The 72,089-nt window shown below is 34.9% G+C and overlaps 2 protein-coding genes across 2 annotated transcripts; both read left to right on the forward strand.

Moving 5' to 3' along the window:
- The first annotated feature begins 28,176 nt into the window (after positions 1 to 28,176).
- LOC127090706 (uncharacterized) lies at positions 28,177 to 34,010 on the forward strand. The gene is made up of 5 exons (XM_051029410.1): positions 28,177 to 28,267; positions 28,364 to 28,467; positions 28,563 to 28,598; positions 28,734 to 28,806; positions 33,910 to 34,010. The coding sequence occupies exons 1-5, from the start codon at positions 28,177 to 28,179 to the stop codon at positions 34,008 to 34,010; spliced, it is 405 nt and encodes a 134-aa protein (XP_050885367.1).
- Positions 34,011 to 42,179: 8,169 nt separating this feature from the next.
- On the forward strand, positions 42,180 to 42,809 carry LOC127090722 (uncharacterized). Its single transcript, XM_051029411.1, has one exon. The coding sequence runs from the start codon at positions 42,180 to 42,182 to the stop codon at positions 42,807 to 42,809; it is 630 nt and encodes a 209-aa protein (XP_050885368.1).
- Positions 42,810 to 72,089: the final 29,280 nt, after the last annotated feature.

Here is a 72,089-nt window from a genome sequence, read left to right on the forward strand (position 1 = left end):
AGGATCCCAAAGTATATTGATTCGGAACTTCCATTTCGATGTGGCTATCCCATTATTGCGATGGAAGACTGAACTCGATCCATGACTTTAAGTTCTTGTCATGAAAATGCGCAACCCTAGGAGTAACCCTTTGTGTGTGGGGTAAAGGACATAGAACTGCCATATAAGTTGAACCTTGTGATATATGTAAAACCTGGATCCCTTTCATTGCATAAACATCATACTACATTCATTATTAGCATAACAAAATCATTTACATACTTTCTATTTTCAGGGAATTTTAAAATTTTCAATTAATTAAGCATTCAAGAACAAATGGAGCCAGGAAAGAGAAAAACATTCCAAATTAAGGCCAAAGTACTGTGTGTGAAGGGGTTCATCGCATTCAAAGATGGGTTGACTAATAGCCATCTAGACGCATTCACACTCAAATATGGGAAGATTTTACACTTGTTGTCTGTACCAGTACAAAAGGATATTATTACTGCACTAGCCCAGTTTTATGATCCACCATTCAGAAGCTTCCTCTTTAGAGATTTCCAGTTGGCCCCGACTTTGGAAGAATTCGGAAAAATATTGGACTCTCCTAAACAGAAGAAGGGACCTTATAGGGATTGGGTCAGATCCCAAAACCCAAGGAGCTGTTAGAAGTGTTATACATTCCAGTTGAAGATCTAACCCCTAACATCAAAATTTGGGGGAAGGTACAAGGAATTCCTCAAGAGTACTTGGAGAAGACTGCTCAAAACTTTGCCAAAGCCCAGAAGTGGGAAGCCTATGATACTATTATGGCTTTACTTATTTTTGGATTGGTGTTATTTCCTAATATGGATAAATTGGTAGACGTATAAGCTATTAGTGTATTTTGGGCCGTCAAGGTTAAGAATGAAGATCCAGTACCCGTACTCCGGGCAGATGTTTATCACACCTTACACTTACGCTTTGAGAAGAAGGGAGGATTGATGTTATGCTGCATACCGCTCCTTTACCAATGGTTTATCTCTCATGTGTTCAAAGATTTTGATACGATTGAGGGGATGGATGGATACGAGTGGTCTCAAAAGCTGGTAGGGCTCACTGAAAATGCCATTATTTGGTATCCTCATGGTTTGAACGTGGGAGATACAATTAATAGTTGTGGATAATTTCCAAATGTACCATTAATAGGGTCAAAAGGGTGCATTAATTACAATCCAATTTTAACAGTGAGGCAGTTGGGTTATCCTATCACATACAAGCCAGATGACCAGTTGTTAGAAGGTTTTGTGTTCCATGATATGGAGGACCTCGTTATGCTGAGAAGGGTTATCCAAGCCTGGGAAAGAGTTCTCTTTAGAGGACAAGACAAAGGAAAGGGTGTTGTAGGGGATAGAGAACCCTATTATCAATGGGTCACAAAGAGAAGTCAAGAGATCAAGCTACCATTCATCCTCGATCCTCCTACTCAACCTCCACCACTAAAGCCTACCCCTATCTCCATTGAGGAAGTGGAAGCATTGAAAGCTACTATAGCAAGACTCAGGGGAGAAAATGAAGAGCTACAGATCAGCTTCCAGCAAGTTTCAAATGAAAGAAATGAAATGAAGTGGAAACTAGAAAGGAAAAAGGCTCAGCTAGAAGCGACTGAGGAAAAGGTCGATAAGGAAGAACACAAGAGAAAGAAGGTGAAAGTAGGCATGGAACAAGCTGATCTCTGCTTAGAAACTATCAAAGAGAAGTTAAAATAAGTCGAGAAAGAATGCCAGAAGAATAAGCGATGGTGGCTACGAGCAATAGAAGAAAAGAGAGAAGTTAGAGAAACATTAAAGGCTAAGATACATGATCTCACTATCTCTCTTCACAATGCTGAGACCCAAGCTGAGCACGAGCGCCGACTTAAGGAAAGAGCCCTTGAAGCTTCTCGAGTCACACCTACGACTTGGGTCAAGAAATATCAAGAAGCAAAGGATGCTAGAGAATATGCTCAACATTGGAAAGATAGATTCGAAGCATTACATCAAGACAGTGTGATATGACTAAGGGAAAGAGAGCAAGTCATCGAGGATTACGATACATTCGAAAAAACTATTGATTTCTTGCAAAAGGACAAAGATGGGTACCGTATAAAGCTCAACAGTTTGGTAGAATTCTGCAACTAGACGACCCAAGAGATGCCTTGGAGGTTGAGAGAGGCAATGGAAGGATTGAACCAATGCGGCACGCACCCTGCTATAATCAGTTTTGTTATGATGTGCGAGGGAATGTTGAAGAGGTTCAAGTTTGAATTAGAAGAACTCATAACCGAAAGACTGTTGTGTGATTTTTCTGTTTTTCTTGTATTCAGTTTATGCTTTCGCAAAAGTTTAGTATTTGAGTTGTATTGAGTTGGGCGGTTATGCCTTGGTATTCCGTACTTTGACAAACTAAATGAATGAGGATGATCTTCATTTTTATTTCCTGACTTTATGTTTCTTCGAATGCTTAATAAAACTACAACCGTTATGAAAAACTCCATGGAAATAAATAAAAAAGGACATTTTTCATTTGCATGCATCTACCCAATCACATATTTCATTTCAAAAAAACATACCCAACCTTTTTACCCTCTATCCAACAACGCTGACTAATCAACACCGATACGAGACGCGAAGCAACTACAAGATGACGTTGGAGCAAGTTGAGGCTAATCAAGCTACCATGAGGATGGACATCACTGCGATCCAAGAAAAGATGGATCAACTGCTAGAGACAATGCTAACAATTGCCCAAAGAGAAAGGGTTGTGGATGCAGAAATTGGAACAAGGAAGAACGACAGCACGTCAGGATTGGTCCATCAAGACGAAAGCTTCATTCACGCTAAGAAGAGTTTGGTTTATATATTGGTAGGGAACAAAGGGGATGGAGATCGTGTAGAGCCTTCTGATGCGTCTTCTCAATATGGGTCTGAGATGGGAGATGACCCGTACGATCCTTTTTATATGCCCGATCAACCAAAGCCTAAGGTTCTTCCAGACCCCGCTGCAGAAGAGGCTTCGCGCCTTGGAAAAGAAGATCAAAGTTATGGAGGGGAATAACATCTCCGGTTCTGCCTCCATGAACATGCGTCCGGTTTCAAATTTGGTCATCCCGGCTAAATTTAAAACTCCTAATTTTGAGAAATACAAAGGCCAAACTTGTCCAAGAAGTCGTCTGGTAATGTACTTCAGAAAAATGGTTGCCCATACCGAAAATGACAAACTGCTTATACACTATTTCCAAGACAGTTTGAGCGGAGCATCCCTAAGATGGTAAATGAGCTTAGAGAAAGGGCGAATCCAAAGTTGGGAAGACTTGGCTGACGCATTTCTCCGTCAATACAAATACAACCTAGATATGGCACCTGACCGAATTCAACTACAAGGGATGGCCATGAATGAAAAACAGTCATTTAAAGAATACATCCAACGATGGAGAGAGTTGGGTGCTCAGGTGGAGCCACCATCGTTGGAAAAAGAAATCACTGGAATATTTGTAGACACGCTGAAAGACCCTTTCTTTGATAGATTAGTAAGCAGTGCGGTGTCAGACTTTGCGCATCTAGTGACAATTGGAGATCGCATAGAAAAAGTCTTAAGGGATGGAAAGATCCAAGGAGCTGTGGCAGCCCCCAATGCACCAAAAAAGTATTCTGGAGGCTTCCAGAAGAAAAGAGAAGGTGATACAAATGCTATAACCAGGGGTTACATGGGGAAGCAATAGGCTTCATATGGCCAAGTCGCCACAGTAGTGCCCATACCCTACCAGCAACCAATACAACAACAACAAGTTTGTCAACAGCAACATCCATAACAACATCAACAACAGAATACCGTTCCACCGAGACAATTCAAGCCAAGGCCCCCACGAAGGCAACTTGACCCTTTACCAGTGCCTTATATCCAAATATTCCCATACTTGCAAAAGGAGGGACTTTTGACTTTAAGAAAACTAAAGTCGGCTATTTTTCCATACCCACCTGGATATGATGCTAACGCCCATTGTGAGTTTCATATGGGAGCGCCCGACCATACCCTGGAAAATTGTTTTGCATCCAGAATCGGGTACAAGACCTAATTGAAGCTAAGGTCGTTACCTTCACTCCAAGACGCCCGAACGAGAACACCAATTCTATGCCAGCACATGGAGGTGCTTCAATCAGTGCCATTGAGGATAGTGATAAAGGTGAATTGATCCGTAAAGTTGAAGAAATTCAAACTCTTATCGCCATGATAGGTACACAACTACTGAAGAGTGTTCTGATCCCGATGGGGTTAGTTGATGAAGAAAATGGTGAAGATCTGAAAAATTTTATCCAACAAATGTTGGATCAAGGCGAACTACAGATCGAGCACCGTGTCAAAGGCAGGAAGGAGGAAGAAATATCGGTGGTTGACATCGCATATGACGCAGTTAATGTGGAAATCCCTATAAACCCGTTGGTGATAGAATTTCCAACATCGTTCGCGTATGAGGACGAAAAGGCAGTATCATGGATATATCAGCCCAGAGCTTTTAAGCAGGGGCAGGAAGACCGACCTTTGGTAATTAATGAACCAAATGTCACCTCAATTGTGGGACCAACTGGAATGATGCGTAATGGCCGAGTGTTTGCACCAAGGGATGTTGATACTTCTGCCAAGACTAAAGGGAAGGAAATTGCTACTCCTGTTCAAATCCTCGTCCCTAATCTGGAAATGAAAGAAATGCATCTATCTCCTAAAGCTGCAGTCACCCGTGAAGAGGCAGAGGAATTTCTGAGGATAATAAAAGGCAGTTACAAGGTAGTGGACCAATTGAATCAAACCCCTTTGAAGATCTCCATGTTATCCTTGTTGCTCAGCTCAGAAGCACATATAGACTCATTGATGAAGGTGTTAAGCGATACGCATATCACGAAGGACATAGCGGTGGAACAATTTGATGACGTGATAGCTTGTGTAACCACCACAAATTTCTTGGGATTTAATGATGAGGATTTGTCGGTCGAAGGAAAGGATCATAATAAATCTCTACACAGCTCCTTAAGATGCATAGACACTATATTGTCAAGAGTGTTAGTGGACACAGGTTTCTCGCTGAATGTCATGCCAAAAACTACTTTGGTAAAATTACCGTTGGAAGGAATGAATATGAAACCCAACACTCTGATAGTAAAAGCGTTTGATGGCTCAAAACGAGCAGTGATAGGGGAGGTTGGCCTACCAATTAAGATAGGCCCAACTATCTTCACTATTACATTCCAGGTCATGGACATACACCCCGGATATAGTTGTTTACTTAGGAGACCGTGGATTCATTCTTCATGCACAGTCACTTCCACTTTACATCAGAAGTAAAAATTCATCACAAATGACAAGATGATTGTGATTGGAGGAGAAAAGGATATCCTGGTTAGCCACTTAACTTCTTTCCGATATATCAAAGTGGATGGCAAGATCACCGAGATACCATTCCAGTCCTTGGAGGTGGTAAATGTAATGATCGTTCAGCAGACATCTGGGTCACCAAAATCAGGACCATCTATGGCCTCGTGGCAAGGAGCTAAGGCCATTATAGAGATTGGGAATGCTCAAGACTGGGGCAAGATGGTGGAAGTACGAGAGAAGCGGGACAAGTTTGGTTTGGGGTATGAACCATCGTTAAATGAAGTCGGGAACGAACATAACAAGAAGAAAATTCCTTCTGTAGAAGAGACATTCCCCAGTGTTGGCCATATCTTTGGCAATCAAGTGGCGATGATCAATGAGGAAGCTTATGAAGAGGGGGTGTCCAACTAGACACATCAGGCCGCGCCCGACGAAGAACTGAAGAACTAGAAGGCTGTGGAAATTCCCCAATTTTTTCAAAAGTAATTTTATTATTTTAATCAAAACCCTGTGCACTTCCCAAGGCACAGTAGCGTGTTGTATGGCCTTCTTTATCTTATCGAAGTTTTGATTATCATTAATAAAATGGCGATTTGCATTCAAATTTTTGTTCCTTTCCTTTCATTTTTTATTACAATAAAAAAAGGAATTAATTCTTATGCACGTACTTTCTAAATAAACTGCATAAATCATAACATGCAAAAACACCACCGAGACCATTGATAACAACACTGCTAAGGTCTGGCATGATTTTGACTGTCCAATTTACCAAGCCGAAGACGAAGTGGGGCAAGATTGTGAACTTCCAAAAGAGTTGGCCAGATTACTCAAACAAGAAGAGAAAGTCATTCAACCACACCAAAAAGACGTCGAAGTTATCAACCTTGGGATGGAGGAAGACAAGAAAGAAGTAAGGGTAGGCGTCGCGCTTCAAGATGCAGTGAAGAAAAGACTGATAGAGCTCCTCCATGAGTACGCTGATGTGTTTGCTTGGTCATACCAAGATATGCCCGGGTTAGACACTAACATTGTTACCCACAAGCTCCCCCTCAAAGAAGAATGCTCTGCCGTCAAACAAAAGCTAAGAAGAACTCGGCCGGACATGGCTCTCAAGATTAGAGAAGAGGTGAGAAAGGAGTTTGACGCCGACTTCCTAGAAGTCGCTAAGTACCCACAATGGGTTTCCAACATTGTACTGGTGCCAAAGAAGGATGGGAAAGTCCGCATGTGTGTCGACTATCGAGACCTAAACAGAGCTAGTCCCAAAGATGATTTCCCATTACCTCACATTGATGTATTGGTGGACAATACAACTCATTTCTCCGTATTTTCCTCCATGGACGGCTTCTCTGGGTATAACCGATTTAAAATGGATCCCAAGGACATGGAGAAAACTACGTTCATCACCCCTTGGGGCACCTTCTGTTACAAGGTGATGCCATTCGGTCTAAAGAACGTTGGGGCAACATATCAACGTGCTATGGTGACTCTCTTTCATGACATGATTCATAAAGAGATTGAAGTGTATGTTGACGATATGATTGCCAAATCCCAGACAGAATAAGAGCACATCAATAACCTGGAGAAACTGTTTGCACGGTTAAGGAAGTTTAGGTTGAGACTTAACCCTAACAAATGCACCTTTGGGGTTCGATCTGGGAATCTTTTAGGCTTTATTGTAAGCCAAAAAGGAATTGAAGTGGATCCCGATAAGGTCAGAGCCATTCAGAACATGCCTGCACCGAAGATTGAGAAAGAGGTTCGTGGGTTCTTGGGAAGACTGAATTACATCGTCAGGTTCATCTCATATCTCACTGCCATGTGCAAACCGATATTCAAGCTTTTAAGGAATAATCAAGGCGTGGAGTGGAATGATGACTTCCAAATAGCCTTTCAAAAAATCAAAGAATACTTACAAGAGCCTCCGATTCGGATGCCCCCTGCGGAAGGAAGACCTCTCATCATGTACTTAGCAGTACTCGACGAGTCCATGGGTTGTGTATTGGGACAACAAGATGAGACTGGTAGAAAAGAGCATGCCATATATTATATGAGAAAGAAGTTTAATGACTGTGAGACTAGATATTCATTACTTAAAAGGATTGTTGTACACTCGCATGGGCCGCTAAGCGTCTCAGGCAGTACATGCTGACTCATACGACTTGGTTGGTATCTAAAATGGATCCTATCAAATACATATTCGAGAAACCCGCTCTTACCTATAGAATTTCCCGATGGTAGATGTTGTTATCAGAATACAATATTCAATACATTGCACAAAAGGCCATCAAAGGAAGCATACTAGCATACCATCTTTCTCACCAACCGTTAGAGGATTACCAACCTTTGAAGTTTGACTTCCCAGATAAGGACATCATGGTTGTTAAGGATGCTGAAGCCTCCGAACTATAGAAGGGACCTGAGCAAAATGAAGGTTAGAATCTCATGTTCGACGGCGCTTCAAATGCAATAGGTCATGAAATTGGGGCAGTGTTGGTGTCTCCCAAGAATTTTCATTTACCATTCCCTACAAAGCTTTGCTTTACCTGCATGAACAACATGGCTGAGTATGAAGCTTGCATATTAGGGATGGAAGAAGCTATTGAGTTAAAGATCAAAGTACTTGAGGTATTCGGAGACTCCACTCTAGTGATACATCATATCAGAGGTGATTGGGAAACAAGACATGCTAACCTAATTCCGTACCAAGATTACGTGCTGAAGTTAATTCCCAAATTTGACAAAATCACCTTCTATCATATTCCTCGAGAGGAGAATCAGATGGAAGATGCTCTGGAAATCTTGGCTTCCATGTACAAGTCAATATGGCCTAACCATCAGCCTAACATTGAAATCAGGCGTTTTGATGAACCTGTGTATTGCCTGACCACAGCAGAAGAGTCGGATGATAAACCCTGGTTCTTCGACATCAAACAGTATCTGGAGAAACAAGAATACCCGACAGAGGCTTACAGCCTTGATAAGAGGACTATACGGAGGTTGGCGTCGAGGTTCTTCTTGAATGAGGATGTATTGTACAAGCGGAATTATAACATGGTTTTGTTGAGGTGTGTGGACAAACATGAAGCTGATCAGCTTATGAAGGTCATACACAAAGGATCCTTCGGCACACACGCAAATGGGCATGCAATGGCGAAGAAGATCCTTAGGGCCGATTACTACTGTTTAACGATGGAATCCGATTATTATCATTATACCAGAGCATGCTACAAATGCCAAATCTATGCTGACAAAGTACATGTACCGCATACCCCACTGAATGTTATAGTGTCACCTTGGCCATTCTCTATGTAGGGAATCGATATGATCGGGATGATAGAACCCAAAGCGTCTAATGGACATAAATTTATCTTGGTAGCCATAGACTACTTCATCAAATGAGTTGAATCCGCATCTTATGTGAATGTCACAGAGCACATAGTCGCCCGTTTCTTAAAGAATAATATCATATGTCGGTACGGGATTCCCAATAAAATCATCAATGATAACGGGTCCAATCTCAACAACAAGACCATGGAGGAATTATGTACAACATTCAAGATTAAACATCATAACTCATCACCATATCGGCCCAAAATGAATGGGGTTGTTGAAGCTGCGGACAAAAATATCAAGAAAATCATCCAGAAGATGGTAGTCACGTACAAGGATTGGCATGAGATATTGCCTTTTGCGTTACACGGTTATCGTACATCAGTATGGACTTCAACAGGGGAAACCCCTTATTCCTTTATGTATGGCATGGAAGCAGTCCTCCCTATAGAAGTGGAGATTCCCTCTATGAGAGTCTTGATGGAGGCTTAGTTAGACGAGGTAGAATGGGTTCAATCAAGGTTCGATTAGCTCAACCTTATTCAGGAGAAACGCTTGAAAGCGTTATGCCACAGTCAACTCTATCAGAGGCGTCTTAAGAAGGTATTCGACAAGAAAGTCCGTCCTAGGGTGTTTCATAATGGAGATTTGGTGTTGAAGAAGATCTTACCCATTCACAAGGATTCTAGGGGAAAATGGACGCCAAATTATGAAGGTCCATTTGTGGTGGTTAGAGCCTTCTTCGGGGGTGCTCTAATCCTAGCAACCATGGACAATGATGAATTACCGCTTCCCATCAATGCTGATGTTTTTAAGAAGTACTTTGCCTAAAAAAATGGAATAATAAAAGCCGCTAAATCAAAAACCTGAAAGGGAGATTTAGGCAAAAATGGCTATCCCGATGGATCAAAAACTCGAAAGGGAGATCTAGGCAAAACTTAGGGATAAAAATAAAAAAATGACCCGCTGAGTTGAAAACCCGAACGGGCGGCTCAAGTAATAATGGGTATCCTGGTGGATCGAAAACCCTAAAGGGAGATCCAGGAAAAAGTTAGGGGTTAATTCCAAGGCAAAGAACTGTACTTTCAAGCATCTAGCATATCCCTCGAAGACAAAAAATTAATCTACCTGACTTTTTCAAAAGCGAGGTATTAGGACTATCAAAGACATAAGGATCATAGCAGTGGGGAAACTCAATTGGAACTCAATTTTATTGCCTTTTTGTTTCTATGGACAACAATTACCTCATTGAGGAATTGCATCTTTATGTACAATCGCCCATTCAAGGGTCAAATCAATAAAAGAGAAATTTTCTCTTCAAAAGTTGTGCCCAAATTATTTTGTATTTTATCTATTTGTTTGCAAAGCACCTTTACTTTTGATAAACATCACTCTTAAAGATTTTGGAGAAAATAAAAACACATATCTGAACGAAATGATAAAATTACCTTCGAAATAGTAAAAGGGTGAGACTCATAGCCTCCAAGATTGTTCTTGTTTCATGAAGGCGAAAAATCGTTCGTAGAGATACTTGTGTTCGTTCCAATTACTAATCAAACACCTCTCATAAATGTACTCATTATATAGCCAAACCCTGGCAAATCTCTTGTGCAATTCCAGCAAAAGCATTAATAAATTGCGGTTGAAGTATCGCGTGTTGAAAAGCCCGAACCCTTCAATGGCTTGGAGCAACCCAAATATATTTGACCTTCTAGTGGGACATCAAAGCTTGACCCCCATTGGTCACCCCAATAAAAAAGGTCCACACTATTGGCAACATCACCAAGGCAAAACGCCTTAACAGGGGCATATCCCAATTACCCATTTGCAGACCCACATACATCACATGCATTATCTTCCTACCAAATAGGAAAATTCATCTAGAAACAATCATATCAATCATTGGCATACATATGTATAGCCTTATACAATTCGCGTTCTTATATACACAGCCAAATATCCCTAGCAACTGCATGTTCGCATACATCGCATGCATAATTTCATATATGGTGCTACCCTGCATATATCCCAAATTCCCTAGCATAATTTCATATAATTTCATATGTGCGTTCTTATATACACAGCCAAATATCCCTAGCAAAACATAACATGATTCAGGATCCGGGATCAATCGTATATATCCCAATTTTCCTCATTTAATTTGACTGGATGACTACCCTGCATGCGCTCATGGGATTATTTCCTGGCCAGTCATTTTTCAACTTTATGATTAATAATTAAATTCCCCCAACATATTTGCTACCACTTATCCCCAAGAAGAGGTTACGTTAAGAATTCTCTAATGAGCTTTTTCCCTGCAGAACATTTCTAGTAAATCTCTCCCAAAAGGAGTCTTTTCTAAAAATAGTTACACCAACAGACGAACATCTAAGATGCTGCTTCATTTATATGGAGAATCTCACTTTTGGTGTTTGAGATGCTGCTTCATCAATATGAAGAGTCTCACTCCAATTTCTTTTGAGATACTGCTCTAGTGTCCTCGAAGATTCTTAGATTCAATTAAGGTATCATTCCCTTGTTCGGAATATCTTAATTCTATCACGTAAGATGTTGCTTCGATTCGATACGAAGAATCTCATTCTGCTGTTTGAGATGCTGCTTCATCAATATGAAGAGTCTCATTCCAATTTCTTTTGAGATACTGCTCCAGTATCCTCGAAGAGTCTTATTCAATTATGGTATCATTCCCTTGTTTGGAATATCTTAATTCTAACGTGTAAGATGTTGCTTCGATTCGATATAGAGAATCTCATTTTGCTGTTTGAGATGTTGCTTCATCAATATGAAGAGTCTCATTCCAATTTCTTTTGAGATACTGCTCTAGTATCCTCGAAGAGTCTTAGATTCAATTAAGTTTTCATTCCCTTTTTCAGAATATCTTAATTATATCGTGTAAGATGTTGCTTCGATTCGATACAGAGAATCTCATTTTGCTATTTGAGATGTTGCTTCATCAATATGAAGAGTCTCACTCCAACTTCTTTTGAGATATTGCTCTAGTATCCTCGAAGATTCTTACATTCAATTAAGGTATCATTCCCTTGTTTGGAATATCTTAATTCTATCAGATAAGATGCTGCTTCGATTAGATACAGAGAATCTCATTTTTGTTGTTTGAGATGTTGCTTCATCAATATGAAGAGTCTCATTCCAAATTATTTTTTTAGATATACCTCTCTATTATCCTTGAAGAGTCTTAGATTCATTTAAGATATCATTCCTTTTGTCTGGAGTGTCTTAATTTTATCAGATAAGATGCTGCTTTGTTTCGATACAGAGAATCTCATTTTTGTTGTTTGAGATACTGCTTCATTAATTTGAAGAGTCTCATTCCAATTTCTTTTGAGATAGTACTCTAGTATCATCGAAGAGTCTTAGATTTAATTAAGGTATCATTCCCTTGTTCGGAATATCTTTATTCTATCGTGTAAGATGTTGCTTCGATTCGATACAGAGAATCTCATTTTTCCTGATTGAGAATGTGCTTCATCAATATGAAGATTCTCATTCCAATTTCATTTGAGATACTTCTCTAGTATCCTCGAAGAGTCTTAGATTCAATTAAGGTATCATTCTCTTGTTCGGAATATCTTAATTCTATCGTGTAAGATGCTGCTTCGATTCGATATAGAGAATCTTATTTTGCTGTTTAGGATGATGCTTCATCAAATGAAGAGTCTCACTCCAATTTCTTTTGAGATACTGCTATAGTATCCTCGAAGAGTCTTAGATTCAATTAAGGTATCATTCCCTTGTTCGGAATATCTTAATTCTATCAGATAAGATGATGCTTCAATTCGATACAATGAATCTCATTTTTGCTGTTTGAGATGTTGCTTCATCAATATGAAGAGTCTCATTCCAAATTAATTTTTTAGAGATACCGCTCTAGTATCCTTGAAGAGTTACAGATTTAGTTAAGATATCATTCTTTTGTCTGGAATATCTTTATTCTCTTCAAATAAGATGCTGCTTTGATTCGATACAGATAATCTCATTTTTGTTGTTTAAGATACTGCTTCATTAATTTGAAGAGTCTCATTTGTTTTAAAGGTGCTGGTTCGTTTGATCTTCAGAGAATATTGTGTTTCCAATTTAAGATATTGTTCTGCTAATTATCAAACAGTCTTAGATGCAGTTGGGGTATCGATCCATTGATGGAATATATCGATCGTAATTAGCCAAGATATTGTTCTGACGATTCCTAGAAAGTCTTGATTATTTCTTTTACCTTATAATAACTTCTCATGCCGCATTTCTTGCTACATTTCTTTTTCTGCATTTCTCCCTTGCATTTCAAGATACAAAATCTGGGTCTGTTTGTATTTAATTATCTTCCACCACGAATGTATGAAGACTGTTGTCATTCACACATTCTGGTTCAAGTTAATTAAATAGGGGTAGCTGTCATACCCTAATTTTGTCTGGGTGGTTTTGAAGCTTTCAAGTTTGATTCGTGACCATAAAGCATGATGCACACGCTAAGGGTTCGAAGACTTTACTAGAAAAGGAGATTATTTTCTTTTATCTCTCTTTTGTTCGTCACCTTAAAATTAAGACCTTACTAGGCATCAAAACGTAACCCCCATATCTCTTTGCATGGTGGATTGGGCCATACCACGCCTAGGAGTCTATAACGCACCAAAAGTCTCCAACAAAGTTCATCCTGCATATACCCGAAGATTAAGTGAGTCTCTAAATTGGTGTATACTTGTTTGGAAATGGTTTAATCATTATCAGGGTTTATGGGGTATTTGCCAACCGTCGAACACATCGTTGGTTTGTTAGTAATCCATTAAAATCGGTGCATATCATCAAAATTCGTGATATGGTTCACTCTTTGTTAAGTTGCCTTGAGAGCTTACGTATCACTTAACGGTATATTAAACACCACGCGATTTACAAGTGAGGTTTGCTTGTGTATTACTTAAATCCTTTTGTTTGGTTTCTAAGATTGGTGCATTAAATCTCATGGCAAACATTCTATTGAATATATATCCTTCACGATCACATTTAGCCAATATCCAAAGAACTAACAGTGGACGACTTAGGACATGTGTGTTTTGGTCCTGATTTAAGAATTTTCATAAGAACTTGTGTTTAAATGTTAACCCCTGAAAGAAAGAAAGTGAAACCATTTCCTATTGGACTTCATGATAAAACCATTAGAATTCATTGGTTTGGAATTGCGAAACCGTTTTCTTTCGTGTGAAAATTCTAGATTCCATTGCTAAGGGGCATAAACTACAAGTTACATTGACAGAATTCATGAATGGCGCAAAGCCATGGCCTAGGATCTAATTACCATGAACATTACAACCGACAAAAAATCCTGATTAAAGCAATTTGTCGGTCGACCACGAGAGTCTCATGCATACTCTTTGTTCATGACATTCCAGGAAACAATGAAGCTTGGTCTGGTGAAGCCTGCCGAATCTAAGATAAACCAATCAGAGTCACACCAAAGAGAATATGGTCAAAAGTCTACAAGAAAGCTAAAGGAGACGTTGTCTGTCACAACAAATGATACAGAAAGAAAGGGATGAAGCTTCAAGATTACCCATTCAATACTTGGTCTTTAGGAGATCTTTCCATACTTTCTGTTTCACTTCGAAATCACCTTGCGCCGAAAAACCGGAGACGATAAGAGCTCGCAAGTCGAAGAACAATGATAAGGCTTGTACCCGAGGACCCAACCAAATATCAGGAAATAACACAAGGTCACATTATAAAGAATATACAAATTCAAAAAAGGCACAGGAATATTTCAGGAAATCGTTACTTCCATTTCATGGATTGGGACCTGTCAAGTCCATCTTCTGATATAGTTTCCTATGATGGTGATTACTCCGAAATACTCAAGTAGCACTACAATCGCTTTGGTCGTGGCGGATGATAAAAGAATGAGAGGCGTTCGCCTCACCATTTCTCAAATAATCGAATGATTGGTGCTTGCCATATTGCTCGATTTTCTTTCGACTTCCGATTAAAATAATTTAAATAAACTTGGATAAAGGAATGAGTGGCACATGCCTTATTGTTCCTTGAATAAGTAAGTAGGAGGCGCTCGCCTCACTACCATGCATATTCGATTTCCGCAAACAATTTTCAATAATAATTTAAATGAAAAGGGAGTAAAAGGCGTTCTCCTTATTATTCCTCGAAAGAATTGAACGATTGGTGTGCACCATATTACTCAATCTTTTGTCGTTCTTCAAAAATATCTTAAACATACTAAACCTAACTTCTCTCCCCCGTGCGATCAAAACAAATCAAACAAAACATCTAACATATTAATTCAACTTGTCACCACCGTGTGACCAAAACTCTTTTCAAAAAGAACACTGTTTAATCCTTTCTAATGCGCGCAACAAACTAGTGCTTAAGCCTCCGCCAAGAGTAGACAGGCCAATGTTTAGCCTTTAGAAAGAAATCTACACAGTCGTTCATTAAAAAACACCAACCAATTGAAGTACCCCGAACTACGAATGCTCTGATTTCCTTATTGCACCATAAGGATACATAGGCACGAGATTTCGAGATCTTGGCGAGCACACTAATAAAAAACCTCCCTTTTCCCCTTCTGAGGTTTCCATCCATCTCTTTTCAATATTCTTATCACTCGAAGAAAACAAACAACATAAGCTAACATTCAAATCACAAATTAAACTAAAAGGTTCCCATTGAGTACAATGGACATGAGAGGTGCTAATACCTTCCCCTTGCGTAATCGACTCCCGAACCCGAATATGGTTGTGAAGACCATTATTCTATGTATTTAAAGGTTTTATCGATATTTTCCTATTCCTTCATTGGGATAAATAAAGTTCGGTGGTGGCTCTGTTCGAACTAATTTTTTCCGCGACTATCGCGAGGAATCATATTTTTCGAGATGCGACACAGTGTCCTCGACCAACGAGATGAGACTGGTAGGAAAGAACATGCCATATATAACTTAAGCAAGAAGTTTATCGATTGCGATAGTATATATCAAATGCTTGAGAAGACCTGTTGTGCACTTTCTTGGGCTGCCAAACGCCTAAGGCAATATATGCTCACCCATACTACGATGTTAATCTCCAAGATGGACCTAGTCAAGTACATCTTCGAAAAGCCTACTCTAACCGGTAGAGTGGATCATTGGCTAATCGCTTTAATAGAGTAAAATATCCAACATGTCACTCAAAAAGCTATCAAAGGGAGTGTACTATCTGACTATCTTTCACATCAACCTTTGGAGGACTACCAGTCTATGCATTTTGAGTTCCCTGGCGAGGACATCATGCTGATAAGAGATTGCAACATCGCTGGACCCGAGGAAGGACTAGAGCCTAAATCTCGGTGGACTCTGTTATTCTATTGATCTTCTAATGCTCATGGAAAAGGCATTGGGGAAGTCATCACCTCCCTAACTGGTTTTCATTTACCCTTCACAACAAGGTTGTGCTTCGAATGTACCAACAGTATGACAAAATATGATGCTTGTGTCTTCGGCATTGAGGCTGCGATTGATCTTAGGATCAAAATTCTTGAAGTCTACAGAGATTCGGCCTTGGTCATCAGCCAAGTCAAAGGAGATTGGGAAGCTCGAGATCACAATCTCATTCCTTACAAGGAACATGTTCTGAAGCTGATCCTATACTTTGACGATATTACATTTAACGACATACCTAAAGAGGAAAATCAGTTGTCTGATGCCTTGGAAACTTTGTCATCCATGTTTAAGGTCAAATGGAAAAATGAAGCACCAACTTTCCACCTCGACTACTTGGACAAGCCAACCCACTATTTGGCATCCGAAGACGAAGTTGATGGCCATCCTTAGTTATATGACATCATGAAGTTCTTAGAAAAACAAGAGTACCCTGAGATTGCATCCATCACCAACAAGAAGTACCTTCAGAAGCTATCATCCATGTTCTTCTTAAGAGGAGGGGTTTTATACAAAAGGAATTATGATTTGGTCTTGCTTAGATGTGTGAACAAGCAAGAAGCAAACCAAATTATAATGGAAATCTATGAGGGACCCTTTGGGACACATGCTAGTGGACACACCATGGTGAGTAAAATATTAAGGACCGGTTATTATTCGATGACCATGGAGGTTGACTGTTATTTCCAAGTCCAAACATGCCATAAGTTCTAAATCTACACTGACAAGATCCGTGTACCCTCAATACCACTCAATGTCCTAACATCACCTTGGCATTTTTCCATGTGGGGAATTGATGTGATCGTACGTATTGAGCCAACTTCCTCGAACGGACATTGCTTCATCTTGGTAGCCATAGACTATCTCACTAAATGGGTGGAAGTGGTCTCCTACGCCAACATCACAAGTCAAGTGGTGGCTCGATTCATAAGGAAAGAAACCACTTGTCGTTATGGGGTCCCCAACAAGATCATTAGTGATAATGGATCTAACCTCAATAATAAAATGATGAAAGAGTTGTGTCAAAGCTTCAAGATCGAACACCACAATTCATCGCCTTATTGGCTCAAGATGAATGGTGTTGTTGAGGAAACTAATAAGAATATCAAGAAAATTATGCAAAAAATGGTGGAAATCTATAAAGACTGACACCAAAAACTCCTGTTCGCATTACATGGAAATCTATAAAGACAACCACAACAACAACAACAACAACAATAACAACAACAACAAAAACAACAACAACCATAAAAACAACATTAACAATAATGAAAAATACAAAGACAACATCAATAACAATGACAACGACAACGACAACGATAATGACAATGACAACGACAACGAAAATAAAGACAATGATGGAAACGGAAATGACAATAATGACAACGACGATGATAACAACGACAAAAACAAAAACAACAACAACAACAATGACAACAATGACAACAATGACAACAACGAAAAAAACGACAATGGCAATGACAACAATGACAACAACGACAACGAAAAAGACAACAACAACAATGACAAAAATAACAACAATAACAATAACAACAACATCAACAACAACGACAATGATAATGATAGCAATAACAATGACAACAAAAGCAACGACAATGACAACAACTACAACGACAATAACAACAACAACTATAATAATAACAACAACAAGAACAAGAAAAAAAATAACCAACAACAACAATAACAACAACAACAACAACAACGAAAAAAATGACAACGACAACAACAAAAAACACAACAACAATAACAATAACAACAATGACAGTGACAACAATGACAACGATAATAACTGCAATGACAACAACAACATCAACAACAACCCACAACCTGGAAATATTTATTAACTAATTAAGAAACCTTAAATTTTTTTTTATCGCAATCAATCTAAAGGAATGATATTTATGAGTTTCAGCGGTAGCGTGTGTGTTAGGTTATGGCAAAACTTAACGAACATATGCTTTTATAGGAAAAATGTGTAATCTTCCCCCTTGATTGTTAGGATAGACGAATGAATAGATTACTTAATATTTAAATAAAAATAAAATAAAAAGAATGGTAACATACAAAAAAACCATAAATTGCAGTTGTTAGGATTTGAAGTGTATCCCTTAGTTACTTTACCCCTCGGTTGTGCTTTACAACTGAGGGAATAGATTATATATTTTTAATAAAAAAGCATGGCGCATCCAGAATTTATACCTTAGTTATTTGTTGGGTGAGGTGAAAGATTTCTCATAAAATTTGTTATTTATAGTAGTGAAAGTTATGTTAACCAGATAAAGATCCTTAACCCTTAGCCCTCCACGGTTCTTAGGCTTACAAATATCAAATCAACATACTTAATGAATCTTAAGATCACCTTTTACACCCCCAAAAGGAGCCTTATTTGTATCCTCACAATTTTATTCCACACCTTTTCTAATTTAAAAAAAAAGGTAAAACACGAGAATAAAATTAAGGACAAAGCTTAGCATGGAAACTTTCCCTCCCAAGAAAATATATATATGGTTCCAAGTGATTAGCCTCCTATAAATAAAGTAGATTAGAGGGTTCCAAGTAGCCTAAAAATGGATTAGCTCCCACTAGAAGGCCCTGGTAAGTATATGGGAGATTACATAGTCTATTATGGAGAAAATTACCAGTTAACTCCAAGAAACCATGGTCCACATTTACACATATAAGACAACTCTTAGCAAAACAAACTTAGAGCCCTAAAGCTAACTTAAAACCCTAAGGATAAATTTAATAACTCAAAGATTATCTATAAGCTTCAACAATAATAAGAGTATCATATGTATACTAAAGGTGGGAGGCAACCAAATTCGAACACCTAACTCTAAAAATTGATAAAAGATTCAACTCTAAAGCCCTAAAAACATGCCACTAAGACCTTCAGCCACATGAATAAAGAGTAAAAGAGATAGAGAGGTTTACTTTCTTCAACCCTATTTTTCTACTAATTTCTTGAATTGGACTCCCATTAACTAAAATAGAGAGATTACCATAACAAACACATGCACACATCCAATCATGAAACTTTTGATCAAACCCAAACCTAGAAAGCATATAGTTCAATAAAATCCAACTAACCGAGTCATGAGCCTTTTTAAATCCACCTTAAATATGAGGAAATATTTCTTAGATTTGTTTGCCAGGTCCACTAGCTGATTAAAAACAACCACATTATCAACCAAGAGTCTCCCTTTTAGAAAAGCAGACTAAGACGGAGAGATCAGATTATCCCATAACCTTTGACAACAATTTGAAACCTTCTTTATAAACATATACCCAAAGCCTTCAAGAGAAATGGATTGAAAAACCCCTAGATTTAAGAGAGGCTCCACTTTCAGAATCAAGGTAACAAATTAGAATGAGAAGTTTCTAGGAAGAGTAGCTTGGGAATGGAATTGATTGAGTTACAAAGTAGCAATCTCACTTAATTTTTTAGGAGATAAAAAAATTCCTAATTGAAATTCTGGTATCAGATATGAGATGTCAAAGGTAATGTCATGACACTAATATCTGAACAACAACTAAAATATAAACAGAATAAAAACAAAGAAACAATTGAACAAGTGACACAAGCAATTGTTAACCCCGTTCGGTGCAAACTCACCTACGTCTGGAGGCTACCAAGTCAGGAAGGAAATCCACTAAACATAATTAGTTCAAAGACTCTCAGTAAACAACTTCAAGTTACAGTGTTTTCACCTAATCTCTATCCGTGTGACTTCTATCTAAGAACTCTTAGATATGAGACCCTACTCACTCCCCCTCAATCACAGCAATGATATAAAAACAAATATACAAAGCAAGAAGACACTCTTCAAGGACACATACTTGATCTTGTTTAAAAGCTTCAACCAAGTAAACAAACACTCGTGCTTCAAAGCTTAGAGTGGACAAATTACAATACAAAAGTCAGTCCAGTTCAAACATCACTAAGATGAATGAATGGCTCACAATACACAAGCTCACACAAGGCTAAAACCTTAGAACTCTCTCTCATATCGTTCGTCTCTTGTGTGTTTAAAACAGGTTTTACATGGCCTTTAAATAGAAGCTTTTGAATGGGCCTGGGCAGCATAAAACCCTAATTCTATTTTCCTTGCATATCTTCTAAGAAACAGCAGTTAATCCTACCTTATTGGAAAATAGAACAATCTGGTTTTAAATCAAATTACTCCTTGAATAGCACATTCAATCTTCACATAATCACACATAGTTTTGCATAAAAAGCACAATATTAAGATACATAACATTCATACTGAATGTTCTGTATACACATGTCTTAACATTGGATCTGACATCTTAGCTAAATCCTGCACAACCATATTTAAACATCCTGCAGGAAGCTGATATCACATGTCAAGACAACACGCGTGACAACTTTTGATAACACTAAGTTTTACCAAAATTTATGCCAACACAAAGAACAAACACTAATGAAAGCAACTTTAAAATAATCCAGACCGGATCTCTTATCTTCGTCACACAGTGAGACCCTCAGATAAATTTTTTAATGGATAAATTGAAAATATATCTTCTCAGTATCAGTAGGTGAAAGGGATTTGAAAGGCATATCATCCAACAGAGGAATATCCAACAAGACCATAAGAGAAATAAATTTAAGAAAAAAATACTTTCAACATCCCTCCCCCGAGATTTTTTTTTAAAAATAAACCATTTTAAAAAAAATCAAAAATAACAAATATTTCAAAAACATACCAAAATAACCACTTTTAGAAGAGGATGTGCCAGATGAAATGGCACATCCCCTAAGCTAGCCAAGGAGGCGCCCAAGGCATTGGTGCATGCATTGGGCTCCTCATGAGGAGGCTCCAATGGTATTATCCCTCATGAGGAGGCGCCAATGCCCCTGACGCCTGAGTGGTGCATGTGGTGTATGCATCAATTCATCTGGCACATACATCCCTTGTATTATTTTATTTTATTTTTTAATTTTGTTTATTTCATAAATAAAAAAAATAATGTAAAAAAATTTATTCATGTGATAATAATTGGTTATATTGGAATGACAATAAATTAATGACCGGCCCGATCAAAACATCCCCCTGTTCCACATCCAGGTGCGTTAGTTTGTCTCCGAGGTATCCCACGATTTGCTTGAGGTGTTTGAGGTGTTTGTGTGCTGACCTGATCGAGCGATGGTTGGTGGGAAGGTCATACGGAAGTTCCAGCGATATTTGATAGACGTGTCATCATTTGTTCCAATATCTAGAGGGGCTATGGCCAACGGCGCTTTCGTAATGGAGTTCGGTGCCCATGTCATCGTAGTTAGGTCGTTGGGGTTGGGTGGATTGGGGACGGCATAGTTGCCCAAATTGGGCCATTGAACCATTTTGGAAATGAAGCAATGGTTCATGGGGCGTATTATAGTTAAACAATGGTTGTGTGTTTTGGTGATGGGATGTTTGAGTGATCATTGGTGGGGAGCTACGATGAAGTAACCCATATGAATCATCTGGGCTATAGACAGTTGTGGTTGTACGGTTTGATTCTTGGTTTTGTGGTTGAGTGGGTGGTATGAATGGATTGCGGCGTTGGATGGTTGGTTGTTGGTTTTAGGTGGTTTGACATTGGTGTTGGATGGGGAATTGTTGTGGGGCGTGCGATGACAAAGCTAGTTGGCGTGGATCCATCAAATATTGCGGCTCAGATACAAATTGTTCAGTTATTACCGACCTAAACCATGCCATATATTGTTGAGTGAGTCTTGCACCATGGATGACTGGTTCGTTTAAGATGTATTGTCGTTGATTCCTCCATTGATGACACATCTTTTTTGCAAAGTCTCTCCAGTCAGAATAATCTCATTGTCCAATGTGGTCCAATAGATTGCAATAGACTACAATAGCGTGTTTCAGACACCTATTATAGTTCATCCCCCTTACTGACCACCTTAGATCAAAAAAAGTTTAAAATATTATTTACTGTTAATTGTAATATAAAATATAATTAACTAAATGGTAAATTGTTAAGCTTACTTAGTTGCAAACGGGAACATGAATGGTTTCTCGTTTATCGGGGCGAGCGACGACATTCTTGACCAACCCCAAGCTTCTAGCAAATACGCGCATGGAAAAAAAGTACATGTATTCTTTTTTGCAGTTTTACACATTGCACTATATAGATGGGTCAACACAGCTGAACCCCAACTATATGTGCTTACCTTATTAATGTTGCGTAACAAAGGTAAATACATAATATTTACTGAATTACCTGTACTTTCTGGAAACAAAAAAATACCAAATAAAATCATAATATAACACCGAGCTTTAATTATTTTCTCATACTCGGTTGAATCTTCGGACAATACTATACTGACATAATATTGTTTAAGGTATTTTAAATTTATAACTTGCCCCCTTGCTTGACCGGATGACTCTCCCTCAGTTTCATCGTCGAACAAATGGGCACCCAATAATTCATTGCAAATAGAGTTGTCTTGGTTAACTATACCATTCACGGCCTTTCCATATATACGGAGACCCAATAACATGTATACGTCCTCAAGTGTGACGATACACTCACCGATCGGAAGGTGAAATGTGTGGGTCTTAGGTCTCCACCGCTCCAACAAAGCAAGAATGAACTTGTAGTCCACCGAGTACGAAATAATGTTGAGGAGATTCCCAAATCCACATCCTCTAATATATGGTTCTATCAAAGGATTGTGGGGTACATATTCATGTATACGGCATCTAAAACGCTTCGGATCCTAATAACAAATAAGTAAGAAATGCGATACGAAGAAGAAATACATAATACAAACATATATACCAAAGGTATACGACTTAAAAACGAAATAAGTAAAAAGAGAGTGATAACATACAAATATCGAGATATTCTTGAGTGTTCCTCTATGTTCATCACCCATAGTTAACAGAGACAAAATTTGATGTTGCAGAGCTTGAGTGTGGTAGAGAAATAGTGTGAAAAACAAAGAGTATAGATGAGTAGGGTTAGAGATGATTTGATACTGTGATTTGAAGGCTATTTATATATGAATGAGTTAGTAGGTTTGCAACCTACGAAGCATGGGATTGGTTGCATGCAATGACAAAAGTAGACTAGCCTTTGTCTTAGGCGCATGCATGTGAAGAATCACATGCAAGGAAGAAGTGTCCTTCCTCTTGGCACCTGCATGTGATTAGTCACATACAAGGAAGAGGCGCCCTTCCTCTTGGCGCCTTGGTGTAAATGAATGGAAGGTGCACCCTTCCTCTTGGCACCCATGTTGCTTTATGGTGCCTAGGGAATGGGCGCCTGATTGGAATATTAGGGCACATAGATTCCTTGCTTCAGAGATTCCCTGGGCGCATGTTTGTTCTTGTCATTCTTGTCACTGCATGCGGATTCTTTTCACTGCATGCATGGTCAAGTATGTACAGACGAACCAAGTGATCAATGCGTTCAATGTTTACGCTATTTAGGTTGTGCAGATGAACAACTTAGCAATGCATTCAATTTTAGTAAAATAAAGAAAGTTAGAATTTTAAAAAATGTCTTTCACACAACATTACATGATCAGTGCCCATATCGAAGGTGAAATATTTGATCATCAGTTATTCGGTTTTTGTTTTCGAAACACAGAGGTAACTCGGTTTACAATAAATTGACGATCAAATTTTTCACATCTGAAAAAAAGAATAGAAAAGAAATTGTAGTGCAGTAATGTGGGTCAAATCATCTATAAAAATCCGATTTGGTTTGTAGAAAACCAGGTGAAGTTTTATCAAAAGAAGATTCGAGATGATGACGATTTTCAACATATGTTTGTCAGTCACGAACAATTTGGTTACAACGATATAGAGTTGTATATATTACCACATCAACAACAAGTGTCTCAGTTCATTGATCAGTCACAAGTGTTTTGTGAAACTGATGACGAACAAGCTAAGGTGAATGTTCCCGATGACAAAGAGGAAGAAGCCGAGATCTTGGTTGATTCAATGGTGAACGTTGATGAGGAAGAGAAGCCATTATCAGCTAGTCATGTATATTGTCCACCTCAACACATGACAAGGTTGAATTTGGATTCCGGTGAACCTTCATCAAATATATGGTACAATCCTAATGTGCAAATGCAAGGATCTTTGAAACAAGGAGACACATTTCGCACAAAAGAGGAATGTATAAAAGCCATGAAGAAATTACACATGCAATTATCAACTGATTTCAGATTTGACAAAACTAACGCATTAAGGTATAAAATTTATTGTCCGAATGAGCACTGCCTTTTTAGGTTGTCAGCTTCAACAAACCCAATGCAGGATCATCGGAAATTAAGCTCTTAGCTAATATGCGATGAAATATTGTCTGTCATTGACAAAAATCTGTCGTTAAAGGTGAGTACAATAATCTCGTATATTAGGGCAAAATACGAGTACACTCCATCATATAGGAAGGCATGGATAGTTAGGGCAAAGGTTGTTGAAAAAGTGTTTGGAAATTGAGAGGAGTCTTACAAACAACTTCCAAAATACTCTAAAACAATATGCTCCCGGGACTATTGTCAAGTTGGAAACATTGCCCATGTATACACCAGATGGGATGTGTGCTGTTGGAAATGGAATATTCCACCTCTCTTCTAGGCATATCAACCATGCATCATAGGTTTTTCTTTTTGTAAACAATTATACAAATTGATGGTACATGGTTGTACGGGAAATACAAAGGAACGTTACTGATGGTAGTGGCACAAGATGGGAACAACAATATTTTTCCAATCGCCTTTGCCCTAGTTGAAGGGGAGACTGCTGAGGGATGGACTTTTTCCCTAAGAAATCTCCGATTGCACGTTGCACCTCAGCCTAACTTATGTTTGATCTCCGACAGACACCCTTCAATCATCAGTACATATAATAACATTGATAATGGCTGGCAAAATCCTCCTTCGATGCATGTGTTCTGTATTAGACATATTGCTCAGAGTTTCATGCGGGAAATCAAAGATAAGACGTTGCGGAAGAAGGTTGTCAATGCAGGTTAAGCATTATTAGAACCTTCTTTCAAATACTACTGCGAAGAAATAAGATTGTCAAACGAAGATGTAGTACGGTGGATCGATAGAATTTCCAGTGGAGAAGTGGACTAGGGCATACGATAACGGTCAACGTTGGGGCCACATGACAACAAATCTTGTGGAATCAATGAACTCTGTCTTCAAAGACATCAGTAACCTACCTATAACCGCTTTGGTGCATGCAACATATTTCAGGCTAGGGGCGCTATTTGAGAGTCGACGTTCCAAATGGAGTTCAGTGTTGCAATCTGGGCAGTTGTTCAGTGATGCTTCGATGAAATTCATTAGACATGAAGATGCCAAAGCAAACAAACATATAGTCATGGTGTTTGACCGCACTAAAGGTTGGTATAGTGTTGCTGAATCCATGGATCATAATGAGGGCATGGCAATTGGACAATACAGAGTCGAACTAGATAAAGGTTGGTGCGACTGCGGAGAATTCCAAGCCTTTCTACGCCCGGCTCCCATGTCATTGCAGTATGCTCAAAGGTTCGAAGGGATCCATCCTACTTGCTATCTGAAGTTTACAAAGTCACCAGCCTATCAAATGTTTGTAAATTAGTTTTCCGTAGTGGCAAAAGAGGATTATTGGCCAGAATATCAAGGGGACATCGTTTGGCACAACGAAGTTATGCGAAGGAAGAAAAGGGGTCGCCCAAACAGTACCCGGATTCGAACCGAAATGGATACGGCGAACAAAATGGTTAGATTATGTAGTTCATGCCGCCAGTCAGGTCACAATCGTAATAACTATCCTAGTGTTGGGACGAGCACAACCAAATAAATTCACATGTACCTCTATTGCAATGAAGAACTTAAAGGATCAAATTTATTTTTAAAAAGAAAATTTCCCCAACTTATAAATTCATGTAGACCTCCCCTTTCATCTCTAGGACAAACAATAAAAAAGCTTTATAGAATAGCCTAGTTGTCTATCCAACTTCCAAAGCCTTAAAACTTTTTTATTTTACTAGGTCATTTCAACTAATAGGCATCTTTGAAGAAAGCTGAACAAGACGCTCAAGATGATTAGCACATGGAAGATGATCACTCCAATATTAACAAACAAAAGAAGTCCTAGAGTACTCAAACAAGGAAAAATTACATCAAATACCTTTAATAAGTTATTTTTTTTGTAACGGTTGATTCTATAACTTTTTTTAAACAATTTGATTCTTTTAAGTTATCAATATTTTAATTGATTAATTAAGTGTGAGAACTATTAGAACTAGTGTAGTGTTAATATTTTATCTTTAAATGATTATTTTAAAAAGATTTATTTTAGATATTTTATTCTCTTACTAAAATTGTTTTAGCTTTCAAAAATTTAAAAATTACATAAAATTAAAGTTATTTCAAATATTTTAAAAATATATATATTTTTGAGATATATTTTTTAAAAGAATCGTGATTTCGAATCTTCAATAGTACATATTTATATTATATGATGCAAAATTTATTTTTAATTTATAAAAAGTAAATTTAAAAAACATTTACAATTTAAATTTTTTTAATAAAAATCATTTTTAAAAATACAAAAAAAAATTAATAAAAAATAAACTGGCGAAAAGACATACAGGCCCAGGCCCAGTGTTTTAAAACCTGACTCAAATCAATTGGTTAGATCAGTTAAAACGAGATTGAAGGGTAGAGCGCTTCGAAAATATCATAAAATCATAGTTGCAATTAACTCAATTAAAATCGGTGTGACCCGACTCATTTATCGAGCAATCCAATGAATTGATGGAATTTTTGAAGAAAGCAGAACAAGACGCTCAAGATGATTAGCACATGGAAGATGATCACTCCAATATTAACAAACAAAAAAAGTCCTAGAGTACTCATATCCTTTTTCCCGAATTGGCATGACAACCCTATCATGCAAACAGAAACCAATAGAAAAAATAAGGAAAAATTACATCAAATACCTTTAATAAGTTATTTTTTGTAACGGTTGATCCTATAAATTTTTTTAAACAATTTGATTCTTTAAGTTATCAATATTTTAATTGATTAATTAAGTGTGAGAACTATTAGAACTTTATTGTAGTGTCAATATTTTATTTTTAAATGATTATTTAAAAAAAATTATTTTTAGATATTTTATTCTCTTACTATAATTGTTTTAGCTTTCAAAAATTTAAGAATTACATAAAATTAAAGTTATTTCAAATAATTTTTTTATAAAAAAATATTTTTGAGATATATTTTTTTAAAAGAATCGGGATTTCGAATCTTCAATAGTACATATTTATATTATATGATGCAAAATTTATTTTTAATTTATAAAAAGTAAATTTAAAAAACATTTATAATTTTTTTTTTAATAAAAAACATTTTTAAAAATACAAAAAAAAATTAATAAAAAATAAACTGGGGAAAAGACATACAGACTCAATATTTTAAAACCTGACTCAAATCAATCACTTAAATCGGTTAAAATGAAATCAAAGGGTAGAGCGCTTCGAAAATATCATAAAACCATAGTTGCAATTAACTCAATTAAAATCGGTATGACCCGACTAATTTATCGAGCAATCCAATGAATTGATGGAATTTTTAAACCTGAAATTGATTTTTTATGTTTACTTATTCAAGACATTTTAAGGTGAGACTAAAAAAAATTAAACAATGAAAGAAAACATTTTTTTTCATTCCTTTACATTAAATTTTTTTTGTAACACCTGTTATATTATATTATTATAATTTATTTGAATTTGTGTTCTTGTTAATTAAATTTAAATTTTATTTTATTTTATAAGTATGTTATATTTTAATTTTTAAAAATATTCTACACTCCACATACTGGTTAGAGATTTTTAAGAATATTGTACACGCCACATACTAATTAATTTCATTTCTTATAGATGACTTTTGCAACACCGTAGTGGTAAAAACTATTTAATTGTTAACAAAGAATGAAAGTATTGCTTATAAAAAGGAAAAAAGTTATATGTATAATATGCAAAATATGGCTCAAGTTCTCATATTTGTTTATGCATTGGTCATCTTTATTTTTCTATTTCTTGTTGAAACAACTAAAGGTGTTTGAGTTATCACACTCTTTTAATAATATATTATATACTCAATATTTTATCACCTTTTAATAATATTTCTTTTTTTCTTATTTGACAATGTAGTAAGTGCCAATCCCTGCAAATCTGTCGAGGATTGTCCAGAGGTTAGAGAACATATTGCAAAGTGCATTGATGGTGTTTGTGACTATTGGCCAGATCCAGATTTTTAAAAATAATTCAGCTTTCTCTAAGCATATAACTTTATTTCTATTGTTTTTGTACTAATATTTTTACTTTAATAAACTGTTTAACAAATGAAAAGGTAAAGATTAATAAAAAGGAAGCAGTTGGAAATGAGGTGCTGATTAATAAAAAAAAGTAGCAATTGAAAAAGTATAAAATTGTGTTATTTACTTATTTATTTATAACTACTATAAAGTCACACAATAACGTTAGAACCTAATAATATTAACTTTTAATCGCTAACTTTTAGTCATTGAGTCAAAATTTGCGCGTACATAGGACAACACCTTTATTGATTCATGTACACACAAACCTAGATCTAAGTATGTAATCAATGGTGATTACTTTAAAATTATATAGAATTTTTATTCCAAATGCATTATTGGTAGAGATGGCAATAGATTAGGCCAGTCTATAATAACCTATAATCTAATTTATTTAAGTCAAATTTGACTTGATCTATTTAATAAAAAATGTTAGCTTTAAGTTATTTAAAAAACTCATTTAATTAAATAAATTAAATTTAAGCTATTAAAACAGAATATAAAATATTATATGTGCATATATATATATATATATATATATATATATATATATATATATATATATATATATATATATATATATATATATAAAGTTTTATAGTTAAAATGAACTATTTGAAAGTTTTAATGTGAAACAAATTTTTAAATAGATTTTTATATTAGATCAGACTTTTAAAAATATCAAAAAAAAAAAGAACATATAATAAGTCATACATTAAACTCAGACCTTAAAAATTTATCGTAAGTCCGACTCAAACCTTCTAAGGCCTTACGTGACATATTTCCACCTCTACCTTTTGTTAATCGAATTTGATAAAATTGATTATCAAGAGCATGACCATTGCTTAAACTAGTAACTTTGTAGTTCATTACTAATAACAAGTAATCAAATATGGCCTTTAAAAAGTATATTTAGGATGGATTAAGATATATATTTAAAAAGTTATTAAAAATCAGATTCAATTATAGTTTTTATAATAACAAGTGATTTTCTTTACTTTAAGTATTGAAGGTGTTCTCTTTTGCTCTCTTTTCAAAAATAATAATCTTATTTAGACGGTTTCCTTTAGTTTCCAAGAGTTAGATATTATTGTGTTTCAGTGTGATGATAGTAAAAATTTGGTTTTAATGTGTTCAATTTTTCTTTTTTGAAAAGGTTCTGAAATCTCGTGAGGGATCATGTTTGACCAGTTTTACTTCTTTGAATCTTTACCTCATAGTTTCACTTCCTAGTCTTTAATGACAAATCAAGCATAAGCGGTTAAGCGGTTAAATATGCAAACAATGTATTAGAGTTTGATGGAGTTGAGTCTTTGATGATGGCAACGAAAGTAAACTCATGAAGATTTCCTTAAGAAAGAAAAAACCTGACAAGACTTGAAGTATGTGAAAGTCTGAGTGAGCATATTGTAAAACATAAATCACACAAACACAAACTTGTTTTTGAAGTTATTTCCTCAAGTAAACTTATTTCAAAAATGCATTGAAGCCATGCCAGATGACTTTGGAGTTGTCATAAAAGCTATGGGAGAATTTTTTGTGTCTACCAAACTATTGACACTCTTCCAATCGATTGGAATAATTCAAAATTGCACCCTAAGAGATTAGGACAACATCTTAATATTATGTAACGAATAAATATCTTTCCTTTCCTTTTTAACTTGATAATCAATTAATTTAGGGTTACTAATCGATTGGTACATATTACCAATCGATTGGAAAGTCATAAAAAGCCTTAAAAATTATTTCCTTTTTTGTGTCAACCTCTAACCTATAAATAGAGGTCCCTTTCCACTCTTTTTCACATCAAGAAACGTGATTTCATTTCTCCCTTCTCACACACTCTCTCTCTCTCTCTCTAAAATTTCTTTTGTTTACTTTCTCTTACTAAAAATTTAGCTGAAGTGCTTTTCGAGAAAGTCATTTTACGAGTGAGGAAGTTATAATTCTGGAAGGTTAGTTTTATGAGTTTCTCAAGGAAGTTTTATTTATACCTTGGTTGAAACTGTTTGTTTGGGTTCAAAGTTAAACCTGTAAAAAATCTTATATTTGAGATTTGTGTGATCAAATCTCTTGTGTAGGTTCGAGATCAGCCAGTGGTAAAATCTCACCGGTTATTGGTTAGCCCACGATAAAACCAAGTTTAGGTTAAAGCTTAGCCTGATGTTAAAACATTGTTTTTATAGTAGTAGATTTCATATATGACAAGCTAGGTTCAGAATTTGTATTCAAATTATAAATCATGAATTATGGTAAACTGTAATACATGGTCAATTTATCACTACTTGCCAAGTAAATGGAAAACTAGTAGATATACCTGATTCCCTTTGGACCAAAGAGGAAAAGAGGTAGTTTGAGATAGATTTTAAAACCAAGAGTTTTATAACAATCTCTCTAGATGATATAATATTTTAATCTATGTTCATCATTGCAAAACGGAAATGTAGGATACTCTTGAGATGATATTTGGAGTTTCTTCAAGTATAAAATGAGAGGAGATAAACACACGAGGTGAACAACTGTTTTGCATAAGTACTCGATTAGAGAAAGAAAGTGATAAACTGAGATAATGCAATATGGGTTTTAATGAGTATGTAAGATATCTTGAAGATATTAATAAATCATTTAAAATAGAAATAACTAAGATCATAAATTCAAGAAAAGATATAAAAGTTATGTCTCCCTGAAAAAGGAAGTAGTTGATTTACATGAAACCCTAGGTAATTTCATCCAAGGAAAATAAAAGTTTGACTTGATATTATCAAGTAAAAGGCATTCCTTAAACAAAAATGGACTAGGATTTAAAAAGGATAAAAACCTAGTACAGGTATAGAATACAAGAAAAAGAATCGTCCAGTTTATAAGTGCACACACTATAAAAGAGATGAACATTTAGAACCTTTTTGTTTTGATAATTTGAAAAGATCTAAAGGTAGCAACCTTAGATCTTGTATAACTAATTCACCTGGGCCCAAGAATATGTGGGTACCAAAGGTGAAACCTTAGTATTTTGCAGGTATGCTTTGCAGATCAAAGCTTTAAGAGAATTATCAATGGAATTGTACAAAGCAAGAGTATACTTATAAGTATACACTTTTTTATAAAGTCTCTGATCCAAGGATGAACGGTGATGGAAAATATCAATAGCAGTGATCGAAACAAGTGTTCTTGAGAATATCTCAAGGTGTATGATCCTTAATGATCAATTGAGCGAATATGTCTGTAATGGACTGATTCATCTCGTAATTTGTATCAACTCTCGCATCCAATAATGTGTAGAGAAAGACACACCATAATATGATTGGTCTTTCCCTTTAGGGGAGTTCTTATCAAAGCCTTTTGATATCTAAGGTAGTATATCATTTTAAAGTTGAAATGATCGAAAAACTCTTATTAATCCTATTAAATAGTGGTTTTAATTTTAATCATCTTGATACAATATTTTTTAATATCCAAAAATATGAGTTTCCAAATGCTTTTCAGAAAGAAGGTGCAATAAGATTAAATAGGGAGTCCAGACAAGTAATTAAATCCAGCACAAGGCCCAAATATGCACCAATGAGGCTGAACAAAGAAATTTCAATCAATTGGCACTATGGAAATCGATTGGAGAAGCTTGGCGCACTTATTTTCATATCAAATTCAAGCTAAAATTTCCCTTCAAGCAAATAAAGTCTCAACATTGATGAGGTACACACAAAATCCTTAAAAAATATGGTGAACAAATCAATTGGAGCCTTTAAGCAATTGATTGGCACACTCAATCTGAAAAGATTTTGATATTATTTTAAATCACCATAATCCTCATTGATTTCCTTCCCGAAATACACTATCAAAACTTCAAAAGGCATAGTATAAATAAGTATGCTCTCTCACTACCTCTTGCATCTCAAATTCATCTCTTCTAGCCTTATTTTTGTGAGTTCTCTTTCCGTAAGTATCATCATGGATTCCTTAAGACAAAAACTGAGATAAACACCAAGAAGAGATATTATCATAGTTGCATTAATGAATAAAAAGCTAGAAGAGAAGAAGATACTAGAACCATGGTTTATGGAGGAAACATTCATGAGAGGCTACAAACCCTACTCTCATATTTGTCAAGCCTTATTAAGAGCATTCTTTACAAAGATGCCCGATAGAATATTCTCAAATCTAGTAAAATAAGTATACTCAAACCTATATGTGACATGAAAGACTCTAGCATCAACAATAAAACATGTAAGAATAATAATCCACACATAACATTTTGGTATAATGTTTGAAATACTCTTCCTAGGAACATTTTACAAGTCCAAGAGACCCATAGGTCTCAAAAATTTCAAGTGAAACACGGCTTGAAATACTCTAATTACGAATCCCATGGATAAAAGAATATTTCCTTTTAGGACAATCCTTTTGAAGCCAAAAATTTGAATTATTCACTACTCTATAACAAGAATCTTGCTCCCAAGAAACAACAATAACAATTATGTTATCAAGGATGACATCTTCCCTCGTTGACTTACCCAAAACATTCCAACTACCTAGATGGATGGGATATTTCATCACATATCATACTCCAAAGAAAAATCCTTAATAGAACTTCCATATGAAGCAATAATTACAAGAATCTTAAGTACTTTTAACATTGATACCGAGAGAGAGAAAACAATTTCATCCAATATTATAATTGATTACACCAATCTCATAAACATGAAAATTGATATAAAATATGAAGAATTAAGAAATAACCAGAGAACAGGGAAAAAAGACACTTAGGAGATAGAGGATATATATATATATATATATATATATATATATATATATATATATATATATATATATATATATATATATATATATATATATATATATATATATATATATATATATATATATATATATTTTATAGTTGTTTCTCCTTTGGTGATTTTCCCTTATTATTGAAGACATATATAAATTAAAAGTATATTTATTGAGGTTAAATAAAAGAAATAATGAACTTTAATGATCATCAAGGTTTTTATAAAAGATATATCTTTACTAAGCTCAAGTGATCAATTGACTGAGCTAAGGAGATACACTACTATACAGGTTCAAAGTATTAAAACATTAATTTTAATTTTATAATGGCTTTTTGCATAATCGTAGTAAACAAAGCATGAAATTAATACTTATAAAGGGAATACAATTTTATTTATTACAAAGAAGAAAAGAATGGCTCAATTACTCATGTTTGCTTACTCTCTGTTCATCTTTCTTTCTCTATTTCTTGTTGAAACCAGTAAAAGTATGTTAGTTATCACACCATTTTTATTTTTTTATTAATTTATCTAATACATAAGATTTTATCATCTTTGAATATTAATAATATTTATTTTTCCCTATTTAACGATACAGAAATCGCCTCTCCCTGCAAATTTGTAAAAGATTGTCCCCAGGTTGAAGAACTTGTAGCAAAGTGTGTTGATGGTTTTTGTGTGTATTGGATTCTATGTTAAATGTGTTGATTTGTTTGGTCATAATATTTGTACTCTTATTTTATGTTCAGTCTTTCAGTTTTCCTCATAAGTTCAAAAGTGTATTATTTTAAGCATTGAATATATTTTTTTTTGGCTCGAGTTTTATACTTATAATTTATTTTGATCACATGTCGTTAAAAGTTAAAACATATCATTTGAGTGATTGAGTCTTATAACTCAATGTGTACAAAATAACATTAATCATTTCCATCTATTCTTTTAATAAAATTCAATCAATGAATCTAAGTGGCACTATGGTGTGGAGAGCCACGTATTTAGGACCAACTTTTATAATTGATTTAGCAACACTAAAATCAATCACTAAAATATACATGCACACAACCAAAAACCTTTTAAAGGTCTAGCTAAAAAATGCGCCCTTTTAGAAAAGCCAATTAATTGTAAGACGAGTTTATTAAATTTGGCTAACCTAGCAGCCAACACTTGTCACAAGCTTGTAGAGATATCCGACCAAATACATAGGATATAAGTCTCCCTAAGAAGTAAGCGGCTAACCTTTAAGGATAAGAGTAACAAAATAAAATAATAAATTATGGAAAAGGAGGCATACAATGAAATTTTTCAAACATAAGAATCAGATCCCCGTTAAAAAGAGGTTAAAAATTCTTAAGAAGAACTTAAACCTATTAAGGTCATGACTCTTGTTCCCATCATACTAAGAGACATTCTAGTCGGTATCTATAGTTAAAGTGGGGGAGGTGATGACATGATTATCCTCATAATTAAGAAATGAAAAGTCCACCCTATTCAAATGAGATTTGTCAAACATGGTTCCCTAAAATTATGAGAGAAAAATCTAGTCATCTCGTATCTAATATGTAACTATGAGATGCAATCTAAGAAGAGGTGAATTAGGATTGTTAATTTTTTCTCATTTTCGCGTTAAGAATGTTAACTTGTAATTTACCAGAAGATATGAATTGTTAGATACTTAGGAAGAATTGTAATTTTTAGATATGAGGGCGCATTTTCGCATAATCGCGCTAAGAATTGTTAGATATGAATTGTAATTTTTTCTCATTTTCTCGCTAAGAATGTTAACTTGTAATTTGATGTTGGGTATGTATAATTTGTGTTGGTTGTTGTGTAATTGTTATATAATTATGGCGTGTTAAATTTTGAGCGTTTATCTTTTTACGGAATCGAAATCAGAGGTCCGGAAGGTCTCCAATAGTGAAATTGTAGAATTCCACATTCTGCAACGATTCTGCATTTTGTAGTGGTGACGTGCACCACCCTTGTGACAGACTACCCGTCATTGCCACCAACTTTGTGACGGGCGTAAACTTTGTGATGGTCCACCCATCACGATCAGGCTGACTTTGTTCAAATACATTTTTTTTTCATAACTTGAGTTTTGGGACTCGGATTGAGGCGCGGTTCAAAGCTTTGGAAATCTAACACATAAAGTTAAATCATGGTAGTTCCTTGTGAGATGAATTTCCATGTTTGAATGATGTGTGAGTATATGTTATGAAGTTTGTATAATTGCGTGACTTATTATACATGCTTGATGATGAACCTAAGTTAACTACACTACGCCAAAAACTGGAATAGACAGCGCCCCTTAGAGGGCGCTTTATTACAAAAGCGCACTCTAAAGTAAAAAGAAAAAATAAGGAGCATACTACTGGAATAGACAGAGCACTTTAGAGGGCGCTTTTGTAACAAAGCGCACTCTAAAGTGAAGCGAAAAAATAATGAGGAAATGGAGGGACACCAATAGAGGACGCTTTATTGAAAGCGCCCTTTAAAGGTAACCTTAGAGGGCACTTTTAAAAAAGCGCTCTCTATGTCCATGTACATTTCCAGTTTAGAAGGCGCTTATGGAAAGCCTTAGAGAGCGCTTTTAGAAGCGCCCTCTTAGGCCCCCTTTAGAGGGCGCTTTTGTAACAAAGCGCCCTCTAAAGTGAAGCCAAAAAAAAAATAATGAGGAAATGGATGGACACCAATAGAGGGCGCTTTAATGAAAGCGCCCTCTAAGGTTACCCTTAGAGTGCGCTTTTAAAAAAGCGCTCTCTAAGTCCATGTACATTTCTAGTTTAGAAGGCGCTTTTGGAAAGCCTTAGAGAGCGCTTTCAGAAGCGCCCTCTTAGGCCCCCTTTAGAGGGCGCTTTTTTTACAAAAGCGTCCTCTAAGGTCCCCTTTAGTAAACATTAAAATTATAACATATACTGCATGTCTCTTTATTTTCCCTCTCTACAAGCTATTTCGTTTACGTAACTGGATTTTCTCTCTACTGCGATTACTCTCTACTGCGATTACTCACCGTCGTTCTCCCTCCCTCACCGTCGTCGTCGCCGTTGCCTTTTTCTGCTGCTGCGTTCACGTTCACTGAGTTATCTGCGTCCACCGTCACTGTTCACTTTCTTCTCCATCGTTACCGTCACCTTGAAGGTATTTCTCTTCTCCATCGTCACCGTTCACTTTCTTCATGTGTTTGATTAGGGCATTTTCTAAACTTAGTTTTACATTTTGTGCATTATGTTGATTAATGTTGTTTAGGGCAAACTGAGTTTTTTATTTCTGATTGAAAACTGATATCATTTGAAGTGTGTTTGAGCTTGTGCTTGGAAGTTTTATGATTATGGATGCAAGTTTGTTCATGTTCCAAACACCATAAGTTTGCATTGGTCTTTTGTATGCAGTAGGTGTGTGTGAGTTTGTATTCAATAATGATAAAAAAAAAGAGTTTAGATTGTTGTAACATGAGAGAAATGGAAGGTATATGAATGTGTTTTTTGTGTAGCTTCACGAATATGGTCATTGTCTTACTTGGGTCTTATTGAATCATTTCTATATTACAGATAAAATGGCTAACCAAGACGATACCCATGACGTGAATGGATCACGTAACAATGTTGAAAAAGAAATCAAACGAGGATTGACTGTTATGAAGTCAATCATTCGTGCAAGAGACAAGGGTGTAAAATTTGAAGTACATTGGAGTGCTGAAGACCAACTAATTGAGCCTAACGGTTCAATGTTGGCAAGTTACATTGGTTTCCTTGTTCGACAACATATTCCGATTACATGTGATAATTGGAGAAGTCCGGAATTGAAGGTTGGCAAAGAAAAAATATGGTCCGAGATACAGGTACTTACCATATATTGTTATATGTTTTTTTTGTTGACTATTTGTTGACCATATATTGTTATAATATTACTTATAATAACACACTCCATGTGTATGTTTTTTAGAGATCCTTTCACATCGATGAAAGCCGGCAAAAATATTGTATTCAATTGGCCGGAAAAAGACTCCGAGGATTTCGATCCTTTTTGTCCAACAAATTTCTCAAGGATGAGGAAGGAAAATTTGTTGAAGCAGAACGGCCAATGAAGTATGCCGAGATTATTTCAGCCGATGAATGGGATAACTTTGTCGCCAAACGAAGAAACGAAAAATTCCATGTAATGTCTATTAATTATGGTATTATACAATTGTTAAGTTACTTGGTTCTAATATGCCTTAAACTTTTTTATCCAGGAAGTAAGCGACAAAAATCGGAAAAGGGCATCAAAACCCGCGTATCCGTACAAAAAAGGGCGTACGGGATATGCACGGTTACAACAAAGAATTGTGAGTATATTCAAATGCTATGAGCTTATACATTGTCACAATATGTTATAATTGATGGTCTTATAATCTAATTCAATGTGTAGCTAGCCGAGGAGAAAAGTGACGCAACATCTCTTCCGGAGCACGTATTATGGAAGGCTGCTCGGGTTGGGAAGGATGGGGCTGTCGTTGAAGCGGTCCAAAATGTTTATGACGAATGTGTAAGTATATGTAACATTATTTCTTTAATTATATCGAAAATTTTGTTAGACATATAATTCATTTTTAATCTCCTCTAATAATATTTCAGGAGACTTTATCCCAAACCTTACCTTCAACCGAGGTCCAGGATTGCAGGAGCGTACTTAGTCGAGTACTAAATGTTCCTGAGTATTCCGGTCGTGTGAGGGGTAAGGGTTTTGGTGTGACTCCGTCGTCATTTTATAAAAAACCAAAAACAAAAAATCCTACCAACAAAGAGGTGATGGAGACCTTGGCGGAGTTAAGGGCACAAGTACTCCAACTGCAAAACGAGAATGCAAGGTATAGAGAGGAAAGGTGCGCTTCCGAGGCAAAAGATACTAGTGACCGAGCTAGTATCAATTGTCAACCGAAATTTCCCGAGGTAATTATATATGTTATTATGAAATTAAAATAGCACTTTTTTACTTGACACATATACACGTTAACAATAACATTTATTATTGGTTTAGGGCATTTCACCTTGTCAGCTGTATCTATCGTCACCAACTTATCGCATAGTTGGCAAGGGAAAAGTGCACAATACTTCGGGTGAATTACTTCACCATAATCCCCTCCCGGTGGGATATATGAAAGTTTCGGTTGACCTTGTATTAGATACGGACGCCCTTCTACCATTACCTGACGTTGTTTCAGAGACAACGTTGATGCGAGATGCAGTCGGATCCTTTGTTGGTTGGCCGTCAGATCTAATTTTCCCAGATGCCGAGGTATATATGTTCTAAATGATTATGAATATTTAGTATTCACATTTCAATTCAGCTACAATTATGATATTTAATCAATCCTTATTACATGGTAATGTTAGACTCCTACAAGACCCACACATAAAGCTGGTAAAGGGATTTCAAGACGCATCGAGTCGGTTGCATCTCAAAAAGAGGTACAAATATATATACCCATTTAATTATATACGCAACGATTCTGTTGCATCACAAAAAGTCATGATTTATTTTATATGAATTTTTAGGTTCCCGGTCGAAAGTTGAAAAGCGCTGGTAAGGATATTCCAACGACGTCCGGGACAAAATCTCAAATTATGATGCGTCTTGAGAAAATGGTGGAAGAGTCCGATATTATGCACGGGGCCATTCGTAGTATAGATTTTGATGAAGGTGTTTTCGGAATTGCTCATTTCGAAATAATTGCAAAGGAGGACATGCAACAACTTTTTGAACACGACGAATTGGGCATCGCTGTCATTCATACATACATATGGTACTCCGATCAATCTATAATTTACTTAGTTGAACAATTTATTTACACATTTCAATGAGTAGTCTAATGTTTATTATGTTTCTATTTAAGGTATATGTATGTCACATTGATGCGGGGAACTGAATTGTGTAACCGTTTCAATTTTATTGCTGCTTCCCGTATCAACGCAACGTTAATAACGAAAAATCCAACATCCGTAAAGAATGATCTAGTCGATAGATTCATGGCGGCCGGCGATAATACTACACCCAGTTTGTATTTTTTACCGTTTAATTCTGGCAACGGGTTAGATTTTCTTTCTAATAATTTCATTCTAATCTATGTATATCTTTTACGTAGAAAATTTTCATTCATCTAAATTTTTGTTTTATTTTACAGTGGTCACTGGGTGTTGGTTGCTATGGATCTTTCGAGACTCATAGTGTATTATCTGGATTCGTTATCGGGTGATTGGAGTAAATATCCGAGTATGAAGAAGACGGTTGACGCGTAAGTGAAATTCCCCTAAATATTCGTGTGTATTTGTATATTTAATTATGTCTATCAGATTGATCTCAATATACGTTTTTATTTTGTTAGGGCAATACTAAAATTTAGATCGAAAAAGAATTATCGTAATAGGAAGGACATTACCTGGGTCAGAGTTGAGGTATATATTAAGTATCTTATTTTTGCTTAATTATAATAGTGTTTATTTTTTGCTTATAATAGTGTTTGTAAGAAATTAACTATATATATATTGTTTGTTTTTCTGTGTAGTGTCCTCAGCAAAACAATTCGGTCGATTGCGGATTTTTTGTATTGAGATTTATGAGAGATATCATTGCGTTGAATCGTATAGACATCCCAAAAATGGTATGGAATAATAACTTAGGGTTTATTTTAATATTATCGGATATTTCATCTAATTTGTTACTAAATCTTGAATATGTTTTATTCTCTTAATTGTAGTACTTTGACGAATACAAATCTTACTCAAGAGCTCATTTGGATGAAATGAAGGATGAATTGTGTCAATTCATTATTGATCAAAGAATCATATAGCTAGGTTGTATATTGTTGTACATATATGTATGGAATGTTGTTGTTGTATGTTGTTGTTGTATATATATTGTATATTGTTGTTGTACTAGTTTTACTAAATCATGAATATGTTGTATATTGTTGATCAAAGAATCATATATTAATGTTGTATATATGGAGGATTAATATTGTATATAAATGGATTCATGTTGTATATATCAATGGATTAATGGTGTATAACATTGGATTAAAGGATGAAATCAATATGAATTTTACACTTTTGCAGCATGCGAACAGGTTCCCAATTAAATACCCACTGCTTTTCAAACAAATTTTTTTAAAATAACTAACACTTTAGAGGGCGCTTTCTGCAGGAAGCGCCCTCTAAACACTTTACATTGACAACTTTAGAGGGCGCTTTGTCCAGAAAGCACCCTCTAAACACTTTACATTGACAACTTTAGAGGGCGCTTTATCCAGAAAGCGCCCTCTAAGGTGGCTCTCTAAGGTGGCTTTACATGACAACTTTAGAGGGCGCTTTATCCAGAAAGCGCCCTCTAAGGTGGCCCTTTATGGACCACTCCAGAGGGCGCTTTTTTCTGAAAGCGCACTAGAATATGGCCCTTAAAGGGCCACTTTAGACAGCGCTTTCTCTAGGAAAACAAAGCGCTGTCTTTACCTATGCCAGCGCCACTTTAGAGGGCGCTTAAAAGCGCTGTTATAGGCCAAAATAAGCGCCCTCTTTTCCCTTATTTGGCGTAGTGCTAATTAAATTATATAATTCATTGTGTATTGTGAAGTAAAATTATACATAAATAAGTATCATGTGTAAGTGTGAAAATGTGGGATAAATGTGAAAGTATGATGTGAGGTAAATTTTGTTCATAATTGTTAATGAGTTGATGTGAAGTGTGATTTGAGTTGTGAGTTGTTATTGGTGCAGTGAATATATTTAAATACAGACATCGTGGGGTTGTTTTGCATCTTTTGTCGTTAGATAATTATGTATGTTCAGAGTGGGGCATTACTACATGTTTATATGGAATTCATCATATGTGTCATTGTTGTTAAAGAGGCATGTTCTCTAGTTTAGAATGGGGACTAGTGGCTTATCCCAAGCCTTGAGTGGGGGACTTAGATATCAGAGTGGGGGCTCGGGGTTCGCAGAGATTAGGATCTAGTTTGTATGAAGAACCAAATGTTGAGTCGGTATTGCTTGCATATAAAATTGAGTTATGAGTTTAGTTCAGAGTGGGGACCGTGACGAGCATGATTTAAGTCATTGTTGCATTATATTGCATGATTATGATTTAATGATTATGATGTAGGTGAGTTATGAATACATGATGTTGGTTTGTTTTTTGATTATGTGAATGACTGTGTAAATGTGTGAATTTATCCTAAATGATTATGCACTGCTTATTATTTTAATGTATTCTCACCCTATTTTTGTGTTGTTGCATTAGTGCTCCTCTGGAGTATAAATGATCAGGTGCATGAGTAGGAGGTTGAGGTTGATGACCTGTTGTGCCTCTTTAGTTGCTTATTGTTTAGGTCTATAGTTGGATTCACTCTGATACGTAACACAAGGGGAAAAGGGTTTTCCTATTTTTATATATGTTGTGTATCTTCCTATTTGTTTTTATTCTGCGATGAATCGTTTTTCAAACTAATACTACTATTGAGGCTTTTATGCCAAGTGTTTTTTATTTCGCTGCTTATAAAAAATGAATTATTTCCTTATTATGTGGTTCAAAATGGTTTTAATGGTTGCGAGTAATATCCTACTTGGTGTGTTAATTGTGATTTACGTGTTTTATTTACTATTTTTTTCGAGTGGGGAAGTAGGGTGTTATATAATCGTATTAGAGCTTGGTTGGTCCATCTAACCAGGTTGAGTAATTTTGTTTGTTCTCTACTAAATGGCATGTGTGTGAAACACTTTCGGTGCTTGTATTTTTTTCTAACTGCTTGTTGGGAGGAGAAAGATTGAAACAAGTGTGGGAGAAGCTTATGCTTTCTAAGATGTTTCAGGTGTGGAGGGTTAGTTCAGTCTGCCACTGATGCAAGAGTCCAGATTTTTAGATGAGTCAATGTTATTTGTTGAGTTTGTTGAAGAGGAAGATTTAAAACTTTTATCTGTTCAGTGTGTGTCAAGGTTGAATTTGGAAGTGTCTATGATGAGTAGTAGCATGGTCATTGATACCCTATCTAGTGGTTTAGTGACTACTTATTTGGTGTGTTTGAATTATACAGTGACAATTTTTGGGAGAGATTTTGGGGTGGAGTTAATGTGTTTTCCTCTAATTCAGCTTGACGTTATTTTGGGAATGAATTGGATGGATTTAAACCATGTGTTTATTAATTGTTTTGATAAGTCAGTGCAGTTTCTTCATTCCGTAGAGAGTACTGAGTCGAGTTTCATGACCACGAGGCATGTAGAGATGTCCTTGAGTGAGAGCGCTCATGTGTTCATGATACTCGTATCCTTGAGTGGGGGAAGCGAGAGGATGATTATGGATCTACTTGTAGTGTGTGACTTTCCTAAGGAATTCTTAAATGACATCAATGATTTTCCGCCAGAGCGCAAACTGGAATTTTCTAAAGACTTAGTACCTTGTACTAGTCTTGTGTTAATGACTCCTTATAAGATGTATGCTTCAGAGCTTAGTGAGTTGAACAAACGATTATAGGATCTTCTTGAGAAGAATTTTGTTCAACCCATTATTTCATCGGGGGGAGCGCTAATATTGTTAGTTAAGAAGAAAGACAGTAGTATGAGACTGTTTGTTGATTATAGATAACTAAATAAAGTGACAAACAAGAAGAATTTTCCTCTTCCGAGGATTGATGACTTGATGGATCAGTTGGTAGGTTCTTATCTATTTATCAAGAACGATTTGCATTCGGGTTATCATCAGATTCGTGTAAAATCTAACGATATTCCGACGAATGCTTTCAGAACGAGAGATGGTCACTATGAGTATTCAATGATGCCTTTTAGTGTGTCTAATGCACTTGGAGTGTTCATGGAGTACATGAATATAATATTCCATCCGTATTTAGATCAGTTTGTGATTGTGTTCATCGATGACATCTTGATATATTTGAAGTCTAATGAATACCATGTGGAGCATTTGAGAGTTGTGCTACAGACCTTGAAGGATAATAAGTTATATGCCAAGTTGTCTAAGTGTGAGTTCTGGTTAAAAGAAGTGAATTTCCTTGGTCATTTGATTTTTAGTGGTGGTATTGTTGTGGATCCTTTTAAGATCGATGCAATGTTGCAATGGGAGACTCTGAAGTCTGTTACTAAGATAAGAAGTTTTCTTGGGTTAGCTGGTAATTATAGAAGGTTTAACAAAGCCTTTTTGAAGTTGGCATTGACTTTGACTCAGTTAAATCAAAAGGGTCAAGCTTATGTGTGGAGTGTTTAATGTGAAAAGAGTTTAAAGAACTTAAGAAGATATTGATGTCTTCTCTAGTATTGGCTTTGTCGAGTCCAAGTGAATCTTTTATTGTATATTGTGACGATTCGAAGATAGGTCTGCCTGGTGTGTTGATGCAGGCTGGTCATGTTCTGGCTTATGCTTATAGGTAATTAAGGGTCCATTAGAGGAATTACCTTACGTATGATCTAGAGTTGGAAACAATGGTATTCATGTTGAAGATTTGGAGACATTATCTATTTGGATCCAGTTTTGAGGTGTTTAATGATCAAAAGAGTTTGAAGTATCTCTTTAATCCGAAGGAGTTGAATATAAGGTAGGGGAAATGGCTTGAATTCTTGAAAGATTATGATTTTGGTTTGGGTTACCATCCTGGTAAAGCTAATGTTATGGCTGATGCGTTGAGTAGGAAGTCATTACATATGCCAAGAGTTGGAATTGATTGAGAAATTCAGACACATGAGTTTCATTTGTGAAAAGTCCTAAGAGTGTGAAGTTTGCTATGTTAAAGCTAACTAGTGGTATCCTTGAAGAGATCAGAGAAGGTCAAAAAGTTGATTTGAAATTTTCGTTTGATAGATGTTATGATGCGCATGAATGCATGAATGCAACAATCACAAATAAGGGATCACACATAAGGAAAACAAAGGTCAAGGGATGAATCAAGTCATTGTCAAGATCAATCATCCATTTTGGTGGATTATGGTTTACCCCTTATCAACACCCAAGTTCCATTGATATTGACAAGACTTGATTGGATCAACCAAGAATCAAGGGTTTGTTGTGAGTCACGAGCATGAAGTCTGGGTAAGAACCATCCCAAAGGAGTGAACTAAGGAGAAAAAATTGTAGATCATGTTCTAAAAAGTTCCCAGAGTCTTAATTCCATCTATCAGATATTACAGGTTAAGATGACTGACTCATCAACCTATAATATTCTCAAGAGAAACTCGTCTAAGTGTAGTATCACGTTACAACTGTTATCAAGTCTACACTTGAACAGTTTCTGCACTACGTCCTAAATAGGCCAAGAGGGGGTAAATGTTCTACGGTCCTCAGCTTCTCGGACCCATATTAGAGATAGTAATGCCTAACCACAAATACTTGTGTGACATTTCCAAATCCAAAAGAGTCTCCACTGAGCAGATGGATCTCAAGCCAACTTGTTAAGGACTACTCCACATAAGTCGAACATGACTATACCATCCTCCTATCTTAATTTCTCTCAAGTTCGGATTAGAACTTATCTCACCACTCAGAGATCACCAAGCACAACAAGCAGTATATATCACACATACATATATACAAACATCACATATATACAAATATATTCACACAAAAAGTAGGCTAAGCCCACTGGAGATTACTCCCCAACAGAGTCGCTACTTAATTTCTGTAGCGGTAAATTCATGATCATCAAGCTATGGATAAGTTAGAGATCAAATAACAAGAGTCGCCACCGCGCTTTTATTGTTTCCAAGGGAAAAGGGAAAAAAGTACGAACAGAACCCAAAAGTAAGAAGTTTTCAAATCAAAACTAATAAAATGTCAGAGATTATAGGTAAGGGGGTTGGTTACACAGAGGGAAGGTGTTAGCATCCAAAGTGTCCTAAGTACTCCTAGGGAGCCCTTTTTGTGTGCATATGTACTTGGTATAAAGTGATGTTTACAAACAAATAGAATTGGGGGATGAGAAAAGAATTCATTAATTATATTTTTGTGTTTGACAAGACCTTCGGTCTTGTGCTTACGTACCAACATAAAAATGAGGGATCAAAACCTCGTAGTTCGTGATACAAATTTCAAAGTGGATGCATTGCTTTTAAAAAATTAAGTTTGAAAGGCACAAAGGCCTAAAAATGGTTTGAATGAGTTAGTTCTTTTTGGCTTTTTGAAAGTTTAGGTCAAGTATAGTTAAGTTTATTTACAAGTTTGATTTAAAAAAATAAGTTTGAAAATGCAATGGCATAAGGCCAAAGTTTCTATCTTTTTGTAAAGTGGTCAAAGTTTAGAACAAAATAAGTTCAATCGAAGAAGTTTTTGAAAAGGGAGGGAGAGATTTTGAAATTAAAGAAATGGGGAGAAGATGAAGAGAATACCCTATGCACAAAATTAAAAGTTTAGAGTTGAAAAGATCTGACCAAATGGGTAGCAATTCAATAGACAAAACTGTCAATAGAAACCCAGAATTCCCTTGGACTTTTAGAATCAATCAACACAAAAATGTACAATTATATTATCTTGAAGAGCAAGGCATAAAATAAAGATAGCAACGTCCAAGCTTATCCATTCCATGATCTTCTTCAAAGTAGCCCATGTAACAGATGAATTCCACAAGTCACAGGTTCAAAATAACAGCTTCACAATGATCATGTTGCAGATGAACTTAGAGAAATCTTGACTGATGTATCAGATTAAGTTTCAAATTGCAAGCACTTGGTTTCTCAATAAGTTGGCATTGACCAAGTCCTTTAGCATGAGAATGTTGCCTAAATTCTAAGTCCATTTGTCCAAGATCAAGCCAACAGTCCACACAAAAGTTTTTTTAGGATTTTTGTTGTTATTATGTACATTAATGGTCGAAGACCACACAAACAAATAAAGTATACACAAACAAAATATATTACACAATATGGTCCAAATGGACAAAGTGAAAATTGCATTAACATAAACAATTAGAATGATATGAACAATGGCAAATGAAATAAAATCTTGAACTAAATGGCATTAAAGTAAAGGACTTGAAATTAAAAGTTAGTAGTTAATAGGTTAGAAATTAGTATTGTTTTGCTTTTGCTTTTCATTTTAAGACATTCTTTGGAGAATACTCAACCCACTTATCACAAGCATGGATCCTTGAACCAAGACATCTTCCAAAGGAAGGAAAAAAGGCCAAGTTTCCACACAATACCATGAAAGAGGGGGGACTTACAATCTCACTAACTAGAATGCTTATGCCTTTTATGTCACAAATTTAGCGCTATGTTAAGCAATCGTAATTGGACTTATGTAGAAGTCACAACTATTTGAGGTCGGGCAATAAAATTTTGGTGTTAATGCATGTTAGAGACATAGTATAATAGACTATGCTCATGAAACATACCACACACAAAAAGAATATGCAAAAGGTGTGGCCTAATCTCATCCATACTCATGTTAATTTTTCAATCAACTAGCCTTAGGATTTTGAGATATCATAGGCCAAATGGAATGAATGAATGAAGAAGGGGAATAAGATGAAGTGGGAGGGGAATGGATCAAAACACAAATTGGTCAAAGGAGGACTTTTACAAAATTAATATCATCCATTCATTTTGGGAGATGGAATGTACATTTCATCAATCCCCTAAATCCAACGATATTAATTTGACAAAGTCAAATCAACCTTGACCAAGGCCCAATAGCAATAGTCAAACACCAACAAGTCATCACAATTGGTCAACAAATTTATTTGGCATTTATTCAAATTAAAAATACTAAAATAAGACATTTAAATTAAATATGGTTTGTCCAATTCCTAAAACCTCATTAAAACACTAAAGAAATGGCCATGATATTTATCATAGGTCAAACAAGGTCAAAGTACCTTGGAGAAAAAAATTCATAATTTTTGGACATTTAAAAGTATTTTTAAACAATTAAAAATAAATGAAAAATCAATTAAATCATGAAAAATATTAATAATAATCCAAAAAAGAATTTTAATTCAGAATATGAAAGAGGGAAATATTTGAAATTTTTTGGTGAAACTCTCATATTTTTTGGATCAATATTAAAATTAATATGAATTAATGAAAATAAAAGGATTAAAATGAAAATTAAATGATCAGAAAAAACGTGGACCACTTGATCTCCTTCATTAATTGAGGTGGCAGATCAAGTGGTCACAAGCGCGCAACCCACGATACGCCTGAGTCAACGCGCCACATGAAAGGTAATTCAAACCAACGCACGAGATTTTTTCATTTCAAAAGGATCATGTGGCTATGAACACACCAACTCACCACCAAAGCTACAGCTCCGGTCTCCTTCTCAAGCGAGCCTCGCCGGACTGGTTCAGTTATAACCATCACCAAAATTAAAAAGAAGGACATGATTTTAATGTAAAAATGACACTGAGCACGAATCTGACCTCAATTTATCCTAACTCCAAGTATATTGAGAGATACATCGAGTTGAAATTTGAGGTACATGAACTGAGTTGCTTCGATTTGGCCTCAAAGCAACTCAATCTTCTTGCCTACATTGGTAGAAATTCAGACAACCAAAGAATCAAGAGAACTGAGCAAGATTGAGAGAGAATCGAAGAGATTAAAATTTCTGGAAAATACCTTCAATGTAGGTCTGCACTTAGCTGTTCTTGCCTTGGCTCTTGCAGAAGAAGAATTGAATGCTCAAAAGGTCTTGGATCCCTGGAGTTTTGAATTTCAAAACAATGAGAATTCAAACTCAATTTCAAGTGAAATTCTTAGGATTATCCTTTGGAATGAGAGGGTTAGAGGTTTGGGATCAAAGCTGGCGCGAATGTGTATTGAATGTTGAGCATCTGAAGCTCTATTTATAGCTAATTCCATTGATATTTGCACACTTGAAATCACTTTCCAAATTTGGTCATTGATGATGCATGGGTGCATGGGCGCATACAGGCCCATGAAATCATTGCCTTAGGTCCATAAATTAATGTGAGAGAGTCTGAAACCAACTTGGATTGCAAGGCAAGTATGTGTGAATATTTGAAGTTTGATCCTTGCCAAATGATGATACCATGTTCAAGCCATGCGCAGCCTATGCATTCCTTGTCCTAAATGGATAAATTTGAGCTCTTTGGAAAGGTGAGATCAAGAGGAGAAACTTTCATGTTCAACACTTTTCCATTTGAAGCTTGGAACTTAAAGAATTTTGAGGTGGAAGTTTGGAAATTTTTGACATATCATAATATTTCTAAGTGTCAAGCCATATGTCTTAATATTCCACCTTGCTTAACTTTTTATATGAGCTTCAAATGAGAAACGTGTCTTCATTAAAGTTGTATCTATCTCAAAGACCTTCAAAATGGTCACCAATTTCATGTCATTTAGGTTAGAAATGATAGACTTATGCATTTTTGAAGTTTGGAAAAATCACTTGATTAATGGTATAGGTCAAAAGTGACCTATAATGTAACCTCATATCACATGCTCATAAAAGTTGAATTAGCTCTCACTCCAAACATGAAAGTTTAAGTATACCTATCGAATTTGATTGTACAACTTGGAAATATTTCATATCATAAAAATTGAGCAAGTTATGGCCTTGGGAAGTTGACTTCCAAATTAGGGTTTAGACAAAATGACCTATAATCTTTCAACATAGAAAATGATTTTCCAAGCAAAACTAGCTCTAGTTATCAACATGAAAGTTGTTTGGAATGTTATTTAGAGTAAGTTTTCTCTTGGAATCATTTTCATATGGTGAAAATTGTAGGAGATAGGGTCTAGGGAGACCCAGTTTTGATCAAATGAAATCATCTGGCCAACCACCATCAACCAACTTGCTAATCTTCAATTATCTTGACTTTCTAGGCTCATGGTAGATCATATATGCATAAGCTAATTAAATTTGAAGTGCCCTTTGAGAAATTTGATCAATTGGTGAGATAGCTTGTTGGAGAAGTTACTCAAGATACCTAGTCAAACTAGGATTTCCAAGGCAAATCACCCTCAAACTCTTGAACAAAACTTGATTAATATAGCATGTAGAGATAATTGGGACTCATAAATGATGTTCATAACCACTCTTGTATCAATTCATGGTTGTGCTCTTTGTCATGAGGGTCTCAAACCCTAGATATGGACTTGATAGATCAATGGAGATCATGCCCTTCCTACAAAAGAGTTAAGCAAATGCAAAGACATATTTTTGATATTTTGGTTAGTGAAATTATAAAATAGAAGTATGATACAATCACAAAGTTCTTGGTGATCTCTCCTAAAACAAACCCAATGGAAGAGGGATAAGGAGGATGCCAAGATATGATCCCAATGCTAATGCTTATGATGAAATTGCATGAGGGATCTTAGGGTCAAAATTGGGGTCTTACAGTTTTCTTTAATCGTTGTTATATGTAGCGTGCTACCTAACTTATAATCACGATCACTCGCCAGTTGTAGAAACCAGCATACATACAATCACACACTACCTAACAACGGACGTGAAATCGTCATTATATGTGTTTTCCAACAATCGTTATATGTATTTTTCATAGTAGTGTTATTTTCTAACATTTGAGAAGGAGAACAAACATGTAAACCTTTCTTGGTTTACCAAAGATGTCCAACTGTAACACCGCTCCTTCCCGGTCATTCTTTGGTTGCTAATATGACACCAAAGAAGTAGTCTCCTTATGTCGCAGTACTCACATTCGTAAGCCACCAAAGAAGTGTGGTTTTTATGGCCCTTTATATTTGACAACTAATTTAGCATATATTCTTGTTGCTTTTTCATATAATATTGACAGGATGTTATAGAAGTTGAACATTTGGTACTACAGGAAAATCAAACATGGGACATTGTGCAATGTCCTACTTCTATTAAGCATCTCTATAGTGAATTTGTGTTCAAAATAATGCTTCGTTCTGATGGATCAATAGATCTCTACAATGATAAATTGTTTGTTCTTTATAAAAAGAAAAAAAATGGTTTAAATTATGAGGAGACATTTGCACTTGTGGCCAAAATGACTAATGTGAGAATTATTCTTGTCATTTCTTCATATGAATCGTGGAATATTCACCAACTAGATTTCAAAAAAGGCTTAATCCATGGTTACCTCAGAGAAGAATTTTAAATCAAACTTTCTATTAGTATGTGCTCGTTACGCTATATTGTTTGCCAACTAAAGAGTTCCTTGTATAGATTAAAACAAGTCCACGAGTATGGTTTGAAAAGTTCAGAACAACACTAACCGACTTCTCCTTTCTTCAAAGAAGTTATAATCTATCTCTCTTTCTAAAAAAAATCTTAAAAGGAATTTTCATACTTCTTGTTTATGTGGACGACATTGTCATTATTAGATGAGATCAAAAGGGTGTCACTACAATCAAACAATTGTTGCATAAAACTTTCCACATGAATGATCTTGGATAACTTAGTTATTTTTGGAATATAAATACAATTCCAACAAAAAAGAATCCTTGTCACTCAACACAAATATACTCAAGATCTTATCCAACTAGCCGGTCTCATCGATGAAATTTCACATGACACTTTCATGGGGGGTTTATATAAAGCTACGAAGGGATTAGGGAAAACTTCTACAAGACCAAACTTTTTACCGAAAGTTATTTTGAAGTCTTATATATCGAACTATCACATGACCTGATATCTCATTTAGTGTCCACACAATTAATAAATTTATGTAATATCCTAGACACTTGCATCTTTCTACAATAAATCAGATCATTAGATATCTACTAACTACTTCCAGAAGAGGTATTTTTTTCCTACAAGTGTGGCAATACAACTCTACTAGTGAGTTTCATACGAGGTATTTTCTTTCCAACAAGTGTAGCAATACAACTTCAAGCATAAAATGATACTGATTGGGTTTGATGTCCATACACAATGAAGTCTATTACCGGTTGGTGTAGGTTTTTAGGAGATGTCCCTATCTCTTGAAAATTCAAGAAATAATAATCAGTTTCAGAACCTTCTATTGAAGCAGAATGTCGATCCATGTTTGTAGCATTCTCTGAGATTATTTGGTTACAAAGTCTTCTTTGAAAACTTGGTTATTCGCAAATATAACCAACTTCGTTGCACGCCGATAACACAAGTGTCATACAAATTCTAGCAAATCATATATACCATGAAAGAATGAAGCACATAGAAGTCAATTGTCATTCAATTAGAGAAGCTTAAGACTGCAAGATAATCACTTTGTCACGTCAATGTCCACATTTCCTAATCATTAAATTGATGTTGTAGACGTACCAACATCAAATTGAAGGTGTCAATAGAATTGATTGACAAAATATTATTTATTAGTGCTGATTTGTTGGCATTTAAACCAACAAATTTGCATACATTTCATTTCTATTTAAAACTGCATATTCTACATTATATATTATTTTATAATTATGCATTGATTAAATAACCTATATGTATACAGCATTTACATATTGTATTAAGACTATAAAAAAGGGAATAGTATATCAGAAGATCATACAGTTTTCTATTCCTAATTCTGAGTTTAACAATCATATCCTAAGGTTTTACTCCTACTCAAACCTATTTTCGTTATTTCTACTTAAACTACAAACATGCAAGGCTCAAAACTCCTTATTAATTATATCATCTTAGCTAGGTCTTGAATGAGCATTTCTACGTTCTATGTTGGACTTCCATCAATCCTCAAGGTAGTTTGAGCTAGAATAAAATAGGGAGCTTTAATACGTTGCTTCTACATTTGAATGATTGATGAATGAATGATTTTAACTTGCATGCATCGAGAGTAAAATTAATTAGGAGTGCCTTCTAATTCTCACTTAAAAAAAGCATGGTTTCTCAAGGCAAATAGGAAACTCTGATTTTCTCTTCAAAAGGATCTTAAAAACATGACCTTAATAAAAAAACGTTTTGTGAGTAAAAAGGAAATAAAACTTTGAAACCATGACGATTAATAATATGAGTTTAATGATAATGCTCTTTCAATATAAAAAATATTACAGATATATTTAATTAAAATATTTTTAAGTGACAGATTATATAATTTACAGGTTGATTTGGTGTATTATATAGTTGTCACACTAAAAAAAACATTATCGGTAGCCATGTGATATTCAAGTCACAACGTGAAAAATCACTTGACAACATGTTTTTAACGACGTGAACTTTCACGTGGCAGGAGCACGTGTGGCAACTCTGTTGCGTCATGAAAATCACGTCACATTTTTGCCACGTGAAAATCATGTCGCAACAGTTTGCCACATGATATTCTGCATAGATTTTTCTATTTTATCTGTTGTAATTCAGTAGTAGCAGTGATAGAAGAAAAAGTTGTAGTGAGTTATAACATGATTTTTACTTGTCAAAGTTGTGAAGTGAAAATCACATCACAAAATAGTTTTTTTTAAATAAAAAACTATAATTATTATTTTACATTTTAATATATACTAAAATTAATATTAAAATTATTATGTTAAAAAAACTATTTCACACTATATTTAAAAAATAATATTTTGTTTAAATATTTTACAAAAAATAATATATTATGAAAAATAATATTTAATTTTAAAAAAATAATATATAAATAGAATAATATATTATAAAAAATAATAACCTGTTTTTAAAAAAAATGTTTAAATATATTAATAACAACCAACAATCCAATATATATATATATATATATATATATATATATATATATATATATATATATATATATATATATATATATATATATATATATATATATATATATATATATATATATATATATATATATATATATATAAATCTGAAAAAAAAATTACTTAAATACCCCAATGAAGATAAAGAGAATAGCTTGAATCTTGAAGAAAAAAATTTAACAATGTTAATTATAAAATAAAAAAAATTAAAACAATATTTAACAAATAAAAAACAAAAAATGAAAATGGAAAATCTGGGCTCTTTTGAAATACCTTTTAGTTTGAAGATGAAAATTGAAAGCTGGAATTTGAGAAAGAAGAGGAAAAATGTTGGAAGAGGAAAAATTGAAAGAATTTTTTTGAAAAAGAAGATGAATATGAGGAGAGAGAAACTTCACAACTTTGCCGCGTGATTTTCACTTCATAATTTTTCCTCATAAATTTTCCCTATCTTCTAATATATGTAAAGTTGTAAAGTAAAAATCACGTTGTTGATTGCTCTATATATTTTCAGATTTTCTCACACATCCCAGATTCAGCTTCTTTCTCAAATTTCCTTCATAATTTTACCCAATGATTTCACTTCACAATTTTGCCACATGATTTTCACTTCACAAATTTTCCTCCTAAACATTTTTTATTTTATTTTTGAATTTAACGTTGCAAAGTGATTTTCACTTCACAAATTTCAAATTTCCTTTCATTTGTCAACCAGTGCACGCCTGACTCTTTTATTTATTTTTATACCACATAACAATATTTTAAAAAACAAAGTTCAACATTTCCCATGTGCAAGTTTGACTTTCAATTTTTTAATAATAAAAACATGTAACGGCGTGATTATCAGTTGCAACTCCCTTTTTTTTAATGTGATTTTCATATTTTACCGTATTACGTGGTTGGGGAGAAGTTTTCCTATAATATCATTATTGTCTATATAAAAATAATTTACAGTGCAACATCCCTTTTCTTAAACAATATTATGGAGTATAAATAATTATTACTCTTTCTTTCTTGAGGAAGATAACATTGTATTTGTCTAAATACAACTTTTACATTTTTAAATCCATTAACTTTGATATAAAATGTGGAAAAAATTCATCTTATGATGCTTTTTAATTTATAAATAAATATTTTGTCACCAATTACACATGTTATTTATACATTACTTTTCATTATTCATTACTATTGTTATATTTAAAAAATAAACAACTTAAAGAGACTTAAAGAGATAACTTATAATATTAACTGAGCAATTGAGTGACTTAAAGAGATACACGGAACAATCAGTTAAAAATATTTAATATTAATTTAATATTTATTAATGGCTTCTCCACATCTTAAGTGCTAAATACTATTTAATAGAAGTTATAAAAACATACATTGTTACTTATATTGATTCAGATATTCTATTTAATACCTGCAAAAGAGAAAAAGCATGGCTCGAGTATTCATTTTTTGTTATTCTTTGATAATATTTATTACTAGTATTCCTTTTATTACTAGTCTTCATTTTAGAAGTATGTTAATTTTTACATTATTTTCAAATTTTCCCTATACAAAACTTTTTAATCACATTTTGATAACATTCTTTTTTTTCTCCCTTATTTGATGATGCAGATAGCAAAATTCCATGCGAATATGACAATGATTGTCCACCAAAGCCAAACCGTTATAATGTGTGTAAGAGTAATGGTTTCTGTCAGTACTGGGTAATGTAATAGTTATATTGGAAAAATTGTATATAATTTAATTAAATAGTTTTCTTTATAAGTAAAATATATATTGATACTCTACCCAAATACAAACAAACGAACACAAACTATAGATACATCAAAACATAAAAAATAGACTAGGAATCAAGAATTTCAAACCAAAAAAAGTCCTGCAATTAAGAATTTAGCAAAAAAATCTAAAGGGTTATGAAGTCAATCCAACCAACTAGAGATTTTGTTCCCTTTGTTTTTGTTGGATCATCATAAAAGAGCATTTATTCATTAAAGCATTTTTTTATAAGCAACATATCTTATGAGAGACACTTCACATATTCATCAAAAACATTAAGGTGATAATTGCGTGAGTTCTTTCACTTATAAAATATTCGATCTTTATTTTTCTAATATATGTGAGACTTCCCTCACTTGTTTTTCAACACTTCCAATTTACAATTATTTTTCTCAACACTCTCAGTCAATTGTGAGTCTATCAACAATAATCTCTCTTAAACGAAAGTTTTTCATACACCTATTGAAATTTTGTTCCTTAGGGGACAAATATCGAACGCGATGTCCTAGACAATTGTTTCAACAAGTTAAACCAGAATCACCAGAATTAACACAATAAATCGTATAAGATGATGGAATAGAAAAGTAATAAAGAATACAATAATTGGTAACCCAGTTTGATGCAACAACACCTACGTCTGGAGGGTTGACTTCCAACCAAAGAAAGGAAATTCACTATTACTAGTTTAGTACAGTTAGTCTTATATGAACCAACAAACCATATGTTGTTCAATGCCTCTTTCTAACACTACCCAATGACTTTCTATTTAGGACTCCCCTTTAATATGAGACCTCCTCTCACTTTCTCTCAATCACTAAACTCTAGTGATCAACTTCAATTCACAATATTGAATGTTGATTTACAACTCAACTAGACAAATGGATGTGAAGAATGATTTTCTAAATGGTGTAATTTCTGAAGAAGTGTATGTCAACAACCATCTAGGTTTGAGGATTCAATCGACCCATTTCATGTGTTCAAATTTAAGAAATCACTCTATAGCCTCAAACAAGCTTCCAAAGCTTGGTATGAGAGACTGAGTAATTTTCTATTACAAAATGGTTTTCAAAAAGGGCAAGTTGACACTAAACTATTATAAAGACTTTGAAAAATGATACCTTAATTGTCCAAGTGTATGTTGATATATTCTTTTTTGTTCTACTAATGTTACTTTTTGCATAGCGTTTTCTGAGTCAATGTACACTGAGTTTGAAATGAGTATGATGTGAGAACCGGAGGTTTTCCTTAGAATTCAAATCAACCAATGCAAGGATGAACTCTATGTTCATCAGTAAAAATACATAATGGAGCTTCTTAAAAAATTTAAGCTAGATGATTGCAAGATCATGACTACTCCAATGCATCCAACCTTCAATCTGAGCAAATATGAAACTAGCACCAATGCGTGTCAGAAGCTAAAAAGAAGTATGATTGGTTCTTTCCTTTACCTAATAACTTCTAGGCCATATATTTTATTCAGTTTATGTATGTGTGCAAGACTCCAATAAGATCCTAGAGAGACTCACTTAACTAATGTTAAGAAAATACTTAGGTATCTTAAGGGAACTACTAATCTAGGACTACATTATAAAAACTCCTTAGATTACAAGCTATTTGGATTTTGTGATGCTGACTATGCATGAGATAGAATTTAGAAAAAAATCTACTAGTGGAAACTGTCAATTCATAGGTTAAAACCTAATATCCTAGACTAGTAAATGACAATCAACTATTGCTTTGTCTACAGTAGAAACATAATACATATCAACTGCTAAGTGTTGCACACAATTGTTTTAGATGAAATATCAATTAGAAGATTATCAAATAAGTGGAAGTAGTATTCCAATTTTCTGTGATAATACTACTTTTATCTGTTCGACAAAAAAAATCTTATTCAACATTCAAGAACTAAGCACATTGGAATTAAACATCATTTTCTTAGAGATTATGTTCAAAGAGGTATAACAAATATACAATTCATTGATATTGATCATGAACTAATATACTTATTAAACCTCTAGCTATTGAATGATTCGGTTTAGAAAAAATATGAATATGCATTTTGTAAAAGAATCCTGCTTGAGAGGTCATAGTTTGATGATGATCAGAAGTCACTATGATCAGAGTTTGTCTCAATCTTTGATGAATAATAGACCCTGAAGCATGTTAGCCTTTGATGCTCATAATCTGATTATTTGCCTCTTATAACATTTAAGTGGAAAACCTTTTTTATCTTTCTAGTGACATTTGTCCCACTTAAATGACATATATTTGAAAAGTTTTCTAAATTGGATATTAGCTAATGGGTAATAATTGTTGGGTAATGATGAAAGTATTTTGAATACCGTGTCTCGTTCCCATTTGTCATTCAATTTTGTGTTAATCATAACAAAAACTCTTTTCACTTAAGACACTTAATCATTTCATCTTTCACACACTTCTCATATTCCACAACTCATACTTTCACTCTAAAGCTTTATCTGAAAAACAATTCATTTTTTACAAAAACCCTTTAGAACCCTAAAGACTCCATTGTAACGACATCTACATCTTCTTCTCAACAAGCTCCTTTAACTATCGAAATTGGAAAAGGATTCCAAGTCAAGCCCAGAACTATGAAGATCAGAGAAAACAATCTCAAGTTGATTGTGGATTAGATCATTGATTTCAAATATTTTGAGGTAAATGGGTATCCTCTAAAAGAATACTTCGAAGTTCAGAGTTGGACACACTTTTTTGACATACTTAATGGGCAAACATATTCTTACTTGGTTAAATATTTATGGGTTAGGGTTGAGGTATATGATAAGTTGTTGCATCTTTTAAAGATAGAGGGAAGATTGTTGAAGATGAAGCAAATAAAGGGAAGTCAAGAGCTGAGATGGGTCTGAAAATTTTTAAAGAAGTTGAAATCATATCAATTGTGATGGGTGTTGATGTTACCATCACGCAAAGGGATATTGCCAATCTCTTATGTGTATCTAATAAGGAAGATGTATTATGAACACTAAAGATGGAAGTAAATATTCCAATTTGATCAAGTCTGACTTATTTGATAAGGCTGGTGACTTTGGAAAGGTAAAGAACATGAATGATGATTACATAATTTTGTTCAAGATTCTTATTAGCCGTCTGATCCCTAGAAAAGGAAGTTCTGATCAGATCTCATGGGATCACAAGCATGTCATCTAGTTCAAGGTGAAGCGTGAGAGGCTAAAATTGGATTCATACATCTTCAACCATCTTTGTGATGCTATCAAGGAAAACCAAAAGCATGAAAAGAAAAATATTCCTTATGCCAGACTCCTATCTGAATTGTTCCATCAAAGCATACTGATTGATGCTCTAAAGAAAGTTTATGCATCTCGGGATTTGGAAGAAACATATGGTAATATTCTCTTTGTTGTTGTTCTTGGTAATTTGAATATCATCAAGAAGAATGATGTGGTGAAGCCTAAAGCAAGCTTGGCATCACAAGTGACAAGACTGCTTATATTGATGATTTTCCATATATTTCCAAGCTGGACAACCTTGAAGTAATTCAAGAGTTTATCAAAATGACAAAAGAAGATATTGGAATCACTCTGATTTTGAATGACATTCTAGAAGCTCCTGAAAATGCTTATAAACCTTCAAGGAAGAGGAAGCAGGTTGCTTCTGAAACACGGAAGTAGGTTCAAAAGCCACTGAAGAAAAAGGATTTTTCATCTATTCAGAAGGAAGTAAAGGAAATGGTATCTTTTACTGTATTGATGCCTACCAAGACAACTTCTTCTTCTGTCAAACCAACTCCTGCTAAGAGAGTAAGTAAGACGATTCTTCCTGTAGAAGAAGAAGTAGAAGAAAAGGAATATGAAGATAATCACCCTTTGGTCAGGAAGTCAAAGAAAGTGAACATGTTATCCCATGACCTGATGAAGGAATCTACTGTCGAGGGAGCAAAGTTGACAACATTTGTTCTAAAGGATAGAACTTGAAAAGAGTTATATTGTGAGTGAAAACTATTTGTGAGAAAAGAGTTGTATTGTCATCGTGCGATTGTTTTTATTTTCAAGAATGTGATACTTATGAAGAATTGAGTTTGGTTCTTGAGATCAACCATTCAAAATCTATGTTTTGTTATAGAACTCATCTTAAAAAAGTTTTGTTTTGCTATTAAGATCATCCTGTAAACTATTTATTCGGTTCGTGAGTTCATCCCATGAAAAAACTCTCTTTTAGTTAGGAAGATAAGCTAGTGTAAAATCTCTCAATTCGATTATATCAAAGGTTCATGGGCATATCCTGTAAAAGCTCAATATTATAGTAATATATCAAGATTTTTTGGAGACATAAGTAAGTTAATGTTAAGTCGAACCTAGATAATTCTTTGTTGTCGTCTCTCTAACCCTTATCTTTTAAATTTATGTTATTTACTTTACTGTTTTATATTCCGCTTATTTTCTCTTTGGTCTTAAAAATACCAATTTAATTTGCTTTTTAAATTATAAACTCTTTAAATTTATCACAAATTTTGAATACCACATATCACATCTCCTTCTATTATGTATGGAGTCGCTTTTTCAATAGAACATTCCTCGTAATGCTTTTTACAATGTTATATCTATACTAGAATGAAAAACGTGGTCATACTAAAGTTCTAACAATGGTAAATGCTAAATCAAATCTACCACATCGTTTTAGATACATGCTCAAAGCATGTCTTATGAGTGTAATTTATATTCTCCGATCATTCAAGTGTATCTCTATATATGTCTTTATACAGAATCAACTCCTGAAGGTAGAAGAAGATTATTTCACTGTTCAAATATCACTTCTTCTTTAGTAGTAATACTCAGCATTTTAAACATACGAGATATGCATTTTAAACAACTCCTACTCTTATCATACAACCTATTTTCATTATTTCTACTTATGCTACAAACATATGTAAGGTTCAAAACACTTAATTAATTATATTAAAGATCAAACCTATAGCAATATCTTGAATGAACATTTCTACCGTTTGTGTTGGACTTCCATCAATCCTCAAGGTAGTTTATGCTAGAATAGAAATAGGGAGCTTTATTTAATGTGATGCTTCCAAATTTGAATATTGAATGGATGATTTTAATTTGCATGCATCAAAAGTAGAATTTATTAAGAGTGTTTCCTTATTCTCGCCTCACCAAAAAAGCATGGTTTCTCAAGACAAAATAGAAAATTCTGATTTTCTTTTTAAATGGGTCTTAAATACATTACTAGAAAAAGGATCAACTTGTCCTTTATTAAACTAGCAAATCCTCAAATGTCCTGTCCCATGATAATTTTTATTAAATCTTTATGAATGACTAACAAAATAACTTGTGATGTTAAACATTTTATAAAAAATATTCACGTAGAACAAGCTACATGAACTTTTGTTAGAAAAAACACGGACTAAAATTACTAACAAAAAATATAGATGAACTCATTAAGGTTCAAAAGATCAACTATTTAACAACTCATAGGAAGGAGTACAGCTCTAGAGGAAGATTGGTTCTCAAACTACATAACATGTAAATTTGGTGAAGGAAGTGGAGTAACATTCTGAAAAGAAAAATGGCTAGGATCACAACCTTTGTAGATGGTGTTTTCTGAGTTATTTAACCTTTCTGCAAAACAAGATGGGAGTGTGGAGGAAATGGGCTCTTGAAATGAAGGATGTTGGACCTGAGATCTACATATCACAGGGAGATGTGGTGAAATGAATATACATGAGGTGTATGATGAATTGGAGATCCTCACAGAGATAGAGATGGTGTTTTCTGAGTTATTTAACATTTTTGCAAAACAAGATACAAGATGGGAGTGTGGAGGAAATGGGATCTTGAAATGAAGGATCCATATTTTTCATACTGCTTAAATCTTAATCATCTATGCAGTAATTAATATTAATTATTTTTTATATTTGATTAAAATGAGTGGTTGAGATGGAGCAGGACTATTCAGCCGTTGCAGAGGATCCAAGTTCGTGGAATTCAAATGCAATTGATATAAACTATGAAGTGGACCATGTTTTGCCAGCAACCACAACCATACAACACTCAGAGGTTTTATTGAACTTAACCCAGTCAGAGATTTATTGTTTACATAACATATTTTGTTAGGTCATAGGTTTTATTGAACTTGACCCGACCATAGGTTTATGGTTTACATAGTCGATTTTGTTAGGTTATAGGTTTTATTGAATTTGACCCTGTCGAGGTTTAATGTTTACATAGCCGATTGCTTAAGGTCAGAGGTTTCACTTAACTTGACCCGACCAGAGGTTTGATGGTTATATAACCATTTGATTACGGTCAGATGTTTCACTTAACTTGACATGCCCAGAGGTTTAATGTTTACATAACTGATTGCTTAAGGTCAGAGGTTTCACTTAAGTTGACTCGGCCAGAGATTTAATTTTACTTAGTCAATTTTTCCCTTGTGGATGTCTTCTTCGTTCTCGACCTCTACTTTGTAGGAGAATAGGTCTCTGTCCGGACTTTGTACCTGATGAACTACATAAAGAAAATAGATGACTAAGGCTAATACTACTTTGAAGGAATCCTATTTTTTCGTGTCGGGGAAGGCTTATCATACCCCAAAATTTGTCTTATCTTTTTCCATTTTTTATCTGATTTATGTGTTGGTGTAAGCCCTAGAGGTCAATAGTTTTAGTACTTGTATCGAATTATTTATTAATAATAAAAGGTTTTTTCTTTATTATGTTTGTTTAATAAAGTCCCTAGAATAGTTAGTCCGTTTAATGTATCAAGTGTGACTTAATCATGAGATCACATTAAATATAAGGACACTATTCTTAAAGTATCCGTAGTCGAGTTTTATTATAAAGTGGGATAACATTAAAGTATTAAGACTATTGTGTATATAGACTAATGATCACATCTCATGGATCATGGATAAGGAGTTATCAAGTCTTAAACATAGGTATGAATACTAAGAGTAATATTTATATTGGATTGACCTGCTATGAGAATACTATATAGAATGTTATGCAAAGTGTCATAAGTTATTCTCATGGTGATAATGGTGTATACCATCCTTTGACCTGAAACCACTATGGACCCTAGATGTAGAGTCGAGTGCCTTATTGCTGATCAAACATTGTCCGTAACTGGATGACCATAAAGACAGTTGATGGGTACTCCACGAAGCATGCTAAGGGACATGAGTGATCTAGATGGAATTTGTCCATCCAGCGTAACAGGATAAATGTCTACGGGCCCAATATTGAACTGGACAAGGATGACACGGTCTATGCCTTGTGTTCAATATAGATATAGGGGCAAAAGGATATGTGTATACATAAGTATTATCACAAAAGGATTTGTCAGATCACATGACATTTTCGTGTCTTGGGTAGCAGTGATGTGTTGCTAGATACCGCTCACTGTTTATTATGTTAAATACGTGATTTAATATAATTGCCAATGCCGCGAAAACCTACAGGGTCACACACAAAAGGACGGATTGAGGAGAGATAAAGTAACTAAGGAACACCGTAAGGTACAGTGCACTTAAGTGAATTGTAGAACATCGTAAGATAAGGTGTACTTAAGTAGAATACGAAATATGGTAAGGTACCACGCGCTTAAGTGATTTTGGCATATTATAAGATATGGGCCACATACACTTAAGTGGGCTTTTTTTGCTTGCAGCCCACACAAGTGGTTCTATAAATAGAACACTTGTGCAGAAGCATTTGTGCAGTTGCAATTTCATTTCTCTCTCTCTCCCTCTCACTCAAAGCCTTCATTCGTAGCAGCTAGCACTAAGATTGAAGGAATCCGTTCGTGTGGACTGAGTAGAGGCGTTGTCACCGTTCAACATTCGTGATAGCTTCGTAGATCTGCATCAAAGGTTTCAATCGCCATAAGAGGTAACGATTCTATCACTGATCATGCCCATTCGTAAGGATCACTAAAGGAGAATTTTTTAAATTCCGCTGCGTTTTGGATCGCCCTTCTAACTCTGCGTAGTGTGATCGGTCGCCGAAATTTAATTTGGTTTTAATAAATTAACATAATTTAAATTAATAATAATAATGTGTTTATTATTATTGTCTTGTGGTGATCGGTTATGGCCTTAGTTTTCCTTTATTTTGTTTTGGGATTTTAAAATACGACTTGCGTGTCATGCCTCTCTTTTAATCTCTTAATGTAACTTCTTTTCTCATCTCACTCCCTCGTATGTAAAATGAGTTTCTTTTATGTAATGTAATATTATGAAGAAAGAGAAGAATTCAATATCAAAGGAGAACAACCTTGAAGATCTTGCTTGGAGAAGCTTAGATCGTTATTAGGTTAGCTTAGATTCTCTCATTGGCTTGGGAGAACAATTGCGCTAGGGGCCATAACTGTTTCATTATGTATGTTGATGCATGTGAATGTATGTTGATGGATGTGAGAGACGATTTATATGATAAATAAGCCGGTGAGATCAGAATAATTGTAAATTCCCTCAAATTAAATATTAAGTTTATGCTTTCTAAGTTTTAGCACTCATAAAGACTAGTATCAGATAATGTAGGTTTCGCCTACGCGAGGTGCATGTTCTATATTAGTAAGGTGCGATGGGATAATTTTAATATCCAATTGCTAAAATAATGGGTCAAACTTAACTAAACAAATTATAATAAGATTATATATGTTTAGAAGCAATAATCAGAAATGATCCATGTGATGGATTGGAATAAGGAGTTATTCACCCAACTAAAATATTCGAGAGTTGTATTAGATACAATTGGAAGGAGTTCCTACCTATATAACCTAGTTTTGTGTAATCCGCCTACGCGGACTTAAAACAAAGTGAAATATGGATCTCGACCCACTAGAAAATCTTCCAACGGGATTTTCCGAATCAAATGGTGAAGGTCATTTCTTTTGAGTAAAATAGTGGGAGCATATTTAATTAAAAGCCTAATTAAATATGTTATTGATACTTATATTTTCATTATTTTCATGTAGATTACCATGACAACAAACACCTCTAACAACATTTTGCGATCAATCCTTGACAAGGAAAAATTGTCTGGGACAAATTTTCTGGATTGACACCGAAATCTGAGGATTGTCCTCAAACATGATAGAAAATTGTATGTCTTGGAGAAACCTGTTCCTGAAGAGGAACCTCCTAGTTCTGCATATAAGGCAGAAAGAGATGCTTATAAAAAGCATGTCGATGATGCCAAGGAAATTGCTTGCCTCATGCTAGCTACCTTGAACTCAGAGTTGCAAAAGCAGCATGAGAATATGGCAGCGTTCGATATGATCGAACACCTGAAGATGCTCTATCAAGAGCAAGCAAGGCATGAAAGGTTTGAAGTTTCAAAAGCCCTTTTTCAAGGCAAGTTAGCTTAGGGAGCCCCTGTAGGTCCCCATGTGCTCAAGATGATTGGGTATGTAGAGAACCTTGAGAGGTTGGGTTTTCCCCTCGGAAAGGAACTTGTGACTGATTTGATCTTGCAATCGTTGCCAGATAGATTCGGTCAATTTCTCCTTAATTTCAATATGAATGATATGGACAAATCTCTTCCTGAAATGCTAGCCATGTTAAGAACTGTTGAGCAGAATTTGAAGTCAAAAGGGAAGTCCATTCTGATGATCGGAAATGGAAAGAGACAGAACAAAAGACCCACCAAGCAGGGTGATAAAGGGAAAGGCAAGGAAGTTGCCAAACCCAAACCCACTGTTGCTGCTTTGAAGCCTAGTGGAGGCATAGCAAAGGAAGGAACCTGCTTCCGTTGCGGTAAGACCGGACACTGGAAGAGAAACTGCCCAAAGTACCTGGAAGATAAGAAGAATGGAGTAGAGACTTCAACTTCAGGTATTTTTTTATTGAAATTAATTTATCTACTTCTGCATCATGGGTATTAGATACTGGATGCGGTTCTCACATTTGTACCAATGTTTAGGGGCTAAAAAGGAGTAGAGATTTGGCAAAAGGTGAAGTTGACCTACAAGTTGGCAATGGAGCAAAGGTTGTTGCTTTAGCCGTAGAAACTTATGTATTAAGTTTACTTAGTGGTTTAATAATTCAGTTAGAGAACTGTTATTATGTACCTGCAATTAGTAGGAATATTATTTCCGTTTCTTGTTTGGACAAGTTTGGTTTTTTATTTATAATAAAGAACAATTGTTGCTCAATGTATTTGAATGATATATTCTATGCTACTGCCCAAATGAACAATGGACTATATGTCCTTGATCTTGAAATGCCTATTTATAACATTAATACTAAAAGGATGAAATCTAATGAGTTAAATCCAACTTACCTTTGGAATTGTCGATTAGGCCACATAAATGAGAAACGCATTTCCAAACTCCATAAAGATGGACTCTTGGACTCTTTTGATTATGAATCATATGAGACATGCAAATCTTGTTTAATTGGAAAGATGACAAAGTCTCCATTCACAGGAAAATGTGAAAGAGCTAATGATCTTTTGGCCCTCATACATACTGATGTATGTGGACCACTGAACATACCAGCCAGAGGAGGTTTTCAGTACTTTATCACATTTACTGATGATTTCAGTAGATATGGTTATGTGTATTTAATGAAACACAAATCAGAGTCCTTTGAAAAGTTCAAGGAATTCAAGAATGAAGTACAAAACCGAATAGGTAAAAATATTAAAACTCTTCGATTAGATCGAGGTGGTGAGTATTTAAGCCTAGAGTTTGATGACCATCTGAAAGAGTGTGGGATCCTATCCCAACTTACTCCTCCTGGAACACCCCAATGGAACGGTGTAACTGAGAGAAGAAAATGAACCTTGTTAGACATGGTCCGATCTATGATGAGTCACGCCGATCTTCCAAACTCCTTTTAGGGACATGCACTATTGACAGCAGCTTACACACTTAACCGTGTTCCATCCAAAAAGGTTGAGAAGACACCATATGAGATATGGAGTGGTAAGAAACCACATATGTCTTACATGAAGATTTGGGGTTGTGAAGTTTATGTGAAACGACAAATTTCAATGAAGCTTGAGCCCAAATATGACAAATGCTTATTTGTGGGGTATCCTAAAGAAACAAAAGGGTATTACTTCAACAATCCTTCTGAGTATGCTAAGGTGTGATACCAATGCTAATGTTTATGATGAAATTGCATGAGGGATCTTAGGGTCAAAATTGGGGTCTTACAGAGGCTGCACCAACAAGAACAACGAGAGTATATAATAATCTGCATGCTATTTTTACTTGATAATTTCATCCGCTGCTTTTAACACCATTGATATTAACGCTCCAAAATCTGAATCAGCTTAAAATCTCTCCTTTAACTTTGACGTTTTGGACGGTGTAAAGGCTTTTGGTGATAGATCTGTGCAATCGGAATTTGAGGATGGTTTAACGATATTATGTAGTTTATGGTGGATTTTGTGTGGTGGAGCTTTGTGTAGGTGATGGTACGTGTGTAGAAAAACAGGGTCAAAAGAGATATAGAGAGTGTTAAAGAGAGGGAGGCGGGGAAGTTACCTTGGTTGTGGGTTATGCAAAGAGGGTGAAGGTTGGTGGAGGTATGTAATTGATAGGGTGATAATAGGGGTGGTAGTGTTAAGGGTGGAAGAAGGTGTACATATATGCAATAGGAAGGTTGTTATAAGTGTTAATGGATATTGAAGGTAGAGGCGGTTGTGAGGTGGTTGATCTACTGTGTGTGGTAGGTGGTTGATGAAGCAGAGGGGTTGTGTCGTGGGTTTTGTGAAATGGTGTTTTAAGTTATTGGGTGAAGGTTCAAAATTATTTTGTAGGAGAGAGCATATTTTTCTTTTTTTTTTACATGTGGGTTAGTGGAAGGTGATTTATTAGAGTGCCTATAACAACATGTCCTTTTTGCTCCCCTGAATTTGAAAAATGTGTGTGTGTGTGTGTGTGTGTGTGAGAGAGAGAGAGAGAGAGAGAGAGAGAGAGAGAGAGAGATCTATGGTGGACGCATGTCCCTTCTTTATTGGTAGAAGTTGTTATTTAATTTTTGCTACAGAGAGAAACAAGTGGACCTTCCAAAAGAAGGAAAAAAATATCCCTTATTTTTTTGCTAGCTGGCACGCCATCAACACTTCTTCTTATTTTTTGTTTTATTCATTTTCTTTCTATATTTTGATTGGTTTGATAGAACAGACATGGATAGATAAAGTGAACCCTTGATGGTTTCGAATTCGATGGTCAATATCAAAACAGAGAAATACAAATTGATACTCAATTTAAAATGGCTAAAATGCCCTTTCTAGAAGCTTTATGAGATTAAAATATAATTAAATTAATTAATTCAAATAAAAATCACACATCTTAAAATAAACAAAATACAATTAAAATGAAGATGTGAAAAATTCTATTTAATTATTCCTGACAACTTGACAAAAGAATAAAAATAAAAAGGCTAAAAATGAATAAAAATACGTGAGCAAAAATGCCTGAAAATTAAAATGAATGCATTAAAATTGTTAGCGCGAAGTAAGTTTCTCGAAAACATACAGGTTTTGATCGAATTTTGAAATAAAAAAATGACCAATTAAGAGGTTAAGGCTAATCAAAATGCGATAAAAAAAAGTAGTCAAAAAAATAAAACGCGCACGACAAGTTAAACTATGTGAACCGTTGATTAATAAAACTAACGTCTGCAAGTCCGATCTTTAAATTTTCCTCCCGCTAATTTCACATATATTTGAAAATCAATTCAACTGATCTGTCTATAGATTCAAAAATTTATTGTGGTTGATATTTTAAGCATTATACGAGATGAAATGCATGCTATGAGGTGTAGATGATGTAAATGTCATGATTCATGTATCGATTTATTGAATGAGGGGGAAAAGTGGGGTATGATAATGAGGTACTTCAATTGTTTAAGAAGTTCAAGTCCATGGTTGAAAGGCAAAGCAGTCACAAACTCAAAGTTCTCAAAATTGATGGTGGATGTGAATATGTCTCGAATGATTTTGGGAAGTTTGGTTATCATGATGGCATTCTACATGAGGTAGTGTCGCCTTATACACCACAGTAAAATGGTGTTTCTGATAGGAAGAATCGATCGATTATTCACATGGTGAGAAGCATCTTGAAAGAGAAGAACTTGCATAAAGAATTATGGGGAGAAGCGGTGCCCACAACTGCATATTTGTTGAATAGGTATCCAACCAAGAAGCTGGAAAAGATCACACAGGAAGAAGCTTGGTCCAGATTGAAACCGAAAATGAGTCACTTGAGAGTGTTTTGCTATGTGATGTATCAACATGTGCTAGATCAACTTAGAAAGAAGCTAGATGACAAGGGAGAGTAAATGATTCTTGTAGGGTATCACTCTACCACTGGTTATAAGTTTTATGATGTAGCAAATAGAAGAACCTTGATCAGTATAGACTTCACTTTTGACAAAATTAAAGAAGTGCAGCAGAGTGTAACTAATTGCTCCAAAAGTGCAACCGGTTACACTGTAGAAAAAATAATTTCTCCATTGTTTGAGAGAGCATAACCAATCGCAGTTGAAGCCCGAATTGAGGAAATGTTATAAGATCATCAAGGCAAATAGGTTTTCCAGCTAGACTCCAAGAATGTGAACTATTGCAAGATAACAAAATCAATGATGATGGAAATTTTGTCCATTTTGGACTTATGACCGAATCCGAACCTGTTAAAATGGAGGAAACATTGAGTGATCCAAAATGGATTTGTGTTGTGAAGGAAGAGCTGAAATTGATAGAGAAAAACAAGACTTGGGAGCTAGTTGATTTGACTCAAGGAAAAAAGCCTATAGGTGTGAAATGGGTCTACAAGGTAAAATTAAATCCCAAAGGAGAGGTTGTGAAGCACAAAGATAGGTTGGTAACAAAGGAATTTTTGCAAAAAATAGGGAATATACTTTGATGAAGTATTCACACCGATAGCAAGGATTGAAACAATTCGATTTGCTGTTGGGCTTGCAAACAACAACAATTGGTCCATTTATCAAATAGACATTAAATCTGCATTTTTAATAGACTACTTGAATAAGGGGTTTGTGTAGAATAACCCCATGGTTTTTTTTGTGAAAAAAAAAGAGTCAAAGGTCAATAAATTGAAGAAAACGTTGTACGTTGTAAAATAAACCCCAAGAGCTTGGAACAAAAGGATATATGCTTTCTTAAAAGAGATAGGCTTCAAGAAATGTATGTATGAACATGATGTGTATATGAAGAAGGATACAAATGAAGGGGTGTTAATCCTTTATCTATAGTAGATGATTTATTGATTACAGGAAACAATGAATGATGCATTTCTAAGTTCAAGGGTGGGCTTATGAAAGAGTTTGAGAAGAATGGACTAGGCCTCATGACATACTTCCTTGGTATTGAGTTTTCGAGTCCAAAAAGGGAATGATCATGCAGCAAAGAAGGGATGCGCTTGAGATTTTTGAAGAAATTTGAAATGGAGCATTGTAATGCTGCTATAACTCCCGTTGAACCAAGGTTGCATTTATAGAAGGATGAGCATGAGCAGGATGTTAATCCAACTCAATATCGGAGACTGATTGGATCCTTACGTTACTTGTGTAATATACGACCAAATTTAATGTTTAGTTTTGGTATTGTGAGAAGATTCATTGAGAGGCCGAAGGTGTCTCACTTCGCAGTAGTCAAAAGAATTTTGCGATACGTGAAAGGTATTGTTGACTATAAAATTCTGTTAGCCACAATTGAAAATGGAAAGAAAAGTGCAATTTACTCGGATATACTGATTCCAACTGATGCGAAGATAAAGATGATAGAAAATCTACAATTAGATATATCTTTATATTCAAAGAAACATCAATCTCTTGGTGTTCGAAGAAGGAACCGTAAGTGACATTCTCTTCTTGTGAAGCCGAATACATTGCAGCTTCGTTGTATGAGTGCTAAGCCGTGTGGTTAAAGAATCTGTTCAGGGAGTTGGGCAACGAAGAGGGTGACACTATAACACTCATGATTGATAATGTTTCAACTATAAACGTTGCTAAGAATCCTATTGCACATGGGAGTAGCAAGCATATTGAGATGAAGTTTAACTACTTGAGAGAGCTTGTTAGTGAAGAAAGATTGAGGTTGGGGTATTATAGACGTGAAGACCAAGTGGTCGATTTGTTGACCAAAGAAGTCTCGATTGAAGTGTTCAAGAGATTGAAGAAGCTAATGGGTATGGAAGACTTGGAGGACTTGAATTAATATGGTGTTGAGAAAATAATATAATTCAAGTCAGTGCAATAGATTACATAAAATATGCAACGAGTTAGACCTTGTTATGCAGTGTTTAGTTTTCTAACATAACCATAATGTAATGTGTTGACATATTATGTCAACAAGATACATCTGTAGCATTTCCTCTTAATTCTGGGGCAATAGCTAAATACAATCAATTGTAGTTTTATGCCAACGAATTATATATATATATATATATATATATATATATATATATATATATATATATATATATATATATATATATATATATATATATATATATATATATATATATATATATATATATATATATATATATATTTCATTAATGAATTATATTCATCATTTTCATCCTCAATTATCACTCTCTTCTTATCAACACTCAATATCCATTAATCTTATAGTTACTTGTTCCAATAAATACTAATATTAAACTCAATTTTTTTAAATGTCAAAATAAAAAATTGAAAAAATATATTAAAATGCTTCCTAATTCGCACTTCTAAAAAAGTATGGCTTTTCAAGACAAAAACGATAATTTTGATTTTCTCTCCTAAATGGACTTAAATACATCACTATAAAAGAGCCAACTTGCCCTTCACCAAACCAGCAATACCTCATATTGTCCTTTTCCACTTATAGTGTGTAAAAAAAAAAAAATTTTTTTTATTCACTACGCCAAAAACTGGAATAGACAGCGCACCTTAGAGGGCGCTTTATTACAAAAGCGCACTCTAAAGTGAAGAGAAAAAATAAGGAGCGAACAACTGGAATAGACAACGCACTTTAGAGGGCGCTTTTGTAACAAATCGCCCTCTAAAGTGAAGCGAAAAAATAATGAGGAAATGGAGGGACACCAATAGAGGGCGCGTTTATGAAAGCGCCATCTAAGGGTACCCTTAGAGGGCGCTTTTAAAAAAGCGCTCTCTAAGTCCATGTACATTTCCAGTTTATAAGGCGCTTTTGGAAAGCCTTAGAGAGCGCTTTTAGAAGCTTCCTCTTAGGCCCCCTTTAGAGGGCGCTTTTTTTACACAAGCGCCCTCTAAGGTCCCCTTTAGTAAACATTAAAATTATAACATATACTGCATGTCTCTTTATTTTCCCTCGCTATATGCTATTTCGTTTACGTAACTGGGTTTTCTCTCTACTGCGATTACTCTCTACTGCGATTACTCTCGTCCTCCGTTCGTTCTCCCTCCCTCACCGTCGTCGCCTTTTTCTGCTGCTGCATTCACGTTCACTGAGTTATCTGCGTCCACCGTCGCTGTTCATTTTCTTCTCCATCGTTACCGTCACCTTGAAGGTATTTCTCTCAATAGTTTGTATTTTCAGGTGTTTGATTAGGGAATTTTCTAAACTGAGTTTTACATTTTGTGCATTATGTTGATTAATGTTGTTTAGGGTAAACATGCACTATATGGTGTTCATGAGCACCTTGTTGAAAATCATTTTTTGTTATTTTTTTGTGTATGGTTTTGATCACTGAATGTTGTATGTTGTATAGTTATGTAAGGTTTTTTATTTCTGATTGAAAACTGATGTCATTTGGAGTGTGTTTGAGCTTGTGCTTGGAAGTTTGATGATTATGGATGCAAGTTTGTTCATGTTCCAAACACCATAAGTTTGCATTGGTCTTTTGTATGCAGTAGGTGTGTGTGAGTTTGTATTCAATAATGATGAAAAAAAGAGAGAGTTTAGATTATTGTAACATGAGAGAAATGGAAGGTATATGAATGTGTTTTTTGTGTAGCTTCACGAATATGGTCATTGTCTTACTTGGGTCTTATTGAATCATTTCTATATTACAGATAAAATGGCTAGTAACCAAGACGATACCCATGACGCGAGTGGATCACGTAACAATGTTGAAAATGAAATCAAACGAGGATTGACTGTTATGAAGTCAATCATTCGTGCAAGAGACAAGGGTGAAAAATTCGAAGTACATTGGAGTGTTGAAGACCAACTAATTGAGCCTAACGGTTCAATGTTGGCAAGTTACATTGGTTTCCTTGTTCGACAACATATTCCGATTACATGTGATAATTGGAGAAGTCCGGAATTGAAGGTTGGCAAAGAAAAAATATGGTCCGAGATACAGGTACTTACCATATATTGTTATATGTT

This window comes from Lathyrus oleraceus, chromosome 1, assembly GCF_024323335.1.
Source record: "Lathyrus oleraceus cultivar Zhongwan6 chromosome 1, CAAS_Psat_ZW6_1.0, whole genome shotgun sequence".
Lineage (NCBI taxonomy): Eukaryota > Viridiplantae > Streptophyta > Magnoliopsida > Fabales > Fabaceae > Lathyrus > Lathyrus oleraceus.

Bases quoted from the DNA above. Each gene is read 5' to 3' on its own strand.
- LOC127090706 (XM_051029410.1), top strand. From the start codon at position 28,177: ATGTATAATATGCAAAATATGGCTCAAGTTCTCATATTTGTTTATGCA. The intron at 28,468-28,562 runs TAAAAATAATTC...ACAAATGAAAAG, and splicing joins ATTGGCCAGATCCAGATTTT to GTAAAGATTAATAAAAAGGA. The intron at 28,599-28,733 runs GTGCTGATTAAT...GCTAACTTTTAG, and splicing joins AGGAAGCAGTTGGAAATGAG to TCATTGAGTCAAAATTTGCG.
- LOC127090722 (XM_051029411.1), top strand. From the start codon at position 42,180: ATGCAAGAGTCCAGATTTTTAGATGAGTCAATGTTATTTGTTGAGTTT.